The sequence below is a fragment of the Lissotriton vulgaris genome, chromosome 1_1 (genome assembly GCF_964263255.1).
Source record: "Lissotriton vulgaris chromosome 1_1, aLisVul1.2, whole genome shotgun sequence".
NCBI lineage: Eukaryota > Metazoa > Chordata > Amphibia > Caudata > Salamandridae > Lissotriton > Lissotriton vulgaris.
Window position 1 is genome coordinate 1201628547 of NC_141685.1, and position 72089 is coordinate 1201700635.

The window sequence follows — 72089 nt, forward strand, 5'->3', positions numbered from 1 at the left end:
AACGATGAGATGGTAAGAAGATAGAAATTAGGACTTTATTTAAGACTTACACATTTGTATGAACGGAAGTTTGAGCATAAGAGTCTCCACTTCATCGTTGCTGAACTGATAGGATTTGGCTAAAGAGAAGATGCAAATGATGCTATTCATAGTTTCTATTATTCCCGTTAACTGTAGCATAACCCTTCCTCTCTCAACTTACCAGCTGGCTTAATTGCTACTGGTGTACCATATCCTAAAACAAAGGAAGTGAGAAGGGTGCGCTGACACTTGGCTGGCAAAAATATTTATATACCAATGTACGTGCTACAATTGTTTAGAGAGTGTTATCAAATGAGGCAAGGGAATGCAGAGACGTATTTGAGGTTATAAACACAAATTGAGATTTGATTTTTTTATTGAGCTGTTGATTTTTACAATAAAACAGACTCCATAGTATTGATCTGGTTACCCTTTATAAAAATCTAAACTTTTTGTATTGCTTATACTAAATGTACTAACAGTCGACTTTTCCATCTGCAGATTATACTGAATGACCAGCAGTGGCAGTGTTTCTCAGCAGAGTTTCTCTGAATTGCCGAGACTGAAGCAAAAAAAAAAAAAAGGAAGTCTTCTGGCATACTGCATCATTTTACCAATTTATGTGGTAAGTAAAACTCCTAATCAATCTTTTAGGCATTAAAACAATGTTAATAGCATCGGAATGTCCTCACTACTTTATAGTGGGAGCCAGTGCCTGAATATAATTTCTGTCAAGATGGAAGTAATGTGGATCACATTATGTTGGTCATGATAGATAATAAAAGACTGTCTGACTCAAACTCTATTAAAACCTGCTTTGGATCCTGGTGCTAGCAATGTTCTATATGAGGAAATTGCTGCCTTTGAGACTGAAATGCACCATCTCACTTATGAAAAATAGTGTTACATACTCAAGGAAGGAAGCTCATCTAACCTCTTCTACTGCACTCTGTATGTTGGACTCTGATACTCAAGATGGATTGTTGTTAAGGATAATCTGTCTTTGTACCTCAATCCCACTCTCAAAAAGGACACCGTGCTTTGACTGGTTCAGATTCCTTTACCATTCCCACTCCTACGTGGCTGGCAGTCATGAATACAGATAGTAACCTACTGCATAACTTCTGATATCTCATCCTCCTGTGTGGTTAGCTTCCACAAGGACAATTGGTCCAGGGGTGTCAGACATCATAAAGCTAAAGCAAGAAATTGTATGACATGAGGTGCCATTCTGTTGCCTAGTAGTCTGACATCATAAAGCTAAAGCAAGATGTTTTCGGACTAGAGGGCCACTCTGTTGCATAGCAGCTGGCATCATGAAGTTAAAGGAAGATGTTGTCTGACATGAGAGCCACTCTGTTGCCTAACAAGGAGTAGGATCCATTCATCCTGGTAATGAGATGAGTTGCAGGGTAGACAGGATACCCAACGAAACGATGAGATGGTAAGAAGATAGAAATTAGGACTTTATTTAAGACTTACACATTTGTATGAACAGAAGTTTGAGCATAAGAGTCTCCACTTCATCTTTGCTGAACTGGTAGGATTTGGCTAAAGAGAATATGCAAATGATGCTATTCATAGTTTCTATTATTCCCGTTAACTGTAGCATAACCCTTCCTCTCTCAACTCACCAGCTGGCTTAATTGCTACTGGTGTACCATATCCTAAAACAAAGGAAGTGAGAAGGGTGCACTGACTCTTGGCTGGCAAAAATATTTAAATACCAATGTACGTGCTACAATTGTTTAGAGAGTGTTATCAAATGAGGCAAGGGAATGCAGAGACGTATGAGAGATTATAAACACAAATTGAGATTTGATTTTTTTATTGAGCTGTTGATTTTTACAATAAAACAGACTCCATAGTATTGATCTGGTTACCCTTTATAAAAATCTAAACTTTTTGTATTGCTTATACTAAATGTACTAACAGTCGACTTTTCCATCTGCAGATTATACTGAATGACCAGCAGTGGCAGTGTTTCTCAGCAGAGTTTCTCTGAATTGCCGAGACTGAAGCAAAAAAAAAAAAAGGAAGTCTTCTGGCATACTGCATCATTTTACCAATTTATGTGGTAAGTAAAACTCCTAATCAATCTTTTAGGCATTAAAACAATGTTAATAGCATCGGAATGTCCTCACTACTTTATAGTGGGAGCCAGTGCCTGAATATAATTTCTGTCAAGATGGAAGTAATGTGGATCACATTATGTTGGTCATGATAGATAATAAAAGACTGTCTGACTCAAACTCTATTAAAACCTGCTTTAGATCCTGGTGCTAGCAATGTTCTATATGAGGAAATTGCTGCCTTTGAGACTGAAATGCACCATCTCACTTATGAAAAATAGTGTTACATACTCAAGGAAGGAAGCTCATCTAACCTCTTCTACTGCACTCTGTATGTTGGACTCTGATACTCAAGATGGATTGTTGTTAAGGATAATCTGTCTTTGTACCTCAATCCCACTCTCAAAAAGGACACCGTGCTTTGACTGGTTCAGATTCCTTTACCATTCCCACTCCTACGTGGCTGGCAGTCATGAATACAGATAGTAACCTACTGCATAACTTCTGATATCTCATCCTCCTGTGTGGTTAGCTTCCACAAGGACAATTGGTCCAGGGGTGTCAGACATCATAAAGCTAAAGCAAGAAATTGTATGACATGAGGTGCCATTCTGTTGCCTAGTAGTCTGACATCATAAAGCTAAAGCAAGATGTTATCGGACTGGAGGGCCACTCTGTTGCATAGCAGCTGGCATCATGAAGTTAAAGGAAGATGTTGTCTGACATGAGAGCCACTCTGTTGCCTAACAAGGAGTAGGATCCATTCATCCTGGTAATGAGATGAGTTGCAGGGTAGACAGGATACCCAACGAAACGATGAGATGGTAAGAAGATAGAAATTAGGACTTTATTTAAGACTTACACATTTGTATGAACAGAAGTTTGAGCATAAGAGTCTCCACTTCATCTTTGCTGAACTGGTAGGATTTGGCTAAAGAGAATATGCAAATGATGCTATTCATAGTTTCTATTATTCCCATTAACTGTAGCATAACCCTTCCTCTCTCAACTCACCAGCTGGCTTAATTGCTACTGGTGTACCATATCCTAAAACAAAGGAAGTGAGAAGGGTGCACTGACTCTTGGCTGGCAAAAATATTTATATACCAATGTACGTGCTACAATTGTTTAGAGAGTGTTAGCAAATGAGGCAAGGGAATGCAGAGACGTATGAGAGGTTATAAACACAAATTGAGATTTGATTTTTTTATTGAGCTGTTGATTTTTACAATAAAACAGACTCCATAGTATTGATCTGGTTACCCTTTATAAAAATCTAAACTTTTTGTATTGCTTATACTAAATGTGCTAACAGTGGACTTTTCCATCTGCAGATTATACTGAATGACCAGCAGTGGCAGTGTTTCTCAGCAGAGTTTCTCTGAATTGCCGAGACTGAAGCAAAAAAAAAAGGAAGTCTTCTGGCATGCTGCGTCATTTTACCAATTTATGTGGTAAGTAAAACTCCCAATCATTCTTTTAGGCATTAAAACGATGTTAATAGCATCAGAATGTCCTCCCTACTTTATAGTGGGAGCCTGTACCTGAACATAATTTCTGTCAAGATGGAAGTAATGTGAATCACATTATGTTGGTCATGATAGATAATAAAAGACTGTCTGACTCAAACTCTATTAAAACCTGCTTTAGATCCTGGTGCTAGCAATGTTCTATATGAGGAAATTGCTGCCTTTGAGACTGAAATGCACCATCTCACTTATGAAAAATAGTGTTACATACTCAAGGAAGGAAGCTCATCTAACCTCTTCTACTGCACTCTGTATGTTGGACTCTGATACTCAAGATGGATTGTTGTTAAGGATAATCTGTCTTTGTACCTCAATCCCACTCTCAAAAAGGACACCGTGCTTTGACTGGTTCAGATTCCTTTACCATTCCCACTCCTACGTGGCTGGCAGTCATGAATACAGATAGTAACCTACTGCATAACTTCTGATATCTCATCCTCCTGTGTGGTTAGCTTCCACAAGGACAATTGGTCCAGGGGTGTCAGACATCATAAAGCTAAAGCAAGAAATTGTATGACATGAGGTGCCATTCTGTTGCCTAGTAGTCTGACATCATAAAGCTAAAGCAAGATGTTTTCGGACTAGAGGGCCACTCTGTTGCATAGCAGCTGGCATCATGAAGTTAAAGGAAGATGTTGTCTGACATGAGAGCCACTCTGTTGCCTAACAAGGAGTAGGATCCATTCATCCTGGTAATGAGATGAGTTGCAGGGTAGACAGGATACCCAACGAAACGATGAGATGGTAAGAAGATAGAAATTAGGACTTTATTTAAGACTTACACATTTGTATGAACAGAAGTTTGAGCATAAGAGTCTCCACTTCATCTTTGCTGAACTGGTAGGATTTGGCTAAAGAGAATATGCAAATGATGCTATTCATAGTTTCTATTATTCCCGTTAACTGTAGCATAACCCTTCCTCTCTCAACTCACCAGCTGGCTTAATTGCTACTGGTGTACCATATCCTAAAACAAAGGAAGTGAGAAGGGTGCACTGACTCTTGGCTGGCAAAAATATTTAAATACCAATGTACGTGCTACAATTGTTTAGAGAGTGTTATCAAATGAGGCAAGGGAATGCAGAGACGTATGAGAGATTATAAACACAAATTGAGATTTGATTTTTTTATTGAGCTGTTGATTTTTACAATAAAACAGACTCCATAGTATTGATCTGGTTACCCTTTATAAAAATCTAAACTTTTTGTATTGCTTATACTAAATGTACTAACAGTCGACTTTTCCATCTGCAGATTATACTGAATGACCAGCAGTGGCAGTGTTTCTCAGCAGAGTTTCTCTGAATTGCCGAGACTGAAGCAAAAAAAAAAAAAGGAAGTCTTCTGGCATACTGCATCATTTTACCAATTTATGTGGTAAGTAAAACTCCTAATCAATCTTTTAGGCATTAAAACAATGTTAATAGCATCGGAATGTCCTCACTACTTTATAGTGGGAGCCAGTGCCTGAATATAATTTCTGTCAAGATGGAAGTAATGTGGATCACATTATGTTGGTCATGATAGATAATAAAAGACTGTCTGACTCAAACTCTATTAAAACCTGCTTTAGATCCTGGTGCTAGCAATGTTCTATATGAGGAAATTGCTGCCTTTGAGACTGAAATGCACCATCTCACTTATGAAAAATAGTGTTACATACTCAAGGAAGGAAGCTCATCTAACCTCTTCTACTGCACTCTGTATGTTGGACTCTGATACTCAAGATGGATTGTTGTTAAGGATAATCTGTCTTTGTACCTCAATCCCACTCTCAAAAAGGACACCGTGCTTTGACTGGTTCAGATTCCTTTACCATTCCCACTCCTACGTGGCTGGCAGTCATGAATACAGATAGTAACCTACTGCATAACTTCTGATATCTCATCCTCCTGTGTGGTTAGCTTCCACAAGGACAATTGGTCCAGGGGTGTCAGACATCATAAAGCTAAAGCAAGAAATTGTATGACATGAGGTGCCATTCTGTTGCCTAGTAGTCTGACATCATAAAGCTAAAGCAAGATGTTATCGGACTGGAGGGCCACTCTGTTGCATAGCAGCTGGCATCATGAAGTTAAAGGAAGATGTTGTCTGACATGAGAGCCACTCTGTTGCCTAACAAGGAGTAGGATCCATTCATCCTGGTAATGAGATGAGTTGCAGGGTAGACAGGATACCCAACGAAACGATGAGATGGTAAGAAGATAGAAATTAGGACTTTATTTAAGACTTACACATTTGTATGAACAGAAGTTTGAGCATAAGAGTCTCCACTTCATCTTTGCTGAACTGGTAGGATTTGGCTAAAGAGAATATGCAAATGATGCTATTCATAGTTTCTATTATTCCCATTAACTGTAGCATAACCCTTCCTCTCTCAACTCACCAGCTGGCTTAATTGCTACTGGTGTACCATATCCTAAAACAAAGGAAGTGAGAAGGGTGCACTGACTCTTGGCTGGCAAAAATATTTATATACCAATGTACGTGCTACAATTGTTTAGAGAGTGTTAGCAAATGAGGCAAGGGAATGCAGAGACGTATGAGAGGTTATAAACACAAATTGAGATTTGATTTTTTTATTGAGCTGTTGATTTTTACAATAAAACAGACTCCATAGTATTGATCTGGTTACCCTTTATAAAAATCTAAACTTTTTGTATTGCTTATACTAAATGTGCTAACAGTGGACTTTTCCATCTGCAGATTATACTGAATGACCAGCAGTGGCAGTGTTTCTCAGCAGAGTTTCTCTGAATTGCCGAGACTGAAGCAAAAAAAAAAGGAAGTCTTCTGGCATGCTGCGTCATTTTACCAATTTATGTGGTAAGTAAAACTCCCAATCATTCTTTTAGGCATTAAAACGATGTTAATAGCATCAGAATGTCCTCCCTACTTTATAGTGGGAGCCTGTACCTGAACATAATTTCTGTCAAGATGGAAGTAATGTGAATCACATTATGTTGGTCATGATAGATAATAAAAGACTGTCTGACTCAAACTCTATTAAAACCTGCTTTAGATCCTGGTGCTAGCAATGTTCTATATGAGGAAATTGCTGCCTTTGAGACTGAAATGCACCATCTCACTTATGAAAAATAGTGTTACATACTCAAGGAAGGAAGCTCATCTAACCTCTTCTACTGCACTCTGTATGTTGGACTCTGATACTCAAGATGGATTGTTGTTAAGGATAATCTGTCTTTGTACCTCAATCCCACTCTCAAAAAGGACACCGTGCTTTGACTGGTTCAGATTCCTTTACCATTCCCACTCCTACGTGGCTGGCAGTCATGAATACAGATAGTAACCTACTGCATAACTTCTGATATCTCATCCTCCTGTGTGGTTAGCTTCCACAAGGACAATTGGTCCAGGGGTGTCAGACATCATAAAGCTAAAGCAAGAAATTGTATGACATGAGGTGCCATTCTGTTGCCTAGTAGTCTGACATCATAAAGCTAAAGCAAGATGTTTTCGGACTAGAGGGCCACTCTGTTGCATAGCAGCTGGCATCATGAAGTTAAAGGAAGATGTTGTCTGACATGAGAGCCACTCTGTTGCCTAACAAGGAGTAGGATCCATTCATCCTGGTAATGAGATGAGTTGCAGGGTAGACAGGATACCCAACGAAACGATGAGATGGTAAGAAGATAGAAATTAGGACTTTATTTAAGACTTACACATTTGTATGAACAGAAGTTTGAGCATAAGAGTCTCCACTTCATCTTTGCTGAACTGGTAGGATTTGGCTAAAGAGAATATGCAAATGATGCTATTCATAGTTTCTATTATTCCCGTTAACTGTAGCATAACCCTTCCTCTCTCAACTCACCAGCTGGCTTAATTGCTACTGGTGTACCATATCCTAAAACAAAGGAAGTGAGAAGGGTGCGCTGACACTTGGCTGGCAAAAATATTTATTTCCCAATGTACGTGCTACAATTGTTTAGAGAGTGTTAGCAAATGAGGCAAGGGAGTGCAGAGACGTATGAGAGGTTATAAACACAAATTGAGATTTGATTTTTTTATTGAGCTGTTGATTTTTACAATAAAACAGACTCCATAGTATTGATCTGGTTACCCTTTATAAAAATCTAAACTTTTTGTATTGCTTATACTAAATGTACTAACAGTGGACTTTTCCATCTGCAGATTATACTGAATGACCAGCAGTGGCAGTGTTTCTCAGCAGAGTTTCTCTGAATTGCCGAGACTGAAGCAAAAAAAAAAAAAAGGAAGTCTTCTGGCATACTGCATCATTTTACCAATTTATGTGGTAAGTAAAACTCCCAATCATTCTTTTAGGCATTAAAACGATGTTAATAGCATCGGAATGTCCTCACTACTTTATAGTGGGAGCCAGTGCCTGAATATAATTTCTGTCAAGATGGAAGTAATGTGGATCATATTATGTTGGTCATGATAGATAATAAAAGACTGTATGACTCAAACTCTACTAAAACCTGCTTTAGATCCTGGTGCTAGCAATGTTCTATACAAGGAAATTGCTGCTTTTGAGACTGAAATGCACCATCTCACTTATGAAAAATAGTGTTACATACTCAAGGAAGGAAGCTCATCTAACCTCTTCTACTGCACTCTGTATGTTGGACTCTGATACTCAAGATGGATTGTTGTTAAGGACAATCTGTCTTTGTACCTCAATCCCACTCTCAAAAAGGACACAGTGCTTTGACTGGTTCAGATTCCTTTACCATTCCCCCTCCTACGTGGCTGGCAGTCATGAATACAGATAGTAACCTACTGCATAACTTCTGATATCTCATCCTCCTGTGTGGTTAGCTTCCACAAGGACAATTGGTCCAGGGGTGTCTGACATCATAAAGCTAAAGCAAGCAGTTGTATGACATGAGGTGCCATTCTGTTGCCTAGTAGTCTGACATCATAAAGCTAAAGCAAGATGTTATCGGACTAGAGGGCCACTCTGTTGCATAGCAGCTGGCATCATGAAATTAAAGGAAGATGTTGTCTGACATGAGAGCCACTCTGTTGCCTAACAAGGAGTAGGATACATTCATCCTGGTAATGAGATGAGTTGCAGGGTAGACAGGATGCCCAACGAAACGATGAGATGGTAAGAAGATAGAAATTAGGACTTTATTTAAGACTTACACATTTGTATGAACGGAAGTTTGAGCATAAGAGTCTCCACTTCATCGTTGCTGAACTGATAGGATTTGGCTAAAGAGAAGATGCAAATGATGCTATTCATAGTTTCTATTATTCCCGTTAACTGTAGCATAACCCTTCCTCTTTCAACTTACCAGCTGGCTTAATTGCTACTGGTGTACCATATCCTAAAACAAAGGAAGTGAGAAGGGTGCGCTGACACTTGGCTGGCAAAAATATTTATATACCAATGTACGTGCTACAATTGTTTAGAGAGTGTTATCAAATGAGGCAAGGGAATGCAGAGACGTATGTGAGGTTATAAACACAAATTGAGATTTGATTTTTTTATTGAGCTGTTGATTTTTACAATAAAACAGACTCCATAGTATTGATCTGGTTACCCTTTATAAAAATCTAAACTTTTTGTATTGCTTATACTAAATGTACTAACAGTCGACTTTTCCATCTGCAGATTATACTGAATGACCAGCAGTGGCAGTGTTTCTCAGCAGAGTTTCTCTGAATTGCCGAGACTGAAGCAAAAAAAAAAAAAAGGAAGTCTTCTGGCATACTGCATCATTTTACCAATTTATGTGGTAAGTAAAACTCCTAATCAATCTTTTAGGCATTAAAACAATGTTAATAGCATCGGAATGTCCTCACTACTTTATAGTGGGAGCCAGTGCCTGAATATAATTTCTGTCAAGATGGAAGTAATGTGGATCACATTATGTTGGTCATGATAGATAATAAAAGACTGTCTGACTCAAACTCTATTAAAACCTGCTTTAGATCCTGGTGCTAGCAATGTTCTATATGAGGAAATTGCTGCCTTTGAGACTGAAATGCACCATCTCACTTATGAAAAATAGTGTTACATACTCAAGGAAGGAAGCTCATCTAACCTCTTCTACTGCACTCTGTATGTTGGACTCTGATACTCAAGATGGATTGTTGTTAAGGATAATCTGTCTTTGTACCTCAATCCCACTCTCAAAAAGGACACCGTGCTTTGACTGGTTCAGATTCCTTTACCATTCCCACTCCTACGTGGCTGGCAGTCATGAATACAGATAGTAACCTAATGCATAACTTCTGATATCTCATCCTCCTGTGTGGTTAGCTTCCACAAGGACAATTGGTCCAGGGGTGTCAGACATCATAAAGCTAAAGCAAGAAATTGTATGACATGAGGTGCCATTCTGTTGCCTAGTAGTCTGACATCATAAAGCTAAAGCAAGATGTTTTCGGACTAGAGGGCCACTCTGTTGCATAGCAGCTGGCATCATGAAGTTAAAGGAAGATGTTGTCTGACATGAGAGCCACTCTGTTGCCTAACAAGGAGTAGGATCCATTCATCCTGGTAATGAGATGAGTTGCAGGGTAGACAGGATACCCAACGAAACGATGAGATGGTAAGAAGATAGAAATTAGGACTTTATTTAAGACTTACACATTTGTATGAACAGAAGTTTGAGCATAAGAGTCTCCACTTCATCTTTGCTGAACTGGTAGGATTTGGCTAAAGAGAATATGCAAATGATGCTATTCATAGTTTCTATTATTCCCGTTAACTGTAGCATAACCCTTCCTCTCTCAACTCACCAGCTGGCTTAATTGCTACTGGTGTACCATATCCTAAAACAAAGGAAGTGAGAAGGGTGCGCTGACACTTGGCTGGCAAAAATATTTATTTCCCAATGTACGTGCTACAATTGTTTAGAGAGTGTTAGCAAATGAGGCAAGGGAGTGCAGAGACGTATGAGAGGTTATAAACACAAATTGAGATTTGATTTTTTTATTGAGCTGTTGATTTTTACAATAAAACAGACTCCATAGTATTGATCTGGTTACCCTTTATAAAAATCTAAACTTTTTGTATTGCTTATACTAAATGTACTAACAGTGGACTTTTCCATCTGCAGATTATACTGAATGACCAGCAGTGGCAGTGTTTCTCAGCAGAGTTTCTCTGAATTGCCGAGACTGAAGCAAAAAAAAAAAAAAAGGAAGTCTTCTGGCATACTGCATCATTTTACCAATTTATGTGGTAAGTAAAACTCCCAATCATTCTTTTAGGCATTAAAACGATGTTAATAGCATCGGAATGTCCTCACTACTTTATAGTGGGAGCCAGTGCCTGAATATAATTTCTGTCAAGATGGAAGTAATGTGGATCATATTATGTTGGTCATGATAGATAATAAAAGACTGTATGACTCAAACTCTACTAAAACCTGCTTTAGATCCTGGTGCTAGCAATGTTCTATACAAGGAAATTGCTGCTTTTGAGACTGAAATGCACCATCTCACTTATGAAAAATAGTGTTACATACTCAAGGAAGGAAGCTCATCTAACCTCTTCTACTGCACTCTGTATGTTGGACTCTGATACTCAAGATGGATTGTTGTTAAGGACAATCTGTCTTTGTACCTCAATCCCACTCTCAAAAAGGACACAGTGCTTTGACTGGTTCAGATTCCTTTACCATTCCCCCTCCTACGTGGCTGGCAGTCATGAATACAGATAGTAACCTACTGCATAACTTCTGATATCTCATCCTCCTGTGTGGTTAGCTTCCACAAGGACAATTGGTCCAGGGGTGTCTGACATCATAAAGCTAAAGCAAGCAGTTGTATGACATGAGGTGCCATTCTGTTGCCTAGTAGTCTGACATCATAAAGCTAAAGCAAGATGTTATCGGACTAGAGGGCCACTCTGTTGCATAGCAGCTGGCATCATGAAATTAAAGGAAGATGTTGTCTGACATGAGAGCCACTCTGTTGCCTAACAAGGAGTAGGATACATTCATCCTGGTAATGAGATGAGTTGCAGGGTAGACAGGATGCCCAACGAAACGATGAGATGGTAAGAAGATAGAAATTAGGACTTTATTTAAGACTTACACATTTGTATGAACGGAAGTTTGAGCATAAGAGTCTCCACTTCATCGTTGCTGAACTGATAGGATTTGGCTAAAGAGAAGATGCAAATGATGCTATTCATAGTTTCTATTATTCCCGTTAACTGTAGCATAACCCTTCCTCTTTCAACTTACCAGCTGGCTTAATTGCTACTGGTGTACCATATCCTAAAACAAAGGAAGTGAGAAGGGTGCGCTGACACTTGGCTGGCAAAAATATTTATATACCAATGTACGTGCTACAATTGTTTAGAGAGTGTTATCAAATGAGGCAAGGGAATGCAGAGACGTATGTGAGGTTATAAACACAAATTGAGATTTGATTTTTTTATTGAGCTGTTGATTTTTACAATAAAACAGACTCCATAGTATTGATCTGGTTACCCTTTATAAAAATCTAAACTTTTTGTATTGCTTATACTAAATGTACTAACAGTCGACTTTTCCATCTGCAGATTATACTGAATGACCAGCAGTGGCAGTGTTTCTCAGCAGAGTTTCTCTGAATTGCCGAGACTGAAGCAAAAAAAAAAAAAAGGAAGTCTTCTGGCATACTGCATCATTTTACCAATTTATGTGGTAAGTAAAACTCCTAATCAATCTTTTAGGCATTAAAACAATGTTAATAGCATCGGAATGTCCTCACTACTTTATAGTGGGAGCCAGTGCCTGAATATAATTTCTGTCAAGATGGAAGTAATGTGGATCACATTATGTTGGTCATGATAGATAATAAAAGACTGTCTGACTCAAACTCTATTAAAACCTGCTTTAGATCCTGGTGCTAGCAATGTTCTATATGAGGAAATTGCTGCCTTTGAGACTGAAATGCACCATCTCACTTATGAAAAATAGTGTTACATACTCAAGGAAGGAAGCTCATCTAACCTCTTCTACTGCACTCTGTATGTTGGACTCTGATACTCAAGATGGATTGTTGTTAAGGATAATCTGTCTTTGTACCTCAATCCCACTCTCAAAAAGGACACCGTGCTTTGACTGGTTCAGATTCCTTTACCATTCCCACTCCTACGTGGCTGGCAGTCATGAATACAGATAGTAACCTAATGCATAACTTCTGATATCTCATCCTCCTGTGTGGTTAGCTTCCACAAGGACAATTGGTCCAGGGGTGTCAGACATCATAAAGCTAAAGCAAGAAATTGTATGACATGAGGTGCCATTCTGTTGCCTAGTAGTCTGACATCATAAAGCTAAAGCAAGATGTTTTCGGACTAGAGGGCCACTCTGTTGCATAGCAGCTGGCATCATGAAGTTAAAGGAAGATGTTGTCTGACATGAGAGCCACTCTGTTGCCTAACAAGGAGTAGGATCCATTCATCCTGGTAATGAGATGAGTTGCAGGGTAGACAGGATACCCAACGAAACGATGAGATGGTAAGAAGATAGAAATTAGGACTTTATTTAAGACTTACACATTTGTATGAACAGAAGTTTGAGCATAAGAGTCTCCACTTCATCTTTGCTGAACTGGTAGGATTTGGCTAAAGAGAATATGCAAATGATGCTATTCATAGTTTCTATTATTCCCGTTAACTGTAGCATAACCCTTCCTCTCTCAACTCACCAGCTGGCTTAATTGCTACTGGTGTACCATATCCTAAAACAAAGGAAGTGAGAAGGGTGCGCTGACACTTGGCTGGCAAAAATATTTATTTCCCAATGTACGTGCTACAATTGTTTAGAGAGTGTTAGCAAATGAGGCAAGGGAGTGCAGAGACGTATGAGAGGTTATAAACACAAATTGAGATTTGATTTTTTTATTGAGCTGTTGATTTTTACAATAAAACAGACTCCATAGTATTGATCTGGTTACCCTTTATAAAAATCTAAACTTTTTGTATTGCTTATACTAAATGTACTAACAGTGGACTTTTCCATCTGCAGATTATACTGAATGACCAGCAGTGGCAGTGTTTCTCAGCAGAGTTTCTCTGAATTGCCGAGACTGAAGCAAAAAAAAAAAAAAAGGAAGTCTTCTGGCATACTGCATCATTTTACCAATTTATGTGGTAAGTAAAACTCCCAATCATTCTTTTAGGCATTAAAACGATGTTAATAGCATCGGAATGTCCTCACTACTTTATAGTGGGAGCCAGTGCCTGAATATAATTTCTGTCAAGATGGAAGTAATGTGGATCATATTATGTTGGTCATGATAGATAATAAAAGACTGTATGACTCAAACTCTACTAAAACCTGCTTTAGATCCTGGTGCTAGCAATGTTCTATACAAGGAAATTGCTGCTTTTGAGACTGAAATGCACCATCTCACTTATGAAAAATAGTGTTACATACTCAAGGAAGGAAGCTCATCTAACCTCTTCTACTGCACTCTGTATGTTGGACTCTGATACTCAAGATGGATTGTTGTTAAGGACAATCTGTCTTTGTACCTCAATCCCACTCTCAAAAAGGACACAGTGCTTTGACTGGTTCAGATTCCTTTACCATTCCCCCTCCTACGTGGCTGGCAGTCATGAATACAGATAGTAACCTACTGCATAACTTCTGATATCTCATCCTCCTGTGTGGTTAGCTTCCACAAGGACAATTGGTCCAGGGGTGTCTGACATCATAAAGCTAAAGCAAGCAGTTGTATGACATGAGGTGCCATTCTGTTGCCTAGTAGTCTGACATCATAAAGCTAAAGCAAGATGTTATCGGACTAGAGGGCCACTCTGTTGCATAGCAGCTGGCATCATGAAATTAAAGGAAGATGTTGTCTGACATGAGAGCCACTCTGTTGCCTAACAAGGAGTAGGATACATTCATCCTGGTAATGAGATGAGTTGCAGGGTAGACAGGATGCCCAACGAAACGATGAGATGGTAAGAAGATAGAAATTAGGACTTTATTTAAGACTTACACATTTGTATGAACGGAAGTTTGAGCATAAGAGTCTCCACTTCATCGTTGCTGAACTGATAGGATTTGGCTAAAGAGAAGATGCAAATGATGCTATTCATAGTTTCTATTATTCCCGTTAACTGTAGCATAACCCTTCCTCTTTCAACTTACCAGCTGGCTTAATTGCTACTGGTGTACCATATCCTAAAACAAAGGAAGTGAGAAGGGTGCGCTGACACTTGGCTGGCAAAAATATTTATATACCAATGTACGTGCTACAATTGTTTAGAGAGTGTTATCAAATGAGGCAAGGGAATGCAGAGACGTATGTGAGGTTATAAACACAAATTGAGATTTGATTTTTTTATTGAGCTGTTGATTTTTACAATAAAACAGACTCCATAGTATTGATCTGGTTACCCTTTATAAAAATCTAAACTTTTTGTATTGCTTATACTAAATGTACTAACAGTCGACTTTTCCATCTGCAGATTATACTGAATGACCAGCAGTGGCAGTGTTTCTCAGCAGAGTTTCTCTGAATTGCCGAGACTGAAGCAAAAAAAAAAAAAAGGAAGTCTTCTGGCATACTGCATCATTTTACCAATTTATGTGGTAAGTAAAACTCCTAATCAATCTTTTAGGCATTAAAACAATGTTAATAGCATCGGAATGTCCTCACTACTTTATAGTGGGAGCCAGTGCCTGAATATAATTTCTGTCAAGATGGAAGTAATGTGGATCACATTATGTTGGTCATGATAGATAATAAAAGACTGTCTGACTCAAACTCTATTAAAACCTGCTTTAGATCCTGGTGCTAGCAATGTTCTATATGAGGAAATTGCTGCCTTTGAGACTGAAATGCACCATCTCACTTATGAAAAATAGTGTTACATACTCAAGGAAGGAAGCTCATCTAACCTCTTCTACTGCACTCTGTATGTTGGACTCTGATACTCAAGATGGATTGTTGTTAAGGATAATCTGTCTTTGTACCTCAATCCCACTCTCAAAAAGGACACCGTGCTTTGACTGGTTCAGATTCCTTTACCATTCCCACTCCTACGTGGCTGGCAGTCATGAATACAGATAGTAACCTAATGCATAACTTCTGATATCTCATCCTCCTGTGTGGTTAGCTTCCACAAGGACAATTGGTCCAGGGGTGTCAGACATCATAAAGCTAAAGCAAGAAATTGTATGACATGAGGTGCCATTCTGTTGCCTAGTAGTCTGACATCATAAAGCTAAAGCAAGATGTTTTCGGACTAGAGGGCCACTCTGTTACATAGCAGCTGGCATCATGAAGTTAAAGGAAGATGTTGTCTGACATGAGAGCCACTCTGTTGCCTAACAAGGAGTAGGATCCATTCATCCTGGTAATGAGATGAGTTGCAGGGTAGACAGGATGCCCAACGAAACGATGACATGGTAAGAAGATAGAAATTAGGACTTTATTTAAGACTTACACATTTGTATGAACGGAAGTTTGAGCATAAGAGTCTCCACTTCATCGTTGCTGAACTGATAGGATTTGGCTAAAGAGAAGATGCAAATGATGCTATTCATAGTTTCTATTATTCCCGTTAACTGTAGCATAACCCTTCCTCTCTCAACTTACCAGCTGGCTTAATTGCTACTGGTGTACCATATCCTAAAACAAAGGAAGTGAGAAGGATGCACTGACTCTTGGCTGGCAAAAATATTTATATACCAATGTATGTGCTACAATTGTTTAGAGAGTGTTAGCAAATGAGGCAAGGGAATGCAGAGACGTATGAGAGGTTATAAACACAAATTGAGATTTGATTTTTTTATTGAGCTGTTGATTTTTACAATAAAACAGACTCCATAGTATTGATCTGGTTACCCTTTATAAAAATCTAAACTTTTTGTATTGCTTATACTAAATGTACTAACAGTGGACTTTTCCATCTGCAGGTTATACTGAATGACCAGCAGTGGCAGTGTTTTTCAGCAGAGTTTCTTTGAATTGCCGAGACTGAAGCAAAAAAAAAAAAGGAAGTCTTCTGGCATACTGCATCATTTTACCAATTTATGTGGTAAGTAAAACTCCCAATCATTCTTTTAGGCATTAAAACAATGTTAATAGCATCGGAATGTCCTCACTACTTTATAGTGGGAGCCTGTGCCTGAACATAATTTCTGTCAAGATGGAAGTAATGTGAATCACATTATGTTGGTCATGATAGATAATAAAAGACTGTCTGACTCAAACTCTACTAAAACCTGCTTTAGATCCTGGTGCTAGCAATGTTCTATACAAGGAAATTGCTGCCTTTGAGACTGAAATGCACCATCTCACTTATGAAAAATAGTGTTACACACTCAAGGAAGGAAGCTCAACTAACCTCTTCTACTGCACTCTGTATGTTGGACTCTGATACTCAAGATGGATTGTTGTTAAGGATAATCTGTCTTTGTACCTCAATCCCACTCTCAAAAAGGACACAGTGCTTTGACTGGTTCAGATTCCTTTACCATTCCCCCTCCTACGTGGCTGGCAGTCATGAATACAGATAGTAACCTACTGCATAACTTCTGATATCTCATCCTCCTGTGTGGTTAGCTTCCACAAGGACAATTGGTCCAGGGGTGTCTGACATCATAAAGCTAAAGCAAGAAATTGTATGACATGAGGTGCCATTCTGTTGCCTAGTAGTCTGACATCATAAAGCTAAAGCAAGATGTTTTCGGGCTAGAGGGCCACTCTGTTGCATAGCAGCTGGCATCATGAAGTTAAAGGAAGATGTTGTCTGACATGAGAGCCACTCTGTTGCCTAACAAGGAGTAGGATCCATTCATCCTGGTAATGAGATGAGTTGCAGGGTAGACAGGATGCCCAACGAAACGATGAGATGGTAAGAAGATAGAAATTAGGACTTTATTTAAGACTTACACATTTGTATGAACGGAAGTTTGAGCATAAGAGTCTCCACTTCATCGTTGCTGAACTGATAGGATTTGGCTAAAGAGAAGATGCAAATGATGCTATTCATAGTTTCTATTATTCCCGTTAACTGTAGCATTACCCTTCCTCTCTCAACTTACCAGCTGGCTTAATTGCTACTGGTGTACCATATCCTAAAACAAAGGAAGTGAGAAGGGTGCACTGACTTTTGGCTGGCAAAAATATTGATATACCAATGTACGTGCTACAATTGTTTAGAGAGTGTTAGCAAATGAGGCAAGGGAATGCAGAGACATATGAGAGGTTATAAACACAAATTGAGATTTGATTTTTTTATTGAGCTGTTGAGTTTTTACAATAAAACAGACTCCATAGTATTGATCTGGTTACCCTTTATAAAAATCTAAACTTTTTGTATTGCTTATACTAAATGTACTAACAGTGGACTTTTCCATCTGCAGATTATACTGAATGACCAGCAGTGGCAGTGTTTCTCAGCAGAGTTTCTCTGAATTGCCGAGACTGAAGCAAAAAAAAAAAGGAAGTCTTCTGGCATACTGCATCATTTTACCAATTTATGTGGTAAGTAAAACTCCCAATCATTCTTTTAGGCATTAAAACGATGTTAATAGCATCGGAATGTCCTCACTACTTTATAGTGGGAGCCTGTGCCTGAATATAATTTCTGTCAAGATGGAAGTAATGTGGATCACATTATGTTGGTCATGATAGATAATAAAAGACTGTCTGACTCAAACTCTATTAAAACCTGCTTTAGATCCTGGTGCTAGCAATGTTCTATATGAGGAAATTGCTGCCTTTGAGACTGAAATGCACCATCTCACTTATGAAAAATAGTGTTACATACTCAAGGAAGGAAGCTCATCTAACCTCTTCTACTGCACTCTGTATGTTGGACTCTGATACTCAAGATGGATTGTTGTTAAGGATAATCTGTCTTTGTACCTCAATCCCACTCTCAAAAAGGACACCGTGCTTTGACTGGTTCAGATTCCTTTACCATTCCCACTCCTACGTGGCTGGCAGTCATGAATACAGATAGTAACCTACTGCATAACTTCTGATATCTCATCCTCCTGTGTGGTTAGCTTCCACAAGGACAATTGGTCCAGGGGTGTCAGACATCATAAAGCTAAAGCAAGAAATTGTATGACATGAGGTGCCATTCTGTTGCCTAGTAGTCTGACATCATAAAGCTAAAGCAAGATGTTTTCGGACTGGAGGGCCACTCTGTTGCATAGCAGCTGGCATCATGAAGTTAAAGGAAGATGTTGTCTGACATGAGAGCCACTCTGTTGCCTAACAAGGAGTAGGATCCATTCATCCTGGTAATGAGATGAGTTGCAGGGTAGACAGGATGCCCAACGAAACGATGAGATGGTAAGAAGATAGAAATTAGGACTTTATTTAAGACTTACACATTTGTATGAACGGAAGTTTGAGCATAAGAGTCTCCACTTCATCGTTGCTGAACTGATAGGATTTGGCTAAAGAGAAGATGCAAATGATGCTATTCATAGTTTCTATTATTCCCGTTAACTGTAGCATAACCCTTCCTCTCTCAACTTACCAGCTGGCTTAATTGCTACTGGTGTACCATATCCTAAAACAAAGGAAGTGAGAAGGGTGCGCTGACACTTGGCTGGCAAAAATATTTATATACCAATGTACGTGCTACAATTGTTTAGAGAGTGTTATCAAATGAGGCAAGGGAATGCAGAGACGTATGTGAGGTTATAAACACAAATTGAGATTTGATTTTTTTATTGAGCTGTTGATTTTTACAATAAAACAGACTCCATAGTATTGATCTGGTTACCCTTTATAAAAATCTAAACTTTTTGTATTGCTTATACTAAATGTACTAACAGTCGACTTTTCCATCTGCAGATTATACTGAATGACCAGCAGTGGCAGTGTTTCTCAGCAGAGTTTCTCTGAATTGCCGAGACTGAAGCAAAAAAAAAAAAAAGGAAGTCTTCTGGCATACTGCATCATTTTACCAATTTATGTGGTAAGTAAAACTCCTAATCAATCTTTTAGGCATTAAAACAATGTTAATAGCATCGGAATGTCCTCACTACTTTATAGTGGGAGCCAGTGCCTGAATATAATTTCTGTCAAGATGGAAGTAATGTGGATCACATTATGTTGGTCATGATAGATAATAAAAGACTGTCTGACTCAAACTCTATTAAAACCTGCTTTGGATCCTGGTGCTAGCAATGTTCTATATGAGGAAATTGCTGCCTTTGAGACTGAAATGCACCATCTCACTTATGAAAAATAGTGTTACATACTCAAGGAAGGAAGCTCATCTAACCTCTTCTACTGCACTCTGTATGTTGGACTCTGATACTCAAGATGGATTGTTGTTAAGGATAATCTGTCTTTGTACCTCAATCCCACTCTCAAAAAGGACACCGTGCTTTGACTGGTTCAGATTCCTTTACCATTCCCACTCCTACGTGGCTGGCAGTCATGAATACAGATAGTAACCTACTGCATAACTTCTGATATCTCATCCTCCTGTGTGGTTAGCTTCCACAAGGACAATTGGTCCAGGGGTGTCAGACATCATAAAGCTAAAGCAAGAAATTGTATGACATGAGGTGCCATTCTGTTGCCTAGTAGTCTGACATCATAAAGCTAAAGCAAGATGTTATCGGACTGGAGGGCCACTCTGTTGCATAGCAGCTGGCATCATGAAGTTAAAGGAAGATGTTGTCTGACATGAGAGCCACTCTGTTGCCTAACAAGGAGTAGGATCCATTCATCCTGGTAATGAGATGAGTTGCAGGGTAGACAGGATACCCAACGAAACGATGAGATGGTAAGAAGATAGAAATTAGGACTTTATTTAAGACTTACACATTTGTATGAACAGAAGTTTGAGCATAAGAGTCTCCACTTCATCTTTGCTGAACTGGTAGGATTTGGCTAAAGAGAATATGCAAATGATGCTATTCATAGTTTCTATTATTCCCATTAACTGTAGCATAACCCTTCCTCTCTCAACTCACCAGCTGGCTTAATTGCTACTGGTGTACCATATCCTAAAACAAAGGAAGTGAGAAGGGTGCACTGACTCTTGGCTGGCAAAAATATTTATATACCAATGTACGTGCTACAATTGTTTAGAGAGTGTTAGCAAATGAGGCAAGGGAATGCAGAGACGTATGAGAGGTTATAAACACAAATTGAGATTTGATTTTTTTATTGAGCTGTTGATTTTTACAATAAAACAGACTCCATAGTATTGATCTGGTTACCCTTTATAAAAATCTAAACTTTTTGTATTGCTTATACTAAATGTGCTAACAGTGGACTTTTCCATCTGCAGATTATACTGAATGACCAGCAGTGGCAGTGTTTCTCAGCAGAGTTTCTCTGAATTGCCGAGACTGAAGCAAAAAAAAAAAGGAAGTCTTCTGGCATGCTGCGTCATTTTACCAATTTATGTGGTAAGTAAAACTCCCAATCATTCTTTTAGGCATTAAAACGATGTTAATAGCATCAGAATGTCCTCCCTACTTTATAGTGGGAGCCTGTACCTGAATATAATTTCTGTCAAGATGGAAGTAATGTGGATCACATTATGTTGGTCATGATAGATAATAAAAGACTGTCTGACTCAAACTCTACTAAAACCTGCTTTAGATCCTGGTGCTAGCAATGTTCTATACAAGGAAATTGCTGCCTTTGAGACTGAAATGCACCATCTCACTTATGAAAAATAGTGTTACATACTCAAGGAAGGAAGCTCATCTAACCTCTTCTACTGCACTCTGTATGTTGGACTCTGATACTCAAGATGGATTGTTGTTAAGGATAATCTGTCTTTGTACCTCAATCCCACTCTCAAAAAGGACACAGTGCTTTGACTGGTTTAGATTCCTTTACCATTCCCCCTCCTACGTGGCTGGCAGTCATGAATACAGATAGTAACCTACTGCATAACTTCTGATATCTCATCCTCCTGTGTGGTTAGCTTCCACAAGGACAATTGGTCCAGGGGTGTCTGACATCATAAAGCTAAAGCAAGAAGTTGTATGACATGAGGTGCCATTCTGTTGCCTAGTAGTCTGACATCATAAAGCTAAAGCAAGATGTTTTCGGACTAGAGGGCCACTCTGTTACATAGCAGCTGGCATCATGAAGTTAAAGGAAGATGTTGTCTGACATGAGAGCCACTCTGTTGCCTAACAAGGAGTAGGATCCATTCATCCTGGTAATGAGATGAGTTGCAGGGTAGACAGGATGCCCAACGAAACGATGACATGGTAAGAAGATAGAAATTAGGACTTTATTTAAGACTTACACATTTGTATGAACGGAAGTTTGAGCATAAGAGTCTCCACTTCATCGTTGCTGAACTGATAGGATTTGGCTAAAGAGAAGATGCAAATGATGCTATTCATAGTTTCTATTATTCCCGTTAACTGTAGCATAACCCTTCCTCTCTCAACTTACCAGCTGGCTTAATTGCTACTGGTGTACCATATCCTAAAACAAAGGAAGTGAGAAGGATGCACTGACTCTTGGCTGGCAAAAATATTTATATACCAATGTATGTGCTACAATTGTTTAGAGAGTGTTAGCAAATGAGGCAAGGGAATGCAGAGACGTATGAGAGGTTATAAACACAAATTGAGATTTGATTTTTTTATTGAGCTGTTGATTTTTACAATAAAACAGACTCCATAGTATTGATCTGGTTACCCTTTATAAAAATCGAAACTTTTTGTATTGCTTATACTAAATGTACTAACAGTGGACTTTTCCATCTGCAGGTTATACTGAATGACCAGCAGTGGCAGTGTTTTTCAGCAGAGTTTCTTTGAATTGCCGAGACTGAAGCAAAAAAAAAAAAGGAAGTCTTCTGGCATACTGCATCATTTTACCAATTTATGTGGTAAGTAAAACTCCCAATCATTCTTTTAGGCATTAAAACAATGTTAATAGCATCGGAATGTCCTCACTACTTTATAGTGGGAGCCTGTGCCTGAACATAATTTCTGTCAAGATGGAAGTAATGTGAATCACATTATGTTGGTCATGATAGATAATAAAAGACTGTCTGACTCAAACTCTACTAAAACCTGCTTTAGATCCTGGTGCTAGCAATGTTCTATACAAGGAAATTGCTGCCTTTGAGACTGAAATGCACCATCTCACTTATGAAAAATAGTGTTACACACTCAAGGAAGGAAGCTCAACTAACCTCTTCTACTGCACTCTGTATGTTGGACTCTGATACTCAAGATGGATTGTTGTTAAGGATAATCTGTCTTTGTACCTCAATCCCACTCTCAAAAAGGACACAGTGCTTTGACTGGTTCAGATTCCTTTACCATTCCCCCTCCTACGTGGCTGGCAGTCATGAATACAGATAGTAACCTACTGCATAACTTCTGATATCTCATCCTCCTGTGTGGTTAGCTTCCACAAGGACAATTGGTCCAGGGGTGTCTGACATCATAAAGCTAAAGCAAGAAATTGTATGACATGAGGTGCCATTCTGTTGCCTAGTAGTCTGACATCATAAAGCTAAAGCAAGATGTTTTCGGGCTAGAGGGCCACTCTGTTGCATAGCAGCTGGCATCATGAAGTTAAAGGAAGATGTTGTCTGACATGAGAGCCACTCTGTTGCCTAACAAGGAGTAGGATCCATTCATCCTGGTAATGAGATGAGTTGCAGGGTAGACAGGATGCCCAACGAAACGATGAGATGGTAAGAAGATAGAAATTAGGACTTTATTTAAGACTTACACATTTGTATGAACGGAAGTTTGAGCATAAGAGTCTCCACTTCATCGTTGCTGAACTGATAGGATTTGGCTAAAGAGAAGATGCAAATGATGCTATTCATAGTTTCTATTATTCCCGTTAACTGTAGCATTACCCTTCCTCTCTCAACTTACCAGCTGGCTTAATTGCTACTGGTGTACCATATCCTAAAACAAAGGAAGTGAGAAGGGTGCACTGACTTTTGGCTGGCAAAAATATTGATATACCAATGTACGTGCTACAATTGTTTAGAGAGTGTTAGCAAATGAGGCAAGGGAATGCAGAGACATATGAGAGGTTATAAACACAAATTGAGATTTGATTTTTTTATTGAGCTGTTGAGTTTTTACAATAAAACAGACTCCATAGTATTGATCTGGTTACCCTTTATAAAAATCTAAACTTTTTGTATTGCTTATACTAAATGTACTAACAGTGGACTTTTCCATCTGCAGATTATACTGAATGACCAGCAGTGGCAGTGTTTCTCAGCAGAGTTTCTCTGAATTGCCGAGACTGAAGCAAAAAAAAAAAGGAAGTCTTCTGGCATACTGCATCATTTTACCAATTTATGTGGTAAGTAAAACTCCCAATCATTCTTTTAGGCATTAAAACGATGTTAATAGCATCGGAATGTCCTCACTACTTTATAGTGGGAGCCTGTGCCTGAATATAATTTCTGTCAAGATGGAAGTAATGTGGATCACATTATGTTGGTCATGATAGATAATAAAAGACTGTCTGACTCAAACTCTATTAAAACCTGCTTTAGATCCTGGTGCTAGCAATGTTCTATATGAGGAAATTGCTGCCTTTGAGACTGAAATGCACCATCTCACTTATGAAAAATAGTGTTACATACTCAAGGAAGGAAGCTCATCTAACCTCTTCTACTGCACTCTGTATGTTGGACTCTGATACTCAAGATGGATTGTTGTTAAGGATAATCTGTCTTTGTACCTCAATCCCACTCTCAAAAAGGACACCGTGCTTTGACTGGTTCAGATTCCTTTACCATTCCCACTCCTACGTGGCTGGCAGTCATGAATACAGATAGTAACCTACTGCATAACTTCTGATATCTCATCCTCCTGTGTGGTTAGCTTCCACAAGGACAATTGGTCCAGGGGTGTCAGACATCATAAAGCTAAAGCAAGAAATTGTATGACATGAGGTGCCATTCTGTTGCCTAGTAGTCTGACATCATAAAGCTAAAGCAAGATGTTTTCGGACTGGAGGGCCACTCTGTTGCATAGCAGCTGGCATCATGAAGTTAAAGGAAGATGTTGTCTGACATGAGAGCCACTCTGTTGCCTAACAAGGAGTAGGATCCATTCATCCTGGTAATGAGATGAGTTGCAGGGTAGACAGGATGCCCAACGAAACGATGAGATGGTAAGAAGATAGAAATTAGGACTTTATTTAAGACTTACACATTTGTATGAACGGAAGTTTGAGCATAAGAGTCTCCACTTCATCGTTGCTGAACTGATAGGATTTGGCTAAAGAGAAGATGCAAATGATGCTATTCATAGTTTCTATTATTCCCGTTAACTGTAGCATAACCCTTCCTCTCTCAACTTACCAGCTGGCTTAATTGCTACTGGTGTACCATATCCTAAAACAAAGGAAGTGAGAAGGGTGCGCTGACACTTGGCTGGCAAAAATATTTATATACCAATGTACGTGCTACAATTGTTTAGAGAGTGTTATCAAATGAGGCAAGGGAATGCAGAGACGTATGTGAGGTTATAAACACAAATTGAGATTTGATTTTTTTATTGAGCTGTTGATTTTTACAATAAAACAGACTCCATAGTATTGATCTGGTTACCCTTTATAAAAATCTAAACTTTTTGTATTGCTTATACTAAATGTACTAACAGTCGACTTTTCCATCTGCAGATTATACTGAATGACCAGCAGTGGCAGTGTTTCTCAGCAGAGTTTCTCTGAATTGCCGAGACTGAAGCAAAAAAAAAAAAAAGGAAGTCTTCTGGCATACTGCATCATTTTACCAATTTATGTGGTAAGTAAAACTCCTAATCAATCTTTTAGGCATTAAAACAATGTTAATAGCATCGGAATGTCCTCACTACTTTATAGTGGGAGCCAGTGCCTGAATATAATTTCTGTCAAGATGGAAGTAATGTGGATCACATTATGTTGGTCATGATAGATAATAAAAGACTGTCTGACTCAAACTCTATTAAAACCTGCTTTGGATCCTGGTGCTAGCAATGTTCTATATGAGGAAATTGCTGCCTTTGAGACTGAAATGCACCATCTCACTTATGAAAAATAGTGTTACATACTCAAGGAAGGAAGCTCATCTAACCTCTTCTACTGCACTCTGTATGTTGGACTCTGATACTCAAGATGGATTGTTGTTAAGGATAATCTGTCTTTGTACCTCAATCCCACTCTCAAAAAGGACACCGTGCTTTGACTGGTTCAGATTCCTTTACCATTCCCACTCCTACGTGGCTGGCAGTCATGAATACAGATAGTAACCTACTGCATAACTTCTGATATCTCATCCTCCTGTGTGGTTAGCTTCCACAAGGACAATTGGTCCAGGGGTGTCAGACATCATAAAGCTAAAGCAAGAAATTGTATGACATGAGGTGCCATTCTGTTGCCTAGTAGTCTGACATCATAAAGCTAAAGCAAGATGTTATCGGACTGGAGGGCCACTCTGTTGCATAGCAGCTGGCATCATGAAGTTAAAGGAAGATGTTGTCTGACATGAGAGCCACTCTGTTGCCTAACAAGGAGTAGGATCCATTCATCCTGGTAATGAGATGAGTTGCAGGGTAGACAGGATACCCAACGAAACGATGAGATGGTAAGAAGATAGAAATTAGGACTTTATTTAAGACTTACACATTTGTATGAACAGAAGTTTGAGCATAAGAGTCTCCACTTCATCTTTGCTGAACTGGTAGGATTTGGCTAAAGAGAATATGCAAATGATGCTATTCATAGTTTCTATTATTCCCATTAACTGTAGCATAACCCTTCCTCTCTCAACTCACCAGCTGGCTTAATTGCTACTGGTGTACCATATCCTAAAACAAAGGAAGTGAGAAGGGTGCACTGACTCTTGGCTGGCAAAAATATTTATATACCAATGTACGTGCTACAATTGTTTAGAGAGTGTTAGCAAATGAGGCAAGGGAATGCAGAGACGTATGAGAGGTTATAAACACAAATTGAGATTTGATTTTTTTATTGAGCTGTTGATTTTTACAATAAAACAGACTCCATAGTATTGATCTGGTTACCCTTTATAAAAATCTAAACTTTTTGTATTGCTTATACTAAATGTGCTAACAGTGGACTTTTCCATCTGCAGATTATACTGAATGACCAGCAGTGGCAGTGTTTCTCAGCAGAGTTTCTCTGAATTGCCGAGACTGAAGCAAAAAAAAAAGGAAGTCTTCTGGCATGCTGCGTCATTTTACCAATTTATGTGGTAAGTAAAACTCCCAATCATTCTTTTAGGCATTAAAACGATGTTAATAGCATCAGAATGTCCTCCCTACTTTATAGTGGGAGCCTGTACCTGAACATAATTTCTGTCAAGATGGAAGTAATGTGAATCACATTATGTTGGTCATGATAGATAATAAAAGACTGTCTGACTCAAACTCTATTAAAACCTGCTTTAGATCCTGGTGCTAGCAATGTTCTATATGAGGAAATTGCTGCCTTTGAGACTGAAATGCACCATCTCACTTATGAAAAATAGTGTTACATACTCAAGGAAGGAAGCTCATCTAACCTCTTCTACTGCACTCTGTATGTTGGACTCTGATACTCAAGATGGATTGTTGTTAAGGATAATCTGTCTTTGTACCTCAATCCCACTCTCAAAAAGGACACCGTGCTTTGACTGGTTCAGATTCCTTTACCATTCCCACTCCTACGTGGCTGGCAGTCATGAATACAGATAGTAACCTACTGCATAACTTCTGATATCTCATCCTCCTGTGTGGTTAGCTTCCACAAGGACAATTGGTCCAGGGGTGTCAGACATCATAAAGCTAAAGCAAGAAATTGTATGACATGAGGTGCCATTCTGTTGCCTAGTAGTCTGACATCATAAAGCTAAAGCAAGATGTTTTCGGACTGGAGGGCCACTCTGTTGCATAGCAGCTGGCATCATGAAGTTAAAGGAAGATGTTGTCTGACAAGAGAGCCACTCTGTTGCCTAACAAGGAGTAGGATCCATTCATCCTGGTAATGAGATGAGTTGCAGGGTAGACAGGATGCCCAACGAAACGATGAGATGGTAAGAAGATAGAAATTAGGACTTTATTTAAGACTTACACATTTGTATGAACGGAAGTTTGAGCATAAGAGTCTCCACTTCATCGTTGCTGAACTGATAGGATTTGGCTAAAGAGAAGATGCAAATGATGCTATTCATAGTTTCTATTATTCCCGTTAACTGTAGCATTACCCTTCCTCTCTCAACTTACCAGCTGGCTTAATTGCTACTGGTGTACCATATCCTAAAACAAAGGAAGTGAGAAGGGTGCACTGACTTTTGGCTGGCAAAAATATTGATATACCAATGTACGTGCTACAATTGTTTAGAGAGTGTTAGCAAATGAGGCAAGGGAATGCAGAGACATATGAGAGGTTATAAACACAAATTGAGATTTGATTTTTTTATTGAGCTGTTGAGTTTTTACAATAAAACAGACTCCATAGTATTGATCTGGTTACCCTTTATAAAAATCTAAACTTTTTGTATTGCTTATACTAAATGTACTAACAGTGGACTTTTCCATCTGCAGATTATACTGAATGACCAGCAGTGGCAGTGTTTCTCAGCAGAGTTTCTCTGAATTGCCGAGACTGAAGCAAAAAAAAAAAGGAAGTCTTCTGGCATACTGCATCATTTTACCAATTTATGTGGTAAGTAAAACTCCCAATCATTCTTTTAGGCATTAAAACGATGTTAATAGCATCGGAATGTCCTCACTACTTTATAGTGGGAGCCTGTGCCTGAATATAATTTCTGTCAAGATGGAAGTAATGTGGATCACATTATGTTGGTCATGATAGATAATAAAAGACTGTCTGACTCAAACTCTATTAAAACCTGCTTTAGATCCTGGTGCTAGCAATGTTCTATATGAGGAAATTGCTGCCTTTGAGACTGAAATGCACCATCTCACTTATGAAAAATAGTGTTACATACTCAAGGAAGGAAGCTCATCTAACCTCTTCTACTGCACTCTGTATGTTGGACTCTGATACTCAAGATGGATTGTTGTTAAGGATAATCTGTCTTTGTACCTCAATCCCACTCTCAAAAAGGACACCGTGCTTTGACTGGTTCAGATTCCTTTACCATTCCCACTCCTACGTGGCTGGCAGTCATGAATACAGATAGTAACCTACTGCATAACTTCTGATATCTCATCCTCCTGTGTGGTTAGCTTCCACAAGGACAATTGGTCCAGGGGTGTCAGACATCATAAAGCTAAAGCAAGAAATTGTATGACATGAGGTGCCATTCTGTTGCCTAGTAGTCTGACATCATAAAGCTAAAGCAAGATGTTTTCGGACTGGAGGGCCACTCTGTTGCATAGCAGCTGGCATCATGAAGTTAAAGGAAGATGTTGTCTGACATGAGAGCCACTCTGTTGCCTAACAAGGAGTAGGATCCATTCATCCTGGTAATGAGATGAGTTGCAGGGTAGACAGGATGCCCAACGAAACGATGAGATGGTAAGAAGATAGAAATTAGGACTTTATTTAAGACTTACACATTTGTATGAACGGAAGTTTGAGCATAAGAGTCTCCACTTCATCGTTGCTGAACTGATAGGATTTGGCTAAAGAGAAGATGCAAATGATGCTATTCATAGTTTCTATTATTCCCGTTAACTGTAGCATAACCCTTCCTCTCTCAACTTACCAGCTGGCTTAATTGCTACTGGTGTACCATATCCTAAAACAAAGGAAGTGAGAAGGGTGCGCTGACACTTGGCTGGCAAAAATATTTATATACCAATGTACGTGCTACAATTGTTTAGAGAGTGTTATCAAATGAGGCAAGGGAATGCAGAGACGTATGTGAGGTTATAAACACAAATTGAGATTTGATTTTTTTATTGAGCTGTTGATTTTTACAATAAAACAGACTCCATAGTATTGATCTGGTTACCCTTTATAAAAATCTAAACTTTTTGTATTGCTTATACTAAATGTACTAACAGTCGACTTTTCCATCTGCAGATTATACTGAATGACCAGCAGTGGCAGTGTTTCTCAGCAGAGTTTCTCTGAATTGCCGAGACTGAAGCAAAAAAAAAAAAAAGGAAGTCTTCTGGCATACTGCATCATTTTACCAATTTATGTGGTAAGTAAAACTCCTAATCAATCTTTTAGGCATTAAAACAATGTTAATAGCATCGGAATGTCCTCACTACTTTATAGTGGGAGCCAGTGCCTGAATATAATTTCTGTCAAGATGGAAGTAATGTGGATCACATTATGTTGGTCATGATAGATAATAAAAGACTGTCTGACTCAAACTCTATTAAAACCTGCTTTGGATCCTGGTGCTAGCAATGTTCTATATGAGGAAATTGCTGCCTTTGAGACTGAAATGCACCATCTCACTTATGAAAAATAGTGTTACATACTCAAGGAAGGAAGCTCATCTAACCTCTTCTACTGCACTCTGTATGTTGGACTCTGATACTCAAGATGGATTGTTGTTAAGGATAATCTGTCTTTGTACCTCAATCCCACTCTCAAAAAGGACACCGTGCTTTGACTGGTTCAGATTCCTTTACCATTCCCACTCCTACGTGGCTGGCAGTCATGAATACAGATAGTAACCTACTGCATAACTTCTGATATCTCATCCTCCTGTGTGGTTAGCTTCCACAAGGACAATTGGTCCAGGGGTGTCAGACATCATAAAGCTAAAGCAAGAAATTGTATGACATGAGGTGCCATTCTGTTGCCTAGTAGTCTGACATCATAAAGCTAAAGCAAGATGTTTTCGGACTAGAGGGCCACTCTGTTGCATAGCAGCTGGCATCATGAAGTTAAAGGAAGATGTTGTCTGACATGAGAGCCACTCTGTTGCCTAACAAGGAGTAGGATCCATTCATCCTGGTAATGAGATGAGTTGCAGGGTAGACAGGATACCCAACGAAACGATGAGATGGTAAGAAGATAGAAATTAGGACTTTATTTAAGACTTACACATTTGTATGAACAGAAGTTTGAGCATAAGAGTCTCCACTTCATCTTTGCTGAACTGGTAGGATTTGGCTAAAGAGAATATGCAAATGATGCTATTCATAGTTTCTATTATTCCCGTTAACTGTAGCATAACCCTTCCTCTCTCAACTCACCAGCTGGCTTAATTGCTACTGGTGTACCATATCCTAAAACAAAGGAAGTGAGAAGGGTGCACTGACTCTTGGCTGGCAAAAATATTTAAAAACCAATGTACGTGCTACAATTGTTTAGAGAGTGTTATCAAATGAGGCAAGGGAATGCAGAGACGTATGAGAGATTATAAACACAAATTGAGATTTGATTTTTTTATTGAGCTGTTGATTTTTACAATAAAACAGACTCCATAGTATTGATCTGGTTACCCTTTATAAAAATCTAAACTTTTTGTATTGCTTATACTAAATGTACTAACAGTCGACTTTTCCATCTGCAGATTATACTGAATGACCAGCAGTGGCAGTGTTTCTCAGCAGAGTTTCTCTGAATTGCCGAGACTGAAGCAAAAAAAAAAAAAGGAACTCTTCTGGCATACTGCATCATTTTACCAATTTATGTGGTAAGTAAAACTCCTAATCAATCTTTTAGGCATTAAAACAATGTTAATAGCATCGGAATGTCCTCACTACTTTATAGTGGGAGCCAGTGCCTGAATATAATTTCTGTCAAGATGGAAGTAATGTGGATCACATTATGTTGGTCATGATAGATAATAAAAGACTGTCTGACTCAAACTCTATTAAAACCTGCTTTAGATCCTGGTGCTAGCAATGTTCTATATGAGGAAATTGCTGCCTTTGAGACTGAAATGCACCATCTCACTTATGAAAAATAGTGTTACATACTCAAGGAAGGAAGCTCATCTAACCTCTTCTACTGCACTCTGTATGTTGGACTCTGATACTCAAGATGGATTGTTGTTAAGGATAATCTGTCTTTGTACCTCAATCCCACTCTCAAAAAGGACACCGTGCTTTGACTGGTTCAGATTCCTTTACCATTCCCACTCCTACGTGGCTGGCAGTCATGAATACAGATAGTAACCTACTGCATAACTTCTGATATCTCATCCTCCTGTGTGGTTAGCTTCCACAAGGACAATTGGTCCAGGGGTGTCAGACATCATAAAGCTAAAGCAAGAAATTGTATGACATGAGGTGCCATTCTGTTGCCTAGTAGTCTGACATCATAAAGCTAAAGCAAGATGTTATCGGACTGGAGGGCCACTCTGTTGCATAGCAGCTGGCATCATGAAGTTAAAGGAAGATGTTGTCTGACATGAGAGCCACTCTGTTGCCTAACAAGGAGTAGGATCCATTCATCCTGGTAATGAGATGAGTTGCAGGGTAGACAGGATACCCAACGAAACGATGAGATGGTAAGAAGATAGAAATTAGGACTTTATTTAAGACTTACACATTTGTATGAACAGAAGTTTGAGCATAAGAGTCTCCACTTCATCTTTGCTGAACTGGTAGGATTTGGCTAAAGAGAATATGCAAATGATGCTATTCATAGTTTCTATTATTCCCATTAACTGTAGCATAACCCTTCCTCTCTCAACTCACCAGCTGGCTTAATTGCTACTGGTGTACCATATCCTAAAACAAAGGAAGTGAGAAGGGTGCACTGACTCTTGGCTGGCAAAAATATTTATATACCAATGTACGTGCTACAATTGTTTAGAGAGTGTTAGCAAATGAGGCAAGGGAATGCAGAGACGTATGAGAGGTTATAAACACAAATTGAGATTTGATTTTTTTATTGAGCTGTTGATTTTTACAATAAAACAGACTCCATAGTATTGATCTGGTTACCCTTTATAAAAATCTAAACTTTTTGTATTGCTTATACTAAATGTGCTAACAGTGGACTTTTCCATCTGCAGATTATACTGAATGACCAGCAGTGGCAGTGTTTCTCAGCAGAGTTTCTCTGAATTGCCGAGACTGAAGCAAAAAAAAAAGGAAGTCTTCTGGCATGCTGCGTCATTTTACCAATTTATGTGGTAAGTAAAACTCCCAATCATTCTTTTAGGCATTAAAACGATGTTAATAGCATCAGAATGTCCTCCCTACTTTATAGTGGGAGCCTGTACCTGAACATAATTTCTGTCAAGATGGAAGTAATGTGAATCACATTATGTTGGTCATGATAGATAATAAAAGACTGTCTGACTCAAACTCTATTAAAACCTGCTTTAGATCCTGGTGCTAGCAATGTTCTATATGAGGAAATTGCTGCCTTTGAGACTGAAATGCACCATCTCACTTATGAAAAATAGTGTTACATACTCAAGGAAGGAAGCTCATCTAACCTCTTCTACTGCACTCTGTATGTTGGACTCTGATACTCAAGATGGATTGTTGTTAAGGATAATCTGTCTTTGTACCTCAATCCCACTCTCAAAAAGGACACCGTGCTTTGACTGGTTCAGATTCCTTTACCATTCCCACTCCTACGTGGCTGGCAGTCATGAATACAGATAGTAACCTACTGCATAACTTCTGATATCTCATCCTCCTGTGTGGTTAGCTTCCACAAGGACAATTGGTCCAGGGGTGTCAGACATCATAAAGCTAAAGCAAGAAATTGTATGACATGAGGTGCCATTCTGTTGCCTAGTAGTCTGACATCATAAAGCTAAAGCAAGATGTTTTCGGACTGGAGGGCCACTCTGTTGCATAGCAGCTGGCATCATGAAGTTAAAGGAAGATGTTGTCTGACAAGAGAGCCACTCTGTTGCCTAACAAGGAGTAGGATCCATTCATCCTGGTAATGAGATGAGTTGCAGGGTAGACAGGATGCCCAACGAAACGATGAGATGGTAAGAAGATAGAAATTAGGACTTTATTTAAGACTTACACATTTGTATGAACGGAAGTTTGAGCATAAGAGTCTCCACTTCATCGTTGCTGAACTGATAGGATTTGGCTAAAGAGAAGATGCAAATGATGCTATTCATAGTTTCTATTATTCCCGTTAACTGTAGCATTACCCTTCCTCTCTCAACTTACCAGCTGGCTTAATTGCTACTGGTGTACCATATCCTAAAACAAAGGAAGTGAGAAGGGTGCACTGACTCTTGGCTGGCAAAAATATTTATATACCAATGTACGTGCTACAATTGTTTAGAGAGTGTTAGCAAATGAGGCAAGGGAATGCAGAGACGTATGAGAGGTTATAAACACAAATTGAGATTTGATTTTTTTATTGAGCTGTTGATTTTTACAATAAAACAGACTCCATAGTATTGATCTGGTTACCCTTTATAAAAATCTAAACTTTTTGTATTGCTTATACTAAATGTACTAACAGTGGACTTTTCCATCTGCAGATTATACTGAATGACCAGCAGTGGCAGTGTTTCTCAGCAGAGTTTCTCTGAATTGCCGAGACTGAAGCAAAAAAAAAAAGGAAGTCTTCTGGCATACTGCATCATTTTACCAATTTATGTGGTAAGTAAAACTCCCAATCATTCTTTTAGGCATTAAAACGATGTTAATAGCATCGGAATGTCCTCACTACTTTATAGTGGGAGCCTGTGCCTGAACATAATTTCTGTCAAGATGGAAGTAATGTGGATCACATTATGTTGGTCATGATAGATAATAAAAGACTGTCTGACTCAAACTCTACTAAAACCTGCTTTAGATCCTGGTGCTAGCAATGTTCTATACAAGGAAATTGCTGCCTTTGAGACTGAAATGCACCATCTCACTTATGAAAAATAGTGTTACATACTCAAGGAAGGAAGCTCAACTAACCTCTTCTACTGCACTCTGTATGTTGGACTCTGATACTCAAGATGGATTGTTGTTAAGGATAATCTGTCTTTGTACCTCAATCCCACTCTCAAAAAGGACACAGTGCTTTGACTGGTTCAGATTCCTTTACCATTCCCCCTCCTACGTGGCTGGCAGTCATGAATACAGATAGTAACCTACTGCATAACTTCTGATATCTCATCCTCCTGTGTGGTTAGCTTCCACAAGGACAATTGGTCCAGGGGTGTCTGACATCATAAAGCTAAAGCAAGAAATTGTATGACATGAGGTGCCATTCTGTTGCCTAGTAGTCTGACATCATAAAGCTAAAGCAAGATGTTTTCGGACTAGAGGGCCACTCTGTTGCATAGCAGCTGGCATCATGAAGTTAAAGGAAGATGTTGTCTGACATGAGAGCCACTCTGTTGCCTAACAAGGAGTAGGATCCATTCATCCTGGTAATGAGATGAGTTGCAGGGTAGACAGGATGCCCAACGAAACAATGAGATGGTAAGAAGATAGAAATTAGAACTTTATTTAAGACTTACACATTTGTATGAACAGAAGTTTGAGCATAAGAGTCTCCACTTCATCGTTGCTGAACTGGTAGGATTTGGCTAAAGAGAAGATGCAAATGATGCTATTCATAGTTTCTATTATTCCCGTTAACTGTAGCATAACCCTTCCTCTCTCAACTTACCAGCTGGCTTAATTGCTACTGGTGTACCATATCCTAAAACAAAGGAAGTGAGAAGGGTGCGCTGACTCTTGGCTGGCAAAAATATTTATATACCAATGTACGTGCTACAATTGTTTAGAGAGTGTTAGCAAATGAGGCAAGGGAATGCAGAGACGTATGAGAGGTTATAAACACAAATTGAGATTTGATTTTTTATTGAGCTGTTGATTTTTACAATACAACAGACTCCATAGTATTGATCTGGTTACCCTTTATAAAAATCTAAACTTTTTGTATTGCTTATACTAAATGTACTAACAGTGGACTTTTCCATCTGCAGATTATACTGAATGACCAGCAGTGGCAGTGTTTCTCAGCAGAGTTTCTCTGAATTGCCGAGACTGAAGCAAAAAAAAAAAGGAAGTCTTCTGGCATACTGCATCATTTTACCAATTTATGTGGTAAGTAAAACTCCCAATCATTCTTTTAGGCATTAAAACGATGTTAATAGCATCGGAATGTCCTCACTACTTTATAGTGGGAGCCTGTGCCTGAATATAATTTCTGTCAAGATGGAAGTAATGTGGATCACATTATGTTGGTCATGATAGATAATAAAAGACTGTCTGACTCAAACTCTATTAAAACCTGCTTTAGATCCTGGTGCTAGCAATGTTCTATATGAGGAAATTGCTGCCTTTGAGACTGAAATGCACCATCTCACTTATGAAAAATAGTGTTACATACTCAAGGAAGGAAGCTCATCTAACCTCTTCTACTGCACTCTGTATGTTGGACTCTGATACTCAAGATGGATTGTTGTTAAGGATAATCTGTCTTTGTACCTCAATCCCACTCTCAAAAAGGACACCGTGCTTTGACTGGTTCAGATTCCTTTACCATTCCCACTCCTACGTGGCTGGCAGTCATGAATACAGATAGTAACCTACTGCATAACTTCTGATATCTCATCCTCCTGTGTGGTTAGCTTCCACAAGGACAATTGGTCCAGGGGTGTCAGACATCATAAAGCTAAAGCAAGAAATTGTATGACATGAGGTGCCATTCTGTTGCCTAGTAGTCTGACATCATAAAGCTAAAGCAAGATGTTTTCGGACTGGAGGGCCACTCTGTTGCATAGCAGCTGGCATCATGAAGTTAAAGGAAGATGTTGTCTGACATGAGAGCCACTCTGTTGCCTAACAAGGAGTAGGATCCATTCATCCTGGTAATGAGATGAGTTGCAGGGTAGACAGGATGCCCAACGAAACGATGAGATGGTAAGAAGATAGAAATTAGGACTTTATTTAAGACTTACACATTTGTATGAACGGAAGTTTGAGCATAAGAGTCTCCACTTCATCGTTGCTGAACTGATAGGATTTGGCTAAAGAGAAGATGCAAATGATGCTATTCATAGTTTCTATTATTCCCGTTAACTGTAGCATTACCCTTCCTCTCTCAACTTACCAGCTGGCTTAATTGCTACTGGTGTACCATATCCTAAAACAAAGGAAGTGAGAAGGGTGCACTGACTCTTGGCTGGCAAAAATATTTATATACCAATGTACGTGCTACAATTGTTTAGAGAGTGTTAGCAAATGAGGCAAGGGAATGCAGAGACGTATGAGAGGTTATAAACACAAATTGAGATTTGATTTTTTTATTGAGCTGTTGATTTTTACAATAAAACAGACTCCATAGTATTGATCTGGTTACCCTTTATAAAAATCTAAACTTTTTGTATTGCTTATACTAAATGTACTAACAGTGGACTTTTCCATCTGCAGATTATACTGAATGACCAGCAGTGGCAGTGTTTCTCAGCAGAGTTTCTCTGAATTGCCGAGACTGAAGCAAAAAAAAAAAAAGGAAGTCTTCTGGCATACTGCATCATTTTACCAATTTATGTGGTAAGTAAAACTCCCAATCATTCTTTTAGGCATTAAAACGATGTTAATAGCATCGGAATGTCCTCACTACTTTATAGTGGGAGCCTGTGCCTGAATATAATTTCTGTCAAGATGGAAGTAATGTGGATCACATTATGTTGGTCATGATAGATAATAAAAGACTGTCTGACTCAAACTCTATTAAAACCTGCTTTGGATCCTGGTGCTAGCAATGTTCTATATGAGGAAATTGCTGCCTTTGAGACTGAAATGCACCATCTCACTTATGAAAAATAGTGTTACATACTCAAGGAAGGAAGCTCATCTAACCTCTTCTACTGCACTCTGTATGTTGGACTCTGATACTCAAGATGGATTGTTGTTAAGGATAATCTGTCTTTGTACCTCAATCCCACTCTCAAAAAGGACACCGTGCTTTGACTGGTTCAGATTCCTTTACCATTCCCACTCCTACGTGGCTGGCAGTCATGAATACAGATAGTAACCTACTGCATAACTTCTGATATCTCATCCTCCTGTGTGGTTAGCTTCCACAAGGACAATTGGTCCAGGGGTGTCAGACATCATAAAGCTAAAGCAAGAAATTGTATGACATGAGGTGCCATTCTGTTGCCTAGTAGTCTGACATCATAAAGCTAAAGCAAGATGTTTTCGGACTAGAGGGCCACTCTGTTGCATAGCAGCTGGCATCATGAAGTTAAAGGAAGATGTTGTCTGACATGAGAGCCACTCTGTTGCCTAACAAGGAGTAGGATCCATTCATCCTGGTAATGAGATGAGTTGCAGGGTAGACCGGATACCCAACGAAACGATGAGATGGTAAGAAGATAGAAATTAGGACTTTATTTAAGACTTACACATTTGTATGAACAGAAGTTTGAGCATAAGAGTCTCCACTTCATCTTTGCTGAACTGGTAGGATTTGGCTAAAGAGAATATGCAAGTGATGCTATTCATAGTTTCTATTATTCCCGTTAACTGTAGCATAACCCTTCCTCTCTCAACTCACCAGCTGGCTTAATTGCTACTGGTGTACCATATCCTAAAACAAAGGAAGTGAGAAGGGTGCACTGACTCTTGGCTGGCAAAAATATTTAAATACCAATGTACGTGCTACAATTGTTTAGAGAGTGTTATCAAATGAGGCAAGGGAATGCAGAGACGTATGAGAGATTATAAACACAAATTGAGATTTGATTTTTTTATTGAGCTGTTGATTTTTACAATAAAACAGACTCCATAGTATTGATCTGGTTACCCTTTATAAAAATCTAAACTTTTTGTATTGCTTATACTAAATGTACTAACAGTCGACTTTTCCATCTGCAGATTATACTGAATGACCAGCAGTGGCAGTGTTTCTCAGCAGAGTTTCTCTGAATTGCCGAGACTGAAGCAAAAAAAAAAAAAAGGAAGTCTTCTGGCATACTGCATCATTTTACCAATTTATGTGGTAAGTAAAACTCCTAATCAATCTTTTAGGCATTAAAACAATGTTAATAGCATCGGAATGTCCTCACTACTTTATAGTGGGAGCCAGTGCCTGAATATAATTTCTGTCAAGATGGAAGTAATGTGGATCACATTATGTTGGTCATGATAGATAATAAAAGACTGTCTGACTCAAACTCTATTAAAACCTGCTTTAGATCCTGGTGCTAGCAATGTTCTATATGAGGAAATTGCTGCCTTTGAGACTGAAATGCACCATCTCACTTATGAAAAATAGTGTTACATACTCAAGGAAGGAAGCTCATCTAACCTCTTCTACTGCACTCTGTATGTTGGACTCTGATACTCAAGATGGATTGTTGTTAAGGATAATCTGTCTTTGTACCTCAATCCCACTCTCAAAAAGGACACCGTGCTTTGACTGGTTCAGATTCCTTTACCATTCCCACTCCTACGTGGCTGGCAGTCATGAATACAGATAGTAACCTACTGCATAACTTCTGATATCTCATCCTCCTGTGTGGTTAGCTTCCACAAGGACAATTGGTCCAGGGGTGTCAGACATCATAAAGCTAAAGCAAGAAATTGTATGACATGAGGTGCCATTCTGTTGCCTAGTAGTCTGACATCATAAAGCTAAAGCAAGATGTTATCGGACTGGAGGGCCACTCTGTTGCATAGCAGCTGGCATCATGAAGTTAAAGGAAGATGTTGTCTGACATGAGAGCCACTCTGTTGCCTAACAAGGAGTAGGATACATTCATCCTGGTAATGAGATGAGTTGCAGGGTAGACAGGATGCCCAACGAAACAATGACATGGTAAGAAGATAGAAATTTGGACTTTATTTAAGACTTACACATTTGTATGAACGGAAGTTTGAGCATAAGAGTCTCCACTTCATCGTTGCTGAACCGGTAGGTTTTGGCTAAAGAGAAGATGCAAATGATGCTATTCATAGTTTCTATTATTCCCGTTAACTGTAGCATAACCCTTCCTCTCTCAACTTACCAGCTGGCTTAATTGCTACTGGTGTACCATATCCTAAAACAAAGGAAGTGAGAAGGGTGCACTGACTCTTGGCTGGCAAAAATATTTATATACCAATGTACGTGCTACAATTGTTTAGAGAGTGTTATCAAATGAGGCAAGGGAATGCAGAGACGTATGAGAGGTTATAAACACAAATTGAGATTTGATTTTTTTAATGAGCTGTTGATTTTTACAATAAAACAGACTCCATAGTATTGATCTGGTTACCCTTTATAAAAATCAAAACTTTTTGTATTGCTTATACTAATTGTACTAACAGTGGACTTTTCCATCTGCAGATTATACTGAATGACCAGCAGTGGCAGTGTTTCTCAGCAGAGTTTCTCTGAATTGCCGAGACTGAAGCAAAAAAAAAAGGAAGTCTTCTGGCATACTGCATCATTTTACCAATTTATGTGGTAAGTAAAACTCCCAATCATTCCTTTAGGCATTAACACGATGTTAATAGCATCGGAATGTCCTCACTACTTTATAGTGGGAGCCTGTGCCTGAATATAATTTCTGTCAAGATGGAAGTAATGTGGATCACATTATGTTGGTCATGATAGATAATAAAAGACTGTCTGACTCAAACTCTATTAAAACCTGCTTTAGATCCTGGTGCTAGCAATGTTCTATACAAGGAAATTGCTGCCTTTGAGACTGAAATGCACCATCTCACTTATGAAAAATAGTGTTGCATACTCAAGGAAGGAAGCTCATCTAACCTCTTCTACTGCACTCTGTATGTTGGACTCTGATACTCAAGATGGATTGTTGTTAAGGATAATCTGTCTTTGTACCTCAATCCCACTCTCAAAAAGGACACATTGCTTTGACTGGTTCAGATTCCTTTACCATTCCCCCTCCTACGTGGCTGGCAGTCATGAATACAGATAGTAACCTACTGCATAACTTCTGATATCTCATCCTCCTGTGTGGTTAGCTTCCACAAGGACAATTGGTCCAGGGGTGTCTGACATCATAAAGCTAAAGCAAGCAGTTGTATGACATGAGGTGCCATTCTGTTGCCTAGTAGTCTGACATCATAAAGCTAAAGCAAGATGTTATCGGACTAGAGGGCCACTCTGTTGCATAGCAGCTGGCATCATGAAGTTAAAGGAAGATGTTGTCTGACATGAGAGCCACTCTGTTGCCTAACAAGGAGTAGGATCCATTCATCCTGGTAATGAGATGAGTTGCAGGGTAGACAGGATGCCTAACGAAACGATGAGATGGTAAGAAGATAGAAATTAGGACTTTATTTAAGACTTACACATTTGTATGAACGGAAGTTTGAGCATAAGAGTCTCCACTTCATCGTTGCTGAACTGGTAGGATTTGGCTAAAGAGAAGATGCAAATGATGCTTTTCATAGTTTCTATTATTCCCGTTAACTGTAGCATAACCCTTCCTCTCTCAACTTACCAGCTGGCTTAATTGCTACTGGTGTACCATATCCTAAAACAAAGGAAGTGAGAAGGGTGCGCTGACACTTGGCTGGCAAAAATATTTATATACCAATGTACGTGCTACAATTGTTTAGAGAGTGTTAGCAAATGAGGCAAGGGAATGCAGAGACGTATGAGAGGTTATGAACACAAATTGAGATTTGATTTTTTTATTGAGCTGTTGATTTTTACAATAAAACAGACTCCATAGTATTGATCTGGTTACCCTTTATAAAAATCAAAACTTTTTGTATTGCTTATACTAAATGTACTAACAGTGGACTTTTCCATCTGCAGATTATACTGAATGACCAGCAGTGGCAGTGTTTCTCAGCAGAGTTTCTCTGAATTGCCGAGACTGAAACAAAAAAAAAAAGGAAGTCTTCTGGCATACTGCGTCATTTTACTAATTTATGTGGTAAGTAAAACTCCCAATCATTCTTTTAGGCATTAAAACGATGTTAACAGCATCAGAATGTCCTCCCTACTTTATAGTGGGAGCCTGTACCTGAATATAATTTCTGTCAAGATGGAAGTAATTTGAATCACATTATGTTGGTCATGATAGATAATAAAAGACTGTCTGACTCAAACTCTACTAAAACCTGCTTTAGATCCAGGTGCTAGCAATGTTCTATACAAGGAAATTGCTGCCTTTGAGACTGAAATGCACCATCTCACTTATGAAAAATAGTGTTACATACTCAAGGAAGGAAGCTCATCTAACCTCTTCTACTGCACACTGTATGTTAGACTCTGATACTCAAGATGGATTGTTGTTAAGGATAATCTGTCTTTGTACCTCAATCCCACTCTCAAAAAGGACACAGTGCTTTGACTGGTTCAGATTCCATTACCATTCCCCCTCCTACGTGGCTGGCAGTCATGAATACAGATAGTAACCTACTGTATAACTTCTGATATCTCATCCTCCTGTGTGGTTAGCTTTCACAAGGACAATTGGTCCAGGGGTGTCTGACATCATAAAGCTAAAGCAAGAAATTGTATGATATGATGTGCCATTCTTTTGCCTAGCAGTCTGACATCATAAAGCTAAAGCAAGCAGTTGTATGACATGAGGCGCCATTCTGTTGCCTGGTAGAGTCTGACATCATAAAGCTAAAGCAAGATGTTATCGGACTAGAGGGCCACTCTGTTGCATAGCAGCTGGCATCATGAAGTTAAAGGAAGATGTTGTCTGATATGAGAGCCACTCTGTTGCCTAACAAGGAGTAGGATCCATTCATCCTGGTAATGAGATGAGTTGCAGGGTAGACAGGATGCCTAACGAAACGATGAGATGGTAAGAAGATAGAAATTAGGACTTTATTTAAGACTTACACATTTGTATGAACGGAAGTTTGAGCATAAGAGTCTCCACTTCATCGTTGCTGAACTGGTAGGATTTGGCTAAAGAGAAGATGCAAATGATGCTTTTCATAGTTTCTATTATTCCCGTTAACTGTAGCATAACCCTTCCTCTCTCAACTTACCAGCTGGCTTAATTGCTACTGGTGTACCATATCCTAAAACAAAGGAAGTGAGAAGGGTGCGCTGACACTTGGCTGGCAAAAATATTTATATACCAATGTACGTGCTACAATTGTTTAGAGAGTGTTAGCAAATGAGGCAAGGGAATGCAGAGACGTATGAGAGGTTATGAACACCAATTGAGATTTGATTTTTTTATTGAGCTGTTGATTTTTACAATAAAACAGACTCCATAGTATTGATCTTGTTACCCTTTATAAAAATCGAAACTTTTTGTATTGCTTATACTAATTGTACTAACAGTGGACTTTTACATCTGCAGATTATACTGAATGACCAGCAGTGGCAGTGTTTCTCAGCAGAGTTTCTCTGAATTGCCGAGACTGAAGCAAAAAAAAAAAAAAGGAAGTCTTCTGGCATACTGCATCATTTTACCAATTTATGTGGTAAGTAAAACTCCTAATCAATCTTTTAGGCATTAAAACAATGTTAATAGCATCGGAATGTCCTCACTACTTTATAGTGGGAGCCTGTACCTGAATATAATTTCTGTCAAGATGGAAGTAATGTGGATCACATTATGTTGGTCATGATAGATAATAAAAGACTGTCTGACTCTAACTATATTAAAACCTGCTTTAGATCCTGGTGCTAGCAATGTTCTATATGAGGAAATTGCTGCCTTTGAGACTGAAATGCACCATCTCACTTATGAAAAATAGTGTTACATACTCAAGGAAGGAAGCTCATCTAACCTCTTCTACTGCACTCTGTATGTTGGACTTTGATACTCAAGATGGATTGTTGTTAAGGATAATCTGTCTTTGTACCTCAATCCCACTCTCAAAAAGGACACAGTGATTTGACTGGTTCAGATTCCTTTACCATTCCCCCTCCTACGTGGCTGGCAGTCATGAATACAGATAGTAACCTACTGCATAACTTCTGATATCTCATCCTCCTGTGTGGTTAGCTTCCACAAGGACAATTGGTCCAGGGGTGTCTGACATCATAAAGCTAAAGCAAGAAGTTGTATGACATGAGGTGCCATTCTGTTGCCTAGTAGTCTGACATCATAAAGCTAAAGCAAGATGTTTTCGGACTAGAGGGCCACTCTGTTGCATAGCAGCTGGCATCATGAAGTTAAAGGAAGATGTTGTCTGACATGAGAGCCACTCTGTTGCCTAACAAGGAGTAGGATACATTCATCCTGGTAATGAGATGAGTTGCAGGGTAGACAGGATGCCCAACGAAACAATGAGATGGTAAGAAGATAGAAATTAGGGCTTTATTTAAGACTTACACATTTGTATGAACGGAAGTTTGAGCATAAGAGTCTCCACTTCATCGTTGCTGAACTGGTAGGATTTGGCTAAAGAGAAGATGCAAATGATGCTATTCATAGTTTCTATTATTCCCGTTAACTGTAGCATAACCCTTCCTCTCTCAACTTACCAGCTGGCTTAATTGCTACTGGTGTACCATATCCTAAAACAAAGGAAGTGAGAAGGGTGCGCTGACACTTGGCTGGCAAAAATATTTATATACCAATGTACGTGCTACGATTGTTTAGAGAGTCTTAGCAAATGAGGCAAGGGAATGCAGCAACGTATGAGAGGTTATAAACACAAATTGAGATTTGATTTTTTTATTGAGCTGTTGATTTTTACAATAAAACAGACTCCATAGTATTGATCTTGTTACCCTTTATAAAAATCGAAACTTTTTGTATTGCTTATACTAATTGTACTAACAGTGGACTTTTACATCTGCAGATTATACTGAATGACCAGCAGTGGCAGTGTTTCTCAGCAGAGTTTCTCTGAATTGCCGAGACTGAAGCAAAAAAAAAAAAAAGGAAGTCTTCTGGCATACTGCATCATTTTACCAATTTATGTGGTAAGTAAAACTCCTAATCAATCTTTTAGGCATTAAAACAATGTTAATAGCATCGGAATGTCCTCACTACTTTATAGTGGGAGCCTGTACCTGAATATAATTTCTGTCAAGATGGAAGTAATGTGGATCACATTATGTTGGTCATGATAGATAATAAAAGACTGTCTGACTCTAACTATATTAAAACCTGCTTTAGATCCTGGTGCTAGCAATGTTCTATATGAGGAAATTGCTGCCTTTGAGACTGAAATGCACCATCTCACTTATGAAAAATAGTGTTACATACTCAAGGAAGGAAGCTCATCTAACCTCTTCTACTGCACTCTGTATGTTGGACTTTGATACTCAAGATGGATTGTTGTTAAGGATAATCTGTCTTTGTACCTCAATCCCACTCTCAAAAAGGACACAGTGATTTGACTGGTTCAGATTCCTTTACCATTCCCCCTCCTACGTGGCTGGCAGTCATGAATACAGATAGTAACCTACTGCATAACTTCTGATATCTCATCCTCCTGTGTGGTTAGCTTCCACAAGGACAATTGGTCCAGGGGTGTCTGACATCATAAAGCTAAAGCAAGAAGTTGTATGACATGAGGTGCCATTCTGTTGCCTAGTAGTCTGACATCATAAAGCTAAAGCAAGATGTTTTCGGACTAGAGGGCCACTCTGTTGCATAGCAGCTGGCATCATGAAGTTAAAGGAAGATGTTGTCTGACATGAGAGCCACTCTGTTGCCTAACAAGGAGTAGGATACATTCATCCTGGTAATGAGATGAGTTGCAGGGTAGACAGGATGCCCAACGAAACAATGAGATGGTAAGAAGATAGAAATTAGGGCTTTATTTAAGACTTACACATTTGTATGAACGGAAGTTTGAGCATAAGAGTCTCCACTTCATCGTTGCTGAACTGGTAGGATTTGGCTAAAGAGAAGATGCAAATGATGCTATTCATAGTTTCTATTATTCCCGTTAACTGTAGCATAACCCTTCCTCTCTCAACTTACCAGCTGGCTTAATTGCTACTGGTGTACCATATCCTAAAACAAAGGAAGTGAGAAGGGTGCGCTGACACTTGGCTGGCAAAAATATTTATATACCAATGTACGTGCTACGATTGTTTAGAGAGTCTTAGCAAATGAGGCAAGGGAATGCAGCAACGTATGAGAGGTTATAAACACAAATTGAGATTTGATTTTTTTATTGAGCTGTTGATTTTTACAATAAAACAGACTCCATAGTATTGATCTGGTTACCCTTTATAAAAATCAAAACTTTTTGTATTGCTTATACTAAATGTACTAACAGTGGACTTTTCCATCTGCAGATTATACTGAATGACCAGCAGTGGCAGTGTTTCTCAGCAGAGTTTCGCTGAATTGCCGAGACTGAAGCAAAAAAAAAAAGGAAGTCTTCTGGCATACTGCATCATTTTACCAATTTATGTGGTAAGTAAAACTCCCAATCATTCTTTTAGGCATTAAAACGATGTTAATAGCATCGGAATGTCCTCCCTACTTTATAGTGGGAGCCTGTACCTGAATATAATTTCTGTCAAGATGGAAGTAATGTGGATCACATTATGTTGGTCATGATAGATAATAAAAGACTGTCTGACTCAAACTCTACTAAAACCTGCTTTAGATCCTGGTGCTAGCAATGTTCTATACAAGGAAATTGCTGCCTTTGAGACTGAAATACACCATCTCACTTATGAAAAATAGTGTTACATACTCAAGGAAGGAATCTCATCTAACCTCTTCTACTGCACTCTGTATGTTGGACTCTGATACTCAAGATGGATTGTTGTTAAGGATAATCTGTCTTTGTACCTCAATCCCACTCTCAAAAAGGACACAGTGATTTGACTGGTTCAGATTCCTTTACCATTCCCCCTCCTACGTGGCTGGCAGTCATGAATACAGATAGTAACCTACTGCATAACTTCTGATATCTCATCCTCCTGTGTGGTTAGCTTCCACAAGGGCAATTGGTCCAGGGGTGTCTGACATCATAAAGCTAAAGCAAGAAGTTGTATGACATGAGGTGCCATTCTGTTGCCTAGTAGTCTGACATCATAAAGCTAAAGCAAGATGTTTTCGGACTAGAGGGCCACTCTGTTGCATAGCAGCTGGCATCATGAAGTTAAAGGAAGATGTTGTCTGACATGAGAGCCATTCTGTTGCCTAACAAGGAGTAGGATACATTCATCCTGGTAATGAGATGAGTTGCAGGTTAGACAGGATGCCCAACGAAACGATGAGATGGTAAGAAGATAGAAATTAGGACTTTATTTAAGACTTACACATTTGTATGAACGGAAGTTTGAGCATAAGAGTCTTCACTTCATCGTTGCTGAACTGGTAGGATTTTGCTAAAGAGAAGATGCAAATGATGCTATTCATAGTTTCTATTATTCCCGTTAACTGTAGCATAACCCTTCCTCTCTCAACTTACCAGCTGGCTTAATTGCTACTGGTGTACCAAATCCTAAAACAAAGGAAGTGAGAAGGGTGCGCTGACACTTGGCTGGCAAAAATATTTATATACCAATGTACGTGCTACAATTGTTTAGAGAGTGTTAGCAAATGAGGCAAGGGAATGCAGAGACGTATGAGAGGTTATAAACACATATTGAGATTTGTTTTTTTTATTGAGCTGTTGATTTTTACAATAAAACAGACTCCTTAGTATTGATCTGGTTACCCTTTATAAAAATCAAAACTTTTTGTATTGCTTATACTAATTGTACTAACAGTGGACTTTTCCATCTGCAGATTATACTGAATGACCAGCAGTGGCAGTGTTTCTCAGCAGAGTTTCTCTGAATTACCGAGACTGAAGCAAAAAAAAAAAAAGGAAGTCTTCTGGCATACTGCATCATTTTACCAATTTATGTGGTAAGTAAAACTCCCAATCAATCTTTTAGGCATTAAAACAATGTTAATAGCATCGGAATGTCCTCACTACTTTATAGTGGGAGCCTGTGATTGAATATAATTTCTGTCAAGATGGAAGTAATGTGGATCACATTATGTTGGTCATGATAGATAATAAAAGACTGTCTGACTCAAACTCTACTAAAACCTGCTTTAGATCCTGGTGCTAGCAATGTTCTATATGAGGAAATTGCTGCCTTTGAGACTGAAATGCACCATCTCACTTATGAAAAATAGTGTTACATACTCAAGGAAGGAAGCTCATCTAACCTCTTCTACTGCACTCTGTATGCTGGACTCTGATACTCAAGATGGATTGTTGTTAAGGATAATCTGTCTTTGTACCTTAATCCCACTCTCAAAAAGGACACAGTGCTTTGACTGGTTCAGATTCCTTTACCATTCCCCCTCCTACGTGGCTGGCAGTCATGAATACAGATAGTAACCTACTGCATAACTTCTGATATCTCATCCTCCTGTGTGGTTAGCTTCCACAAGGACAATTGGTCCAGGGGTGTCTGACATCATAAAGCTAAAGCAAGAAGTTGTATGACATGAGGTGCCATTCTGTTTCCTAGCAGTCTGACATCATAAAGCTAAAGCAAGATGTTTTCGGACTAGAGGGCCACTCTGTTGCATAGCAGCTGGCATCATGAAGTTAAAGGAAGATGTTGTCTGACATGAGAGCCACTCTGTTGCCTAACAAGGAGTAGGATACATTCATCCTGGTAATGAGATGAGTTGCAGGGTAGACAGGATGCCCAACGAAACGATGAGATGGTAAGAAGATAGAAATTAGGACTTTATTTAAGACTTACACATTTGTATGAACGGAAGTTTGAGCATAAGAGTCTCCACTTCATCGTTGCTGAACTGGTAGGATTTGGCTAAAGAGAAGATGCAAATGATGCTATTCATAGTTTCTATTATTCCCGTTAACTGTAGCATAACCCTTCCTCTCTCAACTTACCAGCTGGCTTAATTGCTACTGGTGTACCATATCCTAAAACAAAGGAAGTGAGAAGGGTGCACTGACTCTTGGCTGGCAAAAATATTTATATACCAATGTACGTGCTACAATTGTTTAGAGAGTGTTAGCAAATGAGGCAAGGGAATGCAGAGACGTATGAGAGGTTATAAACACAAATTGAGATTTGATTTTTTTATTGAGCTGTTGATTTTTACAATAAAACAGACTCCATAGTATTGATCTGGTTACCCTTTATAAAAATCAAAACTTTTTGTATTGCTTATACTAATTGTACTAACAGTGGACTTTTCCATCTGCAGATGATACTGAATGACCAGCAGTGGCAGTGTTTCTCAGCAGAGTTTCTCTGAATTGCCGAGACTGAAGCAAAAAAAAAAAGGAAGTCTTCTGGCATACTGCATCTTTTTACCAATTTATGTGGTAAGTAAAACTCCCAATCAATCTTTTAGGCATTAAAACAATCTTAATAGTATCGGAATGTCCTCACTACTTTATAGTGGGAGCCTGTGCCTGAATATAATTTCTGTCAAGATGGAAGTAATGTGGTTCACATTATGTTGGTCATGATAGATAATAAAAGACTGTCTGACTCAAACTCTACTAAAACCTGCTTTAGATCCTGGTGCTAGCAATGTTCTATATGAGGAAATTGCTGCCTTTGAGACTGAAATGCACCATCTCACTTATGAAAAATAGTGTTACATACTCAAGGAAGGAAGCTCATCTAACCTCTTCTACTGCACTCTGTATGTTGGACTCTGATACTCAAGATGGATTGTTGTTAAGGATAATCTGTCTTTGTACCTCAATCCCACTCTCAAAAAGGACACAGTGATTTGACTGGTTCAGATTCCTTTACCATTCCCCCTCCTACGTGGCTGGCAGTCATGAATACAGATAGTAACCTACTGCATAACTTCTGATATCTCATTCTCCTGTGTGGTTAGCTTCCACAAGGACAATTGGTCCAGGGGTGTCTGACATCATAAAGCTAAAGCAAGCAGTTGTATGACATGAGGTGCCATTCTGTTGCCTAGTAGTCTGACATCATAAAGCTAAAGCAAGATGTTATCGGACTAGAGGGCCACTCTGTTGCATAGCAGCTGGCATCATGAAGTTAAAGGAAGATGTTGTCTGACATGAGAGCCACTCTGTTGCCTAACAAGGAGTAGGATACATTCATCCTGGTAATGAGATGAGTTGCAGTGTAGACAGGATGCCCAACAAAACGATGAGATGGTAAGAAGATAGAAATTAGGACTTTATTTAAGACTTACACATTTGTATGAACGGAAGTTTGAGCATAAGAGTCTTCACTTCATCGTTGCTGAACTGGTAGGATTTGGCTAAAGAGAAGATGCAAATGATGCTATTCATAGTTTCTATTATTCCCGTTAACTGTAGCATAACCCTTCCTCTCTCAACTTACCAGCTGGCTTAATTGCTACTGGTGTACCATATCCTAAAACAAAGGAAGTGAGAAGGGTGCGCTGACACTTGGCTGGCAAAAATATTTATATACCAATGTACGTGCTACAATTGTTTAGAGAGTGTTAGCAAATGAGGCAAGGGAATGCAGAGACGTATGAGAGGTTATAAACACATATTGAGATTTGTTTTTTTTATTGAGCTGTTGATTTTTACAATAAAACAGACTCCTTAGTATTGATCTGGTTACCCTTTATAAAAATCAAAACTTTTTGTATTGCTTATACTAAATGTACTAACAGTGGACTTTTCCATCTGCAGATTATACTGAATGACCAGCAGTGGCAGTGTTTCTCAGCAGAGTTTCTCTGAATTGCCGAGACTGAAGCAAAAAAAAAGGAAGTCTTCTGGCATACTGCATCATTTTACCAATTTATGTGGTAAGTAAAACTCCCAATCATTCTTTTAGGCATTAAAACGATGTTAATAGCATCGGAATGTCCTCACTACTTTATAGTGGGAGCCTGTGCCTGAATATAATTTCTGTCAAGATGGAAGTAATGTGGATCACATTATGTTGGTCATGATAGATAATAAAAGACTGTCTGACTCAAACTCTACTAAAACCTGCTTTAGATCCTGGTGCTAGCAATGTTCTATACAAGGAAATTGCTGCCTTTGAGACTGAAATGCACCATCTCACTTATGAAAAATAGTGTTACATACTCAAGGAAGGAAGCTCATCTAACCTCTTCTACTGCACTCTGTATGTTGGACTCTGATACTCAAGATGGATTGTTGTTAAGGATAATCTGTCTTTGTACCTCAATCCCACTCTAAAAAAGGACACAGTGCTTTGACTGGTTCAGATTCCTTTACCATTCCCCCTCCTACGTGGCTGGCAGTCATGAATACAGATAGTAACCTACTGCATAACTTCTGATATCTCATCCTCCTGTGTGGTTAGCTTCCACAAGGGCAATTGGTCCAGGGGTGTCTGACATCATAAAGCTAAAGCAAGAAGTTGTATGACATGAGGTGCCATTCTGTTGCCTAGTAGTCTGACATCATAAAGCTAAAGCAAGATGTTTTCGGACTAGAGGGCCACTCTGTTGCATAGCAGCTGGCATCATGAAGTTAAAGGAAGATGTCTGACATGAGAGCCACTCTGTTGCCTAACAAGGAGTAGGATACATTCATCCTGGTAATGAGATGAGTTGCAGGGTAGACAGGATGCCCAACGAAACGATGAGATGGTAAGAAGATAGAAATTGGGGCTTTATTTAAGACTTACACATTTGTATGAACGGAAGTTTGAGCATAAGAGTCTCCACTTCATCGTTGCTGAACTGGTAGGATTTGGCTAAAGAGAAGATGCAAATGATGCTATTCATAGTTTCTATTATTCCCGTTAACTGTAGCATAACCCTTCCTCTCTCAACTTACCAGCTGGCTTAATTGCTACTGGTGTACCATATCCTAAAACAAAGGAAGTGAGAAGGGTGCACTGACTCTTGGCTGGCAAAAATATTTATATACCAATGTACGTGCTACAATTGTTTAGAGAGTGTTAGCAAATGAGGCAAGGGAATGCAGAGACGTATGAGAGGTTATAAACACAAATTGAGATTTGATTTTTTTATTGAGCTGTTGATTTTTACAATAAAACAGACTCCATAGTATTGATCTGGTTACCCTTTATAAAAATCAAAACTTTTTGTATTGCTTATACTAATTGTACTAACAGTGGACTTTTCCATCTGCAGATTATACTGAATGACCAGCAGTGGCAGTGTTTCTCAGCAGAGTTTCTCTGAATTGCCGAGACTGAAGCAAAAAAAAAAAGGAAGTCTTCTGGCATACTGCATCATTTTACCAATTTATGTGGTAAGTAAAACTCCCAATCATTCTTTTAGGCATTAAAACGATGTTAATAGCATCGGAATGTCCTCACTACTTTATAGTGGGAGCATTTGCCTGAATATAATTTCTGTCAAGATGGAAGTAATGTGGATCACATTATGTTGGTCATGATAGATAATAAAAGACTGTCTGACTCAAACTCTACTAAAACCTGCTTTAGATCCTTGTGCTAGCAATCTTCTATACAAGGAAATTGCTGCCTTTGAGAGTGAAATGCACCATCTCACTTATGAAAAATAGTGTTACATACTCAAGAAAGGAAGCTCATCTAACCTCTTCTACTGCACTCTGTATGCTGGACTCTGATAATCAAGATGGATTGTTGTTAAGGATAATCTGTCTTTGTACCTTAATCCCACTCTCAAAAAGGACACAGTGCTTTGACTGGTTCAGATTCCTTTACCATTCCCCCTCCTACGTGGCTGGCAGTCATGAATACAGATAGTAACCTACTGCATAAGTTCTGATATCTCATCCTCCTGTGTGGTTAGCTTCCACAAGGACAATTGGTCCAGGGTTGTCTGACATCATAAAGCTAAAGCAAGCAGTTGTATGACATGAGGTGCCATTCTGTTGCCTAGTAGTCTGACATCATAAAGCTAAAGCAAGATGTTTTCGGACTAGAGGGCAACTCTGTTGCATAGCAGCTGGCATCATGAAGTTAAAGGAAGATGTTGTCTGACATGAGAGCCACTCTGTTGCCTAACAAGGAGTAGGATACATTCATCCTGGTAATGAGATGAGTTGCAGGGTAGACAGGATGCCCAACGAAACGATGAGATGGTAAGAAGATAGAAATTAGGACTTTATTTAAGACTTATACATTTGTATGAACGGAAGTTTGAGCATAAGAGTCTCCACTTCATCGTTGCTGAACTGGTAGGATTTGGCTAAAGAGAAGATGCAAATGATACTATTCATAGTTTCTATTATTCCCGTTAACTGTAGCATAACCCTTCCTCTCTCAACTTACCAGCTGGCTTAATTGCTACTGGTGTACCATATCCTAAAACAAAGGAAGTGAGAAGGGTGCGCTGACACTTGGCTGGCAAAAATATTTATATACCAATGTACGTGCTACAATTGTTTAGAGAGTGTTAGCAAATGATGCAAGGGAATGCAGAGAAGTATGAGAGGTTATAAACACAAATTGAGATTTGATTTTTTTATTGAGCTGTTGATTTTTACAATAAAACAGACTCCATAGTATTGATCTGGTTACCCTTTATAAAAATCAAAACTTTTTGTATTGCTTATACTAATTGTACTAACAGTGGACTTTTCCATCTGCAGATGATACTGAATGACCAGCAGTGGCAGTGTTTCTCAGCAGAGTTTCTCTGAATTGCCGAGACTGAAGCAAAAAAAAAAAGGAAGTCTTCTGGCATACTGCATCATTTTACCAATTTATGTGGTAAGTAAAACTCCCAATCAATCTTTTAGGCATTAAAACGATGTTAATAGCATCGGAATGTCCTCCCTACTTTATAGTGGGAGCCTGTGCCTGAATATAATTTCTGTCAAGATGGAAGTAATGTGGATCACATTATGTTGGTCATGATAGATAATAAAAGACTGTCTGACTCAAACTCTACTAAAACCTGCTTTAGATCCTGGTGCTAGCAATGTTCTATACAAGGAAATTGTTGCCTTTGAGACTGAAATTCACCATCTCACTTATGAAAAATAGTGTTACATACTCAAGGAAGGAAGCTCATCTAACCTCTTCTACTGCACTCTGTATGCTGGACTCTGATAATCAAGATGGATTGTTGTTAAGGATAATCTGTCTTTGTACCTTAATCCCACTCTCAAAAAGGACACAGTGCTTTGACTGGTTCAGATTCCTTTACCATTCCCCCTCCTACGTGGCTGGCAGTCATGAATACAGATAGTAACCTACTGCATAAGTTCTGATATCTCATCCTCCTGTGTGGTTAGCTTCCACAAGGACAATTGGTCCAGGGGTGTCTGACATCATAAAGCTAAAGCAAGCAGTTGTATGACATGAGGTGCCATTCTGTTGCCTAGTAGTCTGACATCATAAAGCTAAAGCAAGATGTTTTCGGACTAGAGGGCAACTCTGTTGCATAGCAGCTGGCATCATGAAGTTAAAGGAAGATGTTGTCTGACATGAGAGCCACTCTGTTGCCTAACAAGGAGTAGGATACATTCATCCTGGTAATGAGATGAGTTGCAGGGTAGACAGGATGCCCAACGAAACGATGAGATGGTAAGAAGATAGAAATTAGGACTTTATTTAAGACTTATACATTTGTATGAACGGAAGTTTGAGCATAAGAGTCTCCACTTCATCGTTGCTGAACTGGTAGGATTTGGCTAAAGAGAAGATGCAAATGATACTATTCATAGTTTCTATTATTCCCGTTAACTGTAGCATAACCCTTCCTCTCTCAACTTACCAGCTGGCTTAATTGCTACTGGTGTACCATATCCTAAAACAAAGGAAGTGAGAAGGGTGCGCTGACACTTGGCTGGCAAAAATATTTATATACCAATGTACGTGCTACAATTGTTTAGAGAGTGTTAGCAAATGATGCAAGGGAATGCAGAGAAGTATGAGAGGTTATAAACACAAATTGAGATTTGATTTTTTTATTGAGCTGTTGATTTTTACAATAAAACAGACTCCATAGTATTGATCTGGTTACCCTTTATAAAAATCAAAACTTTTTGTATTGCTTATACTAATTGTACTAACAGTGGACTTTTCCATCTGCAGATGATACTGAATGACCAGCAGTGGCAGTGTTTCTCAGCAGAGTTTCTCTGAATTGCCGAGACTGAAGCAAAAAAAAAAAGGAAGTCTTCTGGCATACTGCATCATTTTACCAATTTATGTGGTAAGTAAAACTCCCAATCAATCTTTTAGGCATTAAAACGATGTTAATAGCATCGGAATGTCCTCCCTACTTTATAGTGGGAGCCTGTGCCTGAATATAATTTCTGTCAAGATGGAAGTAATGTGGATCACATTATGTTGGTCATGATAGATAATAAAAGACTGTCTGACTCAAACTCTACTAAAACCTGCTTTAGATCCTGGTGCTAGCAATGTTCTATACAAGGAAATTGCTGCCTTTGAGACTGAAATGCACCATCTCACTTATGAAAAATAGTGTTACATACTCAAGGAAGGAATCTCATCTAACCTCTTCTACTGCACTCTGTATGTTGGACTCTGATACTCAAGATGGATTGTTGTTAAGGATAATCTGTCTTTGTACCTCAATCCCACTCTCAAAAAGGACACAGTGCTTTGGCTGGTTCAGATTCCTTTACCATTCCCCCTCCTACGTGGCTGGCAGTCATGAATACAGACAGTAACCTACTGCATAACTTCTAATATCTCATCCTCCTGTGTGGTTAGCTTCCACAAGGACAATTGGTCCAGGGGTGTCCGATATCATAAAGCTAAAGCAAGAAGTTCTATGATATGAGGTGCCATTCTGTTGCCTAGCAGTCTGACATCATAAAGCTAAAGCAAGATGTTTTCGGACTAGAGGGCCACTCTGTTGCATAGCAGCTGGCATCATGAAGTTAAAGGAAGATGTTGTCTGACATGAGAGCCATTCTGTTGCCTAACAAGGAGTAGGATACATTCATCCTGGTAATGAGATGAGTTGCAGGGTAGACAGGATGCCCAACGAAACGATGAGATGGTAAGAAGATAGAAATTAGGACTTTATTTAAGACTTACACATTTGTATGAACGGAAGTTTGAGCATAAGAGTCTTCACTTCATCGTTGCTGAACTGGTAGGATTTTGCTAAAGAGAAGATGCAAATGATGCTATTCATAGTTTCTATTATTCCCGTTAACTGTAGCATAACCCTTCCTCTCTCAACTTACCAGCTGGCTTAATTGCTACTGGTGTACCAAATCCTAAAACAAAGGAAGTGAGAAGGGTGCGCTGACACTTGGCTGGCAAAAATATTTATATACCAATGTACGTGCTACAATTGTTTAGAGAGTGTTAGCAAATGAGGCAAGGGAATGCAGAGACGTATGAGAGGTTATAAACACATATTGAGATTTGTTTTTTTTATTGAGCTGTTGATTTTTACAATAAAACAGACTCCTTAGTATTGATCTGGTTACCCTTTATAAAAATCAAAACTTTTTGTATTGCTTATACTAATTGTACTAACAGTGGACTTTTCCATCTGCAGATTATACTGAATGACCAGCAGTGGCAGTGTTTCTCAGCAGAGTTTCTCTGAATTACCGAGACTGAAGCAAAAAAAAAAAAAGGAAGTCTTCTGGCATACTGCATCATTTTACCAATTTATGTGGTAAGTAAAACTCCCAATCAATCTTTTAGGCATTAAAACAATGTTAATAGCATCGGAATGTCCTCACTACTTTATAGTGGGAGCCTGTGATTGAATATAATTTCTGTCAAGATGGAAGTAATGTGGATCACATTATGTTGGTCATGATAGATAATAAAAGACTGTCTGACTCAAACTCTACTAAAACCTGCTTTAGATCCTGGTGCTAGCAATGTTCTATATGAGGAAATTGCTGCCTTTGAGACTGAAATGCACCATCTCACTTATGAAAAATAGTGTTACATACTCAAGGAAGGAAGCTCATCTAACCTCTTCTACTGCACTCTGTATGCTGGACTCTGATACTCAAGATGGATTGTTGTTAAGGATAATCTGTCTTTGTACCTTAATCCCACTCTCAAAAAGGACACAGTGCTTTGACTGGTTCAGATTCCTTTACCATTCCCCCTCCTACGTGGCTGGCAGTCATGAATACAGATAGTAACCTACTGCATAACTTCTGATATCTCATCCTCCTGTGTGGTTAGCTTCCACAAGGACAATTGGTCCAGGGGTGTCTGACATCATAAACCTGAAGCAAGAAGTTGTATGACATGAGGTGCCATTCTGTTTCCTAGCAGTCTGACATCATAAAGCTAAAGCAAGATGTTTTCGGACTAGAGGGCCACTCTGTTGCATAGCAGCTGGCATCATGAAGTTAAAGGAAGATGTTGTCTGACATGAGAGCCACTCTGTTGCCTAACAAGGAGTAGGATACATTCATCCTGGTAATGAGATGAGTTGCAGGGTAGACAGGATGCCCAACGAAACGATGAGATGGTAAGAAGATAGAAATTAGGACTTTATTTAAGACTTACACATTTGTATGAACGGAAGTTTGAGCATAAGAGTCTCCATTTCATCGTTGCTGAACTGGTAGGATTTGGCTAAAGAGAAGATGCAAATGATGCTATTCATAGTTTCTATTATTCCCGTTAACTGTAGCATAACCCTTCCTCTCTCAACTTACCAGCTGGCTTAATTGCTACTGGTGTACCATATCCTAAAACAAAGGAAGTGAGAAGGGTGCACTGACTCTTGGCTGGCAAAAATATTTATATACCAATGTACGTGCTACAATTGTTTAGAGAGTGTTAGCAAATGAGGCAAGGGAATGCAGAGACGTATGAGAGGTTATAAACACAAATTGAGATTTGATTTTTTTATTGAGCTGTTGATTTTTACAATAAAACAGACTCCATAGTATTGATCTGGTTACCCTTTATAAAAATCAAAACTTTTTGTATTGCTTATACTAATTGTACTAACAGTGGACTTTTCCATCTGCAGATTATACTGAATGACCAGCAGTGGCAGTGTTTCTCAGCAGAGTTTCTCTGAATTGCCGAGACTGAAGCAAAAAAAAAAAGGAAGTCTTCTGGCATACTGCATCATTTTACCAATTTATGTGGTATGTAAAACTCCCAATCATTCTTTTAGGCATTAAAACGATGTTAATAGCATCGGAATGTCCTCACTACTTTATAGTGGGAGCATTTGCCTGAATATAATTTCTGTCAAGATGGAAGTAATGTGGATCACATTATGTTGGTCATGATAGATAATAAAAGACTGTCTGACTCAAACTCTACTAAAACCTGCTTTAGATCCTGGTGCTAGCAATCTTCTATACAAGGAAATTGCTGCCTTTGAGAGTGAAATGCACCATCTCACTTATGAAAAATAGTGTTACATACTCAAGGAAGGAAGCTCATCTAACCTCTTCTACTGCCTTCTGTATGCTGGACTCTGATAATCAAGATGGATTGTTGTTAAGGATAATCTGTCTTTGTACCTTAATCCCACTCTCAAAAAGGACACAGTGCTTTGACTGGTTCAGATTCCTTTACCATTCCCCCTCCTACGTGGCTGGCAGTCATGAATACAGATAGTAACCTACTGCATAAGTTCTGATATCTCATCCTCCTGTGTGGTTAGCTTCCACAAGGACAATTGGTCCAGGGGTGTCTGACATCATAAAGCTAAAGCAAGCAGTTGTATGACATGAGGTGCCATTCTGTTGCCTAGTAGTCTGACATCATAAAGCTAAAGCAAGATGTTTTCGGACTAGAGGGCAACTCTGTTGCATAGCAGCTGGCATCATGAAGTTAAAGGAAGATGTTGTCTGACATGAGAGCCAATCTGTTGCCTAACAAGGAGTAGGATACATTCATCCTGGTAATGAGATGAGTTGCAGGGTAGACAGGATGCCCAACGAAACGATGAGATGGTAAGAAGATAGAAATTAGGACTTTATTTAAGACTTATACATTTGTATGAACGGAAGTTTGAGCATAAGAGTCTCCACTTCATCGTTGCTGAACTGGTAGGATTTGGCTAAAGAGAAGATGCAAATGATGCTATTCATAGTTTCTATTATTCCCGTTAACTGTAGCATAACCCTTCCTCTCTCAGCTTACCAGTTGGCTTAATTGCTACTGGTGTATCATATCCTAAAATAAAGGAAGTGAGAAGGGTGCGCTGACCCTTGGCTGGCAAAAATATTTATATACCAATGTACGTGCTACAATTGTTTAGAGAGTGTTAGCAAATGAGGCAAGGGAATGCAGAGACGTATGAGAGGTTATAAACACAAATTGAGATTTGATTTTTTTATTGAGCTGTTGATTTTTACAATAAAACAGACTCCATAGTATTGATCTGGTTACCCTTTATAAAAATCAAAACTTTTTGTATTGCTTATACTAATTGTACTAACAGTGGACTTTTCCATCTGCAGATTATACTGAATGACCAGCAGTGGCAGTGTTTCTCAGCAGAGTTTCTCTGAATTGCCGAGACTGAAGCAAAAAAAAAGGAAGTCTTCTGGCATACTGCATCATTTTACCAATTTATGTGGTAAGTAAAACTCCCAATCATTCTTTTAGGCATTAAAACGATGTTAATAGCATCGGAATGTCCTCCCTACTTTATAGTGGGAGCCTGTGCCTGAATATAATTTCTGTCAAGATGGAAGTAATGTGGATCACATTATGTTGGTCATGATAGATAATAAAAGACTGTCTGACTCAAACTCTACTAAAACCTGCTTTAGATCCTGGTGCTAGCAATGTTCTATACAAGGAAATTGCTGCCTTTGAGACTGAAATGCACCATCTCACTTATGAGAAATAGTGTTACATACTCAAGGAAGGAAGCTCATCTAACCTCTTCTACTGCACTCTGTATGTTGGACTCTGATACTCAAGATGGATTGTTGATAAGGATAATCTGTCTTTGTACCTCAATCCCACTCTCAAAAAGGACACAGTGCTTTGACTGGTTCAGATTCCTTTACCATTCCCCCTCCTACGTGGCTGGCAGTCATGAATACAGATAGTAACCTACTGCATAACTTCTGATATCTCATCCTCCTGTGTGGTTAGCTTCCACAAGGACAATTGGTCCAGGGGTGTCTGACATCATAAAGCTAAAGCAAGAAGTTGTATGACATGAGGTGCCATTCTGTTGCCTAGCAGTCTGACATCATAAAGCTAAAGCAAGATGTTTTCGGACTAGAGGGCCACTCTGTTGCATAGCAGCTGGCATCATGAAGTTAAAGGAAGATGTTGTCTGACATGAGAGCCACTCTGTTGCCTAACAAGGAGTAGGATACATTCATCCTGGTAATGAGATGAGTTGCAGGGTAGACAGGATGCCCAACGAAACGATGAGATGGTAAGAAGATAGAAATTAGGACTTTATTTAAGACTTACACATTTGTAAGAACGGAAGTTTGAGCATAAGAGTCTCCACTTCATCGTTGCTGAACTGGTAGGATTTGGCTAAAGAGAAGATGCAAATGATGCTATTCATAGTTTCTATTATTCCCGTTAACTGTAGCATAACCCTTCCTCTCTCAACTTACCAGCTGGCTTAATTGCTACTGGTGTAGCATATCCTAAAACAAAGGAAGTGAGAAGGGTGCACTGACTCTTGGCTGGTAAAAATATTTATATACCAATGTACGTGCTACAATTGTTTAGAGAGTGTTAGCAAATGAGGCAAGGGAATGCAGAGACGTATGAGAGGTTATAAACACATATTGAGATTTGATTTTTTTATTGAGCTGTTGATTTTTACAATAAAACAGACTCCATAGTATTGATCTGGTTACCCTTTATAAAAAGCAAAACTTTTTGTATTGCTTATACTAATTGTACTAACAGTGGACATTTCCATCTGCAGATTATACTGAATGACCAGCAGTAGCAGTGTTTCTCAGCAGAGTTTCTCTGAATTGCCGAGACTGAAGCAAAAAAAAAAAAAGGAAGTCTTCTGGCATACTGCATCATTTTACCAATTTATGTGGTAAGTAAAACTCCCAATCATTCTTTTAGGCATTAAAACCATGTTAATAGCATCGGAATGTCCTCACTACTTTATAGTAGGAGCCTGTGCCTGAATATAATTTCTGTCAAGATGGAAGTAATGTGGATCACATTATGTTGGTCATGATAGATAATAAAAGACTGTCTGACTCAAACTCTACTAAAACCTGCTTTAGATCCTGGTGCTAGCAATGTTCTATACAAGGAAATTGCTGCCTTTGAGACTGAAATGCACCATCTCACTTATGAAAAATAGTGTTACATACTCAAGGAAGGAAGCTCAACTAACCTCTTCTACTGCACTCTGTATGTTGGACTCTGATACTCAAGATGGATTGTTGTTAAGGATAATCTGTCTTTGTACCTCAATCCCACTCTCAAAAAGGACACAGTGATTTGACTGGCTCAGATTCCTTTACCATTCCCCCTCCTACGTGGCTGGCAGTCATGAATACAGATAGTAACCTACTGCATAACTTCTGATATCTCATCCTCCTGTGTGGTTAGCTTCCACAAGGACAATTGGTCCAGGGGTGTCTGACATCATAAAGCTAAAGCAAGAAGTTGTATGACATGAGGTGCCATTCTGTTGCCTAGTAGTCTGACATCATAAAGCTAAAGCAAGATGTTTTCGGACTAGAGGGCCACTCTGTTGCATAGCAGCTGGCATCATGAAGTTAAAGGAAGATGTTGTCTGACATGAGAGCCACTCTGTTGCCTAACAAGGAGTAGGATACATTCATCCTGGTAATGAGATGAGTTGCAGGGTAGACAGGATGCCCAACGAAACGATGAGATGGTAAGAAGATAGAAATTAGGACTTTATTTAAGACTTACACATTTGTATGAACGGAAGTTTGAGCATAAGAGTCTCCACTTCATCGTTGCTGAACTGGTAGGATTTGGCTAAAGAGAAGATGCAAATGATGCTATTCATAGTTTCTATTATTCCCGTTAACTGTAGCATAACCCTTCCTCTCTCAACTTACCAGCTGGCTTAATTGCTACTGGTGTACCATATCCTAAAACAAAGGAAGTGAGAAGGGTGCACTGACACTTGGCTGGCAATAATATTTATATACCAATGTACGTGCTACAATTGTTTAGAGAGTGTTAGCAAATGAGGCAAGGGAATGCAGAGACGTATGAGAGGTTATAAACACATATTGAGATTTAATTTTTTTATTGAGCTGTTGATTTTTACAATAAAACAGACTCCATAGTATTGATCTGGTTACCCTTTATAAAAATCAAAACTTTTTGTATTGCTTATACTAATTGTACTAACAGTGGACATTTCCATCTGCAGATTATACTGAATGACCAGCAGTGGCAGTGTTTCTCAGCAGAGTTTCTCTGAATTGCCGAGACTGAAGCAAAAAAAAAAAAGGAAGTCTTCTGGCATACTGCATCATTTTACCAATTTATGTGGTAAGTAAAACTCCCAATCATTCTTTTAGGCATTAAAACGATGTTAATAGCATCGGAATGTCCTCACTACTTTATAGTAGGAGCCTGTGCCTGAATATAATTTCTGTCAAGATGGAAGTAATGTGGATCACATTATGTTGGTCATGATAGATAATAAAAGACTGTCTGACTCAAACTCTACTAAAACCTGCTTTAGATCCTGGTGCTAGCAATGTTCTATACAAGGAAATTGCTGCCTTTGAGACTGAAATGCACCATCTCACTTATGAAAAATAGTGTTACATACTCAAGGAAGGAAGCTCAACTAACCTCTTCTACTGCACTCTGTATGTTGGACTCTGATACTCAAGATGGATTGTTGTTAAGGATAATCTGTCTTTGTACCTCAATCCCACTCTCAAAAAGGACACAGTGATTTGACTGGCTCAGATTCCTTTACCATTCCCCCTCCTACGTGGCTGGCAGTCATGAATACAGATAGTAACCTACTGCATAACTTCTGATATCTCATCCTCCTGTGTGGTTAGCTTCCACAAGGACAATTGGTCCAGGGGTGTCTGACATCATAAAGCTAAAGCAAGAAGTTGTATGACATGAGGTGCCATTCTGTTGCCTAGTAGTCTGACATCATAAAGCTAAAGCAAGATGTTTTCGGACTAGAGGGCCACTCTGTTGCATAGCAGCTGGCATCATGAAGTTAAAGGAAGATGTTGTCTGACATGAGAGCCACTCTGTTGCCTAACAAGGAGTAGGATACATTCATCCTGGTAATGAGATGAGTTGCAGGGTAGACAGGATGCCCAACGAAACGATGAGATGGTAAGAAGATAGAAATTAGGACTTTATTTAAGACTTACACATTTGTATGAACGGAAGTTTGAGCATAAGTCTCCACTTCATCGTTGCTGAACTGGTAGGATTTGGCTAAAGAGAAGATGCAAATGATGCTATTCATAGTTTCTATTATTCCCGTTAACTGTAGCATAACCCTTCCTCTCTCAACTTACCAGCTGGCTTAATTGCTACTGGTGTACCATATCCTAAAACAAAGGAAGTGAGAAGGGTGCGCTGACACTTGGCTGGCAATAATATTTATATACCAATGTACGTGCTACAATTGTTTAGAGAGTGTTAGCAAATGAGGCAAGGGAATGCAGAGACGTATGAGAGGTTATAAACACATATTGAGATTTGATTTTTTTATTGAGCTGTTGATTTTTACAATAAAACAGACTCCATAGTATTGATCTGGTTACCCTTTATAAAAATCAAAACTTTTTGTATTGCTTATACTAATTGTACTAACAGTGGACTTTTCCATCTGCAGATTATACTGAATGACCAGCAGTGGCAGTGTTTCTCAGCAGAGTTTCTCTGAATTGCCGAGACTGAAGCAAAAAAAAAAAAAGGAAGTCTTCTGGCATACTGCATCATTTTACCAATTTATGTGGTAAGTGAAACTCCCAATCAATTTTTTAGGCAATAAAACAATGTTAATAGCATCGGAATGTCCTCACTACTTTATAGTGGGAGCCTGTGCCTGAATATAATTTCTGTCAAGATGGAAGTAATGTGGATCACATTATGTTGGTCATGATAGATAATAAAAGACTGTCTGACTCAAACTCTACTAAAACCTGCTTTAGATCCTGGTGCTAGACATGTTCTATATGAGGAAATTGCTGCCTTTGAGACTGAAATGCACCATCTCACTTATGAAAAATAGTGTTACGTACTCAAGGAAGGAAGCTCATCTAACCTCTTCTACTGCACTCTGTATGTTGGACTCTGATACTCAAGATGGATTGTTGTTAAGGATAATCTGTCTTTGTACCTCAATCCCACTCTCAAAAAGGACACAGTGATTTGACTGGTTCAGATTCCTTTACCATTCCCCCTCCTACGTGGCTGGCAGTCATGAATACAGATAGTAACCTACTGCATAACTTCTGATATCTCATCCTCCTGTGTGGTTAGCTTCCACAAGGACAATTGGTCCAGGGGTGTCTGACATCATAAAGCTAAAGCAAGCAGTTGTATGACATGAGGTGCCATTCTGTTGCCTAGTAGTCTGACATCATAAAGCTAAAGCAAGATGTTATCGGACTAGAGGGCCACTCTGTTGCATAGCAGCTGGCATCATGAAGTTAAAGGAAGATGTTGTCTGACATGAGAGCCACTCTGTTGCCTAACAAGGAGTAGGATACATTCATCCTGGTAATGAGATGAGTTGCAGGGTAGACAGGATGCCCAACGAAACGATGAGATGGTAAGAAGATAGAAATTAGGACTTTATTTAAGACATACACATTTGTATGAACGGAAGTTTGAGCATAAGAGTCTCCACTTCATCATTGCTGAACTGGTAGGATTTGGCTAAAGAGAAGATGCAAATGATGCTATTCATAGTTTCTATTATTCCCATTAACTGTAGCATAACCCTTCCTCTCTCAACTTACCAGCTGGCTTAATTGCTACTGGTGTACCATATCCTACAACAAAGGAAGTGAGAAGGGTGCGCTGACACTTGGCTGGCAAAAATATTTATATACCAATGTACGTGCTACAATTGTTTAGAGAGTGTTAGCAAATGAGGCAAGGGAATGCAGAGACGTATGAGAGGTTATAAACACAAATTGAGATTTGATTTTTTTATTGAGCTGTTGATTTTTTACAATAAAACAGACTCCATAGTATTGATCTGGTTACCCTTTATAAAAATCAAAACTTTTTGTATTGCTTATACTAAATGTACTAACAGTGGACTTTTCCATCTGCAGATTATACTGAATGACCAGCAGTGGCAGTGTTTCTCAGCAGAGTTTCTCTGAATTGCCGAGACTGAAGCAAAAAAAAAAGGAAGTCTTCTGGCATACTGCATCATTTTACCAATTTATGTGGTAAGTAAAACTCCTAATCAATCTTTTAGGCATTAAAACGATGTTAATAGCATCGGAATGTCCTCCCTACTTTATAGTGGGAGCCTGTGCCTGAATATAATTTCTGTCAAGATGGAAGTAATGTGGATCACATTATGTTGGTCATGATAGATAATAAAAGACTGTCTGACTCAAACTCTACTAAAACCTGCTTTAGATCCTGGTGCTAGCAATGTTCTATACAAGGAAATTGCTGCCTTTGAGACTGAAATGCACCATCTCACTTATGAAAAATAGTGTTACATACTCAAGGAAGGAAGCTCACCTAACCTCTTCTACTGCACTCTGTATTTTAGACTCTGATACTCAAGATGGATTGTTGTTAAGGATAATCTGTCTTTGTACCTCAATCCCACTCTCAAAAAGGACACAGTGCTTTGACTGGTTCAGATTCCTTTACCATTCCCCCTCCTACGTGGTTGGCAGTCATAAATACAGATAGTAACCTACTGCATAACTTCTGATATCTCATCCTCCTGTGTGGTTAGCTTCCACAAGGACAATTGGTCCAGGGGTGTCTGACATCATAAAGCTAAAGCAAGAAGTTGTATGACATGAGGTGCCATTCTGTTGCCTAGCAGTCTGACATCATAAAGCTAAAGCAAGATGTTTTCGGACTAGAGGGCCACTCTGTTGCATAGCAGCTGGCATCATGAAGTTAAAGGAAGATGTTCTCTGACATGAGAGCCACTCTGTTGGCTAACACGGAGTAGGATACATTCATCCTGGTAATGAGATGAGTTGCAGGGTAGACAGGATGCCCAACGAAACGATGAGATTGTAAGAAGATAGAAATTAGGACTTTATTTAAAACTTACACATTTGTATGAACGGAAGTTTGAGCATAAGAGTCTCCACTTCATCGTTGCTGAACTGGTAGGATTTGGCTAAAGAGAAGATGCAAATGATGCTATTCATAGTTTCTATTATTCCCGTTAACTGTAGCATAACCCTTCCTCTCTCAACTTACCAGCTGGCTTAATTGCTACTGGTGTAGCATATCCTAAAACAAAGGAAGTGAGAAGGGTGCACTGACTCTTGGCTGGCAAAAATATTTATATACCAATGTACGTGCTACAATTGTTTAGAGAGTGTTAGCAAATGAGGCAAGGGAATGCAGAGACGTATGAGAGGTTATAAACACAAATTGAGATTTGATTTTTTTATTGAGCTGTTGATTTTTACAATAAAACAGACTCCATAGTATTGATCTGGTTACCCTTTATAAAAATCAAAGCTTTTTGTATTGCTTATACTAATTGTACTAACAGTGGACCTTTCCATCTGCGGATTATACTGAATGACCAGCAGTGGCAGTGTTTCTCAGCAGAGCTTCTCTGAATTGCCGAGACTGAAGCAAAAAAAAAAGGAAGTCTTCTGGCATACTGCGTCATTTTACCAATTTATGTGGTAAGTAAAACTCCCAAACATTCTTTTAGGCAATAAAACGATGTTAATAGCATCGGAATGTCCTCCCTACTTTATAGTGGGAGCCTGTGCCTGAATATAATTTATGTCAAGATGGAAGTAATGTGGATCACATTATGTTGGTCATGATAGATAATAAAAGACTGTCTGACTCAAACTCTACTAAAACCTGCTTTAGATCCTGGTGCTAGCAATGTTCTATACAAGGAAATTGCTGCCTTTGAGACTGAAATGCACCATCTCACTTATGAAAAATAGTGTTACATACTCAAGGAAAGAAGCTCATCTAACCTCTTCTACTGCACTCTGTATGTTGGACTCTGATACTCAAGATGGATTGTTAAGGATAATCTGTTTTAGTACCTCAATCCCACTCTCAAAAAGGACACAGTGCTTTTACTGGTTCAGATTCCTTTACCATTCCCCCTCCTACGTGGCTGGCAGTCATGAATACAGATAGTAACCTACTGCATAACTTCTGATATCTCATCCTCCTGTGTGGGTAGCTTCCACAAGGACAATTGGTCCAGGGGTGTCTGACATCATAAAGCTAAAGCAAGAAGTTGTATGACATGAGGTGCCATTCTGTTGCCTAGCAGTCTGACATCTTAAAGCTAAAGCAAGATGTTTTCGGACTAGAGGGCCATTCTGTTGCATAGCAGCTGGCATCATGAAGTTAAAGGAAGATGTCTGACATGAGAGCCACTCTGTTGCCTAACAAGGAGTAGGATAGATTCATCCTGGTAATGAGATGAGTTGCAGGGTAGACAGGATGCCCAACGAAACGATGAGATGGTAAGAAGAAAGAAATTAGGACTTTATTTAAGACTTACACATTTGTATGAACGGAAGTTTGAGCATAAGAGTCTCAACTTCACCGTTGCTGAACTGGTAGGATTTGGCTAAAGAGAAGATGCAAATGATGCTATTCATAGTTTTTATTTATCCCGTTAACTGTAGCATAACCCTTCCTCTTTCAACTTACCAGCTGGCTTAATTGCTACTGGTGTACCATATCCTAAAACAAAGGAAGTGAGAAGGGTGCGCTGACACTTGTCTGGCAAAAATATTTATATACCAATGTACATGCTACAATTGTTTAGAGAGTGTTAGCAAATGAGGCAAGGGATTGCAGAGAAGTACGAGAGCTTATAAACACAAATTGAGATTTGATTTTTTTATTGAGCTTTTGATTTTCACAATAAAACAGACTCCATAGTATTGATCTGGTTACCCTTTATAAAAATCAAAACTTTTTGTATTGCTTATACTAAATTGTTAGAACCGGCTGTCTCTAGTTGGCAGAGGTATACACTTCTGTACAAATAGGGACACACCTTTTCTAGTCAGGGCAAGGGGATCACACCCTTCGATAACCCCTGTTCACCCCCTTGGTAGCTTGGCAGAGCAGACAGGCTTATCTCAGAGGCTGTGTGTTAAGCATTTATGACCACATACAGTAATAAAGTGAATACACTACAAATGGACACGACACAGTAGTATTATAAAAAAAATATTTTTATATAAGGCTTAGCACAAGACCAAATAACGACAAAAATGTACACAATCTTAATAAATACTCTGGGAAGGGAAAAATGATAGTTCAAAGGTAGTTTCTTCTTTAGCACAAAGTCTTTCGTATCAAAGCAAATCTTCTTCTTGGAAACACAGGGTAACCCACACGGGGGCTACACGACGTCGAGGCAAAGTTAATCCAAAGGTTCGGCGTCGACCGCGAGGAGCGCTACGTTGAGCCCGGAGTCACACGGACCCCCAACAACACAGTACCTTTGGAAAATGAAGCACACGATGATCAGCAGCATCGAGCAATCCGGCGTCGTGTCTTTGGTGTTGATCAGGCCTCAGCAGGCGTCGTCGTCGATGATGCGGTTGCAAAGAGTGAGCAGCGCTCACGGCGTCATGAGGGCGATGCGATCAGCAGCGGTGCAGACACGAGGTCTCTTGGAGCTGGAGCCGAACTCACTACTCACTGGCTTTGCTGCTGGCGTCGATCGGGCCCGGCGGCCGGCGTCGAGGAAGCGGGACACTGGAGCCGTTACTCACTATGTCGAGCTGGATTCGGCGATGTCCGTCGGCGTCGAGGTTGCTGGCTCTTTCAGAGGTGCAGGATTCACAGGTTCCAGCAAATAGCACTTTAAGCAGATGAAGTCCTTTAGCCCTGTGACTTCGGCAGGAGACTGGCACTCTTCCAGTCCTTGGAGATTTTCTTAGCAAGCTTGAGAGTACACACACAGTTCCTCTCTCCTGGTTCCTTGGCAAAAATAAAAAAGAAGCACTGCAGGATTCCCCCCAACAAACAGCACACTGGCAGAAGGGGTAGGCAAGTCCTTAGATCAGCAGGCCTCTTGTCCTTGGTTACAGGGTTCCTTGTCAGAAGTGATCTAAATTCTTGGTTCAGGGGTCCTTCTCTTATACCGCTTTTCGGCTTTGATCCCTTTGTCCATGCAGGGGGATTTCCCAACATCCTGGGTAACATCCTGGGTCTGTTGTGGGTGGAGCCAGGCAGAAGCACCTGGCCTATTTACTGAGCAGGGCTGGGTCCTCAGACGCCCAGCAGGAGGTGGAGCCAGCATTGTCACTGGCAGGAGCAGAGCGATCGGCCTCCTGGCAGGAGGTGGAGCTAGGATCGTCCATGGCAGGCACAGAGCCATCAGCCGCTTGGCAGAAGGTGGAGCCAGCATTGTATCAGGCAGGGCAGGCTATCAGCAACTACTCTCCCCTACTCTCAACGTAAATGTCCCACTCATCCCACACTGACTCATCCAGACCTGTGGAGCCACCCAGCTCCTGTCACACACACGCAAGACCAGCAGAAACCAGATATGGTTAGACAAGAAAATAGACACTTTCTAAAAGTGCTATTTTCAAACCCAGAGTCCAAAAACCATCCACACCAACGGATGCGTAATTAAACCCCGAGTTCAGGGATACCAAACTCGACATTGCACCATGCTCCCTGAGCCAGCTAGGATCATAGCATTAATAATCCCAGCGGCCCATTCTAACTAATGGAGAGCAGGCTACCTCGCAATAGTGAAGAACGAAGATGGCTGTAATTCACTATTAGGACATGCCAACTTGGTCAGGCGTGTCCTACCTTATACTTACAATGCACCCTGCCCGTGGGCCTACCATAGGGGTGACTAACATGAAGTCAAGGGAAGGTTTGAGGGGCTGGCAAGTAGGTATACTTGCGCAGCCCGCGTGACAGCACTAGGCTGCACGTAGGTCTCGCAATGACCGACCCGTAGACATTCTTTTACGAGGCCGCTCTTGTGGGTGGCACAACACGTGCTGCAAGCCCACGAGCGGCATTTGTATTTACAAGCCCCGGCACTCCTGGTGCACTAGACTAGGGACTGACAGTAAACCAAATAAGCCAAACATGGATACAATAGATACATCAATTTAACATAGGGAGCACTTGCGCTGTGGCACTGATCAGCAGTGGCACAGCGCCCAAACCATATACCAGCAAAAACACCGTAAAACAGTGGAGGCAAACAGAAAAAATGGAGGAGAGACTCAAGCCAATGATGTCAGGTCTAACACTTGTCCCCTCCAGCTGAAATGTGGGGAGAACTACCCTTGACCTAGGGAGTCCTCATCACTAAGGCGGAAAAATCTGGACAGACCATCAGCATTGGCGTGATCTGTACCAGGGCGGTGTTCCACTGTAAAGTCCATCCCCTGTAGGGAAATGGACCACCTCAACAGTTTCGGATTCTCACCCCTCATCTGCATCAACCATCTGAGGGGCCTGTGGTCTGTCTGAACCCGGAAGTGAATCCCAAACAGGTAGGGTCTTAGCTTCTTCAGCGCCCAGACCACAGCAAATGCTTCTCTCTCTCTATCGCACTCCACCTAGTTTCCCTGGGAAGTAACCTCCTACTGATGAAGGCTACAGGCAAGTCTCGGCCCTCTTCATTCACCTGATCTAGAACAGCCCCCACACCATGCTCTGAAGCGTCCGTCTGGACAAGAAATTCTTTCGAGAAGTCGGGTGCCTGGAGTATAGGTGCTGTGCACATTGCAGTTTTCAGGGTGTCAAAGGCCGTTTGACAGGCATCAGTCCAGATCACGTTTCGTGGCTGCTTCCTGGAAGTCGGCGAAGTCAAGGGGGGCACAATGTTACCGTAATCCTTGACAAACCTCCTGTAATAACCCGTGAGTCCTAAGAAGGCTCTCACCTGAGTCTGGGTTTTGGGCGGTGCCCAAGCCAGGATGGTATCGATCTTGGGTTGCAGGGGGCAACCTTGCCGCTCCCTACTTGGTGCCCCAAGTACACCACTGAACCCTGCCCAATCTGGCACTTACTGGCTTTGATTGTGAGGCCTGCTCCGCGCAGGGCCAACAACGCTTCCTGGAGGTGGCACAAGTGTTCCTCCCAGCTGGCGCTGAACACTGCGATGTCGTCCAGGTAGGCGGCACTGAAATCCTCCAGTCCAGCCAAGACCTGGTTGACCAACCTCTGGAAGGTGGCAGGGGCATTCTTTATCCCAAAGGGCATCACCCGGAACTGGTATAGCCCATCTGGTGTGGAGAATGCGGACCTCTCCTTTGCCCCATCAGTCAAGACGATCTGCCAGTACCCAGACGTTAGATCAAACGTACTAAGGTACCGGGCAGCCCCCAACCGATCGATGAGCTCATCAGCTCTGGGGATGGGGTGCGCGTCAGTCTTCGTGACCGAATTGAGTCCTCGGTAATCCACGCAGAACCGGAGTTCCGGTGAAGCACCAGGCGCTGCAGCCTTCGGGACCAAGACCACTGGGCTGGCCCAAGGACTGCTAGAGGACTCAACCACCCCTAACGCAAACATCTTGGAGACCTCCTCCTTAATGTATGCTCGAACCTTGTCAGTCACCCTGTAAGCCTTGTGCTTCACAGGAGGGCTGTCTCCGGTGTCAACATCATGGACACACCAATGAGTGACACCCAGAACCAAGGAAAACAGAGCCGGGAATTGTCCCAACAGGTGGCGACAATCCTGTTTCTGTTCAAGGGTCAGTGTGTCAGAGAGGACCACACCATCCACTGACCCGTCTTGCTCTCTAGCACACAGGAGGTCAGGAAGAGGCTCACTCTCCTCCTCCATTCCAGCATCTGTAGCTAGAAGCATGCCCACTTCGGACCTCTTTAAGTGGGGCTTTAAACGGTTGACATGCAGGACCCGCAAGGGGTTCCTGGGAGATTTCAAGTCCACCAAGTAGGTGACATCGCTCTTCTTCTCCACAACCTTAAACTGTCCAGTCCACCTGTCCTTGAGCGCACAAGGTTCCACAGGGGACATGACCCACACTTCCTGACCAGGCTGAAGCTCTACCAGAGTGGCATTCCGGTCGTACCATTGCTTCATCTCCTCCTGGCTGGCCTCCAGATTTGCCTGAGCAAGTTCTCTGAAGCGCCGAGTCTGGTTCCAAAAGGCCAGCATGTAGCTGTATACATCCTGGGGAGGTTTCCTGGGAGATTAATCTCAGCCTTCCTTGACCAGACTCAAAGGCCCTCTTACCGGGTGACCATACAAAAGCTCAAAGGGGCTGAACCCTAGAGATTTCTGCGGCACCTCTCGGTAAGCAAACAACAGGCATGGCAAGAGGACGTCCCATTTCCACCTCATTGGTTCTTCAAGACCCATGATCATGCCTTTAAGGGTCTGGTTGAATCTCTCAACCAGCCCATTTCCTTGAGGGTGGTAAGGAGTGGTGAACTTGTAGGTTACCCCACACTCCTTCCACAGAGACTTCATATAGTTCGAAATGAAGTTGGTGCCCTGGTCTGACACCACCTCTCTGGGGAAGCCCATCCGGGAGAAAACACCCATCAGTGCCCGTCCCACCACGGGGGCCGTCACTGTTCGGAGAAGGATGGCTTCCGGGTACCGTGTGGCATGGTCCACCAAGACCAGGATGAACCTGTTGCCCAGGGCTGTCTTGGGGTCCAGGGGCCCAACAATGTCAATACCCACCCAGTCAAAGGGGGTACTGACCACTGGAAAAATTTTGGAGGGGAGCCTTCTGCTTCCTTCCGCTTTTCCCACTTGC